At 32.5% G+C, this 72,089-nt stretch overlaps 1 protein-coding gene, 1 long non-coding RNA gene, 1 other non-coding gene and 1 pseudogene across 3 annotated transcripts; 2 read left to right on the top strand and 2 right to left on the bottom strand.

Annotated features, from left to right (window-relative positions):
- The first annotated feature begins 23,390 nt into the window (after window positions 1-23,390).
- On the top strand, window positions 23,391-23,955 carry LOC148566803 (sodium/hydrogen exchanger 3-like). Its single transcript, XM_088484436.1, has 4 exons — window positions 23,391-23,479; window positions 23,561-23,699; window positions 23,785-23,852; window positions 23,946-23,955. Exons 1-4 carry the CDS (start codon window positions 23,436-23,438, stop codon window positions 23,953-23,955), a joined length of 261 nt encoding a protein of 86 aa, XP_088340562.1. The 5' UTR covers window positions 23,391-23,435.
- A 10,621-nt stretch (window positions 23,956-34,576) lies between these two features.
- LOC148566802 (uncharacterized) lies at window positions 34,577-36,693 on the bottom strand. Its single transcript, XR_015880718.1, has 4 exons — window positions 36,548-36,693; window positions 36,402-36,456; window positions 36,185-36,313; window positions 34,577-34,796 (listed from the first exon to the last, which is right to left on the bottom strand). It is a non-coding gene; the product is annotated as an uncharacterized LOC148566802 (long non-coding RNA).
- A 15,500-nt stretch (window positions 36,694-52,193) lies between these two features.
- LOC148566801 (pectinesterase pseudogene) lies at window positions 52,194-54,311 on the top strand (annotated as a pseudogene).
- A 13,177-nt stretch (window positions 54,312-67,488) lies between these two features.
- Window positions 67,489-67,596, bottom strand: LOC148566800 (small nucleolar RNA R71). The gene has a single exon (XR_015882065.1). It is a non-coding gene; the product is annotated as a small nucleolar RNA R71 (small nucleolar RNA).
- Window positions 67,597-72,089: the final 4,493 nt, after the last annotated feature.

Genomic DNA, 72,089 nt, shown 5'->3' with positions numbered 1-72,089 from the left:
AGTTGCATATTTTGAATATTAGACAACACTTGTATGGTTGCATATCCAAAAGAAAAAGTAACACTTGCACAGGTTGCATATCCAAAAGAAAAGGCAACACTTGTATAAGTTACATATCCAAAAGAAAAGGCAATACTTTAAAGGGTTGTATATTCAAAACTAATAGGCAACATTTCAAAGGATTGCAAATTTCAACTTATAAGCAACACGTAAAAGAGTTGCATTTTATTGCAAATAGGCAACACCTTTTAGTAGTGACCAAAATACGAGAGAAGAGACAACACTGCAAAAGTGTTGTCTCAAACACACCTTTGAAGTGTTGTTGTTTTTCAACCAAAGGCAACACTTACCAAGTGTTGCTCTCAAAAGCGTTGCTTTTGAAACAAAAAAGTGTTGCCTTGATCTAAGGCAACGGCTGCATATGCAACGCTGCCCAAAAACGTTGCCTTAGGTCCAAAAGTATTGCCATAGATCAAAAGCAACCTTTTGTCAGCCTTTAGGCAATACTTTTTAAATGTTGCCTCAACCTAAAAATGTTGTAGTGATTAAATAATTTTTATTTAATTTTGATTTTAAATTAATTTTTTATTTATTATTTAATTTTAAATTTTATTTTTTATTTTATAAATTATTATTTTATTATTCACTATTTATATTTATTAACAAGTAGAAACAACAATGAAATATATCTTTCATTAATTGTAACCTCCATAAATATTTTGACAATATGAATCAACGAATTTTTTATTGATTTGTTACATCCTAAAAATTAGAAAAATCGTGTTTGTTGTTTATTCAATTAATTTATTTGACACCAATCAATTAGTAAAAAACGAGTAGCGTCAAAAAAGTCGATTGGAAGTATAATACAGTCAATTGAATTGCGCACTAGAGTATGATTTTTTTGTATTCAATCGACTAAAAATATAGTACAATCGATTGAATTTTGCATAGCAATATCGATTTTTTCTTATTCGATTGATTAGAACTGTAACACAATCGACTGAATTGTCCAAATTGATCAATTACAAATGATACCCAAATGTACAAGGTAAAATACAAATATGTTGTAAAAATAAATAAAATGGATCAATGTGATCTTAGAAATAAAATAATAAAAATGATGATTCTACAATCCTTTCTATTATAATATTAATTAGCAGAGTAAAAAATGCCTCTATAGCGAATATCAAATACTGATGAATAAACATTTACATGTTTAAAGATGCTTCTGAGGGGTTTTAAGATCCAAGTACCGTCGGAGTCAAACTAATTCCACCACTGCTCGAGTTCGAACAACCATCAAGATTATATTTAATGTTTAAAATTAGATATAAGATTTCTTTAAAAAAGGTAACCATTATTCTTGAATCAAATAAATTGAAATATGAATGTGTATGGATTAAGATTTTACACCTACATACTTTCTTGTTTAAATTGATAATAATAAAAAATGATTGATAAATGTTATAACTGTAGAATTAGATAATTAAAAAATAAATTGATAATAAATATTTATTAATTATTAATCTTAATATTAAAAAAATAAAATTTGAATATCTAAATTAAAATAAAATTAAAAAATTTAAAAATAAAATTATAAAAATAAAATAAATAATCAAATAATAAAATAATAATTTATTAAATAATAAATTAAAACTTAATTTATAAATAAAATTAAATAATACTTTTTTAATAATTATTAAAAAATTAAAAATATATTTTATTATTAAGACTATTTAATAATTCAAACGGACCATGCATTAAATTTTTTACCAGATCAAAAAAGATCTTTGCATTCGTTGGAAAACATGTATATCGATACTAGATTATCGTTCTCGATCTTTTCCATTCTCACTTTTTCTAAGATGGTTTTTTTTATACTTTTTATTTGAATAAATTTTTTTTGTCTTTAGTTATTTGTCCGAAAATTTTTTATAATTTAAAAATGTCTAATTAATTATTAATTATTTAAATAATTAATCTAAATAATCTTTATAAATAATAATATATTAATAGTTCAAGGATAGTTTATATCAAAATTATTAAGACATTTATTTAAATAAAAATATTAAAAATATTTTTTTTATAAAAAATGATGTTAAAAATATATTTTATTTGTTTGATCATATTAAAAAAATAATATTTTTATAATATATCAAATTAAATTTTATAATTTATTATTTAATAATAAAAAAATACATTTTATATAAAAAAAAATTATAAAATCTTTATAATAATATCCACTTTTTTATATTCTCTAATCTTAAAAGCAAAGTAATCAATGTAGTATACATAGATTATATTATTCTGTAATGAAAATTACTCAGATTATTTGACTAGCACTGCGTTGAATAATAATAGAAAGCATTAGATGGTGACATGTGTATCTGATTCCTCAACATTATTTGCTACTTTACTTTCTCCCTTCAAACATCTTTAGCTAACTAGTTATCTTGTGATGGGAAATTTCGTTCTTTTGTACATTAAAATTAATTATTAATATAAAATATATATTAAAATATAAATATATATTAAAAAAATAAATTTATATATATATATATATATATATATATATATATATATATATTAGTAACAGAATATATTTGTTTTTTTTTTTTCTCAATTCGTCAAAATTTATATATATATATATATATATATATATATATTAGTAACAGAATATATTTGTTTTTTTTTTTTTCTCAATTCGTCAAAATTTAATTCCCCGTACCAACAGAGGTCAAAGGGTCAAATACAGTGAGAAATTCTTAGCATCTTACTGCATAATTGACCCCCAAAGATCATTCATCAACTTTTTTATTTTTATTGTATATTATTTTTTAAATAAAGAATGGGTGCCAGAATACCCGACTATATATGGTCAGAAAAAGTTACCAAAAAAAATATATGGTCAGAAAAATATGGTTGGTTATTGCAAAAGAAATCATGCAATTTTTTATAAGTTGTAAAATCGATTTTTATATTAAAGTACTGATTATGTCCTGTTAAGTTAATCTTAATTGGGATAATAGCGAATTCTTAGTTGAAATAGATTAATATTATTTTAGAGTGAAATAGGGTAGTTTGGTTAGTAAAAGAGAGATTTTAATGAATATTTGAATATATTTATCTAATTTGAAAACAACATTTCATATTTATTATCTATTATATCTATTATATATTTCTAATTTTACAATTAAAATGTACCACATGTCACTTTCTCATTATAATTAAAATTAAATCTTTCCCTCTAAAATTAAAGAATTCTTCCCTCCTCCTTACTAATTTTACAACTAAAATATGCTACATATCACTTTCTCATTACAATTGAAATCAAATCTTTTCCTTTAAAATTAAAAAGTTCTCCCCTTCTCCCTCTTCTTTTATCTATTTCTCTCATTCCTTCAACCACTCTATCAATTTTATATATCCTTATCAATATCAATGACTAATTACTAATTTGACAATCAAAATGTGCAACATGACATTCTTTAGTTGCATTAAAATTAAAATTAAAATATTAACATTGAAATTGAAATATACTTATATTATGTATCATATATTACTATTTAATTTAATAATCAAATATGTTACATGACACTCTCTTATTAAAATTGAGAGAAAATATTTTTTTTTTCAAAATTAATAAACTCCCTTTCTAAATTCTCTCATCTACCTCTCTCTATTTTTCTATTTCTCTCTACTATTTTTACTCTATATATAATTTATATTTTATATTAGTAATTTAACAAATCAAAATATGTCATCCAATATTTTTTTACGATTAAAACAAAATTTTTTCTTCCAAAATTAACAAACTCTCACTCTCACTCTCATTCTTCATCTTTATGTTTTTCTCTCTTTTCTCTCATTCTCTATTTTTTTCTATCTTTCTCTTCTACAGAAAATAAAATTAACAAAATAATATAATTTAAATTATTATTATTATTATTATTATTATTATTATTATTATTATTATTATTATTATTATTATTATTATTATTATTATTATTATTATTATTATTATTATATAGTTTTTTAGTTTTTTTTATTTAGTTTTAACTTTTTACCACGTATCTTTCTAATCTATATTTTTATTTTTCTTCTTTCAAATATTTATTACATATAATTTGGAGAGAATACTAATGTTATAATTAAAAGTTAGAATCAAGATTTAATTGTTTAAAAAATTAATTTTGAGTTAATTTTATAACTATCAGTATAATTTTTTATGCTAATATTAATATTTAATTATAATTTTATATACATAGAGAAAAAATATTATTTTTAAATAGCAAGTATAAAAATTAATTATTTTTATTTGTGCAACAGACTTAACAGTTAACACCTAATTAAATGTAAAAGTATACACATTAAATTGTTATAAATTTTAAATTACGAAAGTTAAAATTAATTATTAATAAAAAATTAAAATTTTTCATATAAAAATAATAACTAAAAATTTTATTATTTGATTTTTTATCTACAGATATCTTGATCTTTTTAGTCAGAGACTTTTGTCAATCTACAATTTTTTTTTGTAAAATTAGTTTGATTTTATAAATCTTTTGTGCTATGCATAATCTATATTGTCAGAACAAAGTGGACCGTGATTTTAAAAATTTTATATTTCTGTAATATTATTATGGATAAAAATACTAGTATATTTCTAATTTTACAACCAAAATGTGTCACATGTCACTTTCTCATTACAATTGGAATCAAATCTTTCCCTCCAAAATTAAGAAATTCTCCTATCTTCTTTACTAATTTCACAACCAAAATGTGCCACATGTCACTCCCTCGTTGTAATTGAAATTAAATATTTTCCTCTAAAATTAAAGAATTCTTCCCTCCTCCATACTATTTTTACAACCAAAATGTGTCACATGTCACTCCCTCATTGCAATTGAAATCAAATCTTTCCTTCCAAAATTAAAGAGTTCTCCACTCCTCCATCTTCCTTTCTCTATCTCTCTTATTCCTTCAACCATTCTATCTATTTTATATATTATTATTAATATCAATGACTAATTACTAATTTGACAATCAAAATGTGCAACATGATATTCTTTAATTGCATTAAAATTAAAATTAAAATATTAAAATTGAAATTGAAATATACCTATATTATGTATCATATATTACTATCTAATTTAATAATCAAATATGTCACATGACACCCTCTTATTAAAATTGAGCAAAAATATTTTTTTTCAAAATTAATAAACTCCTTTTCTAAATTCTCTCATCTATCTCTCTCCATTTTTCTATTTCTTTCTGCTATTTTTACTCTATATATAATTTATATTTTATATTAGTAATTTGACAAATCAAAATATGGCATCTGATACTGTTTTATTACAATTAAAATAAAAATTTTTTTCTAAAATTAACAAACTCTCACTATCATTCTTCATCTTTATCTTTCTCTCTCTTTTCTCTTAGTCTCTATTTTTTCTATTTTTCTATTCTACAAAAAATAAAATTAATAAAATAATATAATTCAAATAAAAAATATTATTATTATATACATATTTTTTAGTTTTTTATTTAGTTTTAAATTTTTACTGCTTATCTTTCTAATCTATATTTTTATTTCTCTTCTTTCAAATATTTATTACATATAATTTAGAGAGAATATTAATATAATTAAAAGTTATAATCAAGATTTCAATTATTTTAAAAAATTAGTTTTGAGTTAATTTTATAACTATCAGTATAATTTTTTTTATGCTAATATCTAATGATATTTTTATATATATAAAGAGAAAAATACTATTTTTAAATAAGAAGTATAAAATTTAATTATTTCTATTTGTGCAACAGACTTAACACCTAATTAAATGTAAAAGTATACACGTTAAATTGTTTCAAATTTTAGATAATGAATGTTAAAATTAATTATTAATAAAAAATTAGAATTTTTCATATAAAAATAATAACTAATAAAAATCTTATTATTTGATTTTTTATCTATAGATACCTTAATCTTTTTAGCCAATGACTTTTGTCAATCTATAACTTTTTTTTGTAAAAGTAGTTTGATTTTATAACTTTTTTGTGCCTTGCATAATCTATACTGTCAGAACAAAGTGAACCGTAGTTTTAAAAAATGTATATTCCCGTAATGTTATTACGGGTAAAAATACTAGTATTATTTATTTTATTAATTTATATATGATCACCATATTTTATTATGAAATATTTCATGTCAATAAATACTATTTTATAAATTTATATGTACATTTTGACAACTCAGCTGCAACTCCAAGCTCAATTACTCAAACGATACAATTTCAAGTCCAAACAAAAATACTGAAGATAAGCAAGGAGAATCTATCTGAGAAGGAGAAAAATGGACCAGAATCAACTGAAAACATATGAATTAGGCCAAAGAGATTGAGAAGAGCTCATGTATAGTTGAGAGACTATGTTAGGAAGTAACAGAGGGCCGCAGAGAATCATAGCTAGTGAACTGAGGTGTACCAAGTTAGTTAGAAAAGAGTGGGGAGTGACGTGAAGGAGGGTAGAGAAAGAATTAGTTAAGAAATTGTTAGGAGTTTCTCCCTCAACTCGAAAGAGGAGTATCCATTAATTTTCTCAAGTTCAATATAACGTCTCATACAATTTTATTCATACACTATTTTCTATTCTTCTTCTTCTTTTCATATAACATTTGGTGCTTTCATTGAGAATAATTCCACCATAGGAGTCACTGATGAACTCACACGTTCTCAAGCCGAGATCGTAGCCTTACAACGGAGCCATGTGGAGCTGAGTAGTCAGTTCACTGATAGTAACACTCAGTTGTCTGCTATAGAGGAAGCATTGAAGGAGTTCAACGCTAATTTGAAGGGGCTCTGAAAGTGAAGGAGTTGCTAGCTGGCTCACCATGAGAGGGAACTCTAGCTTCGTCACGCTCCCCATCTCAGCCGTTGGTACCGCATTTAAAAGGAATGAAGGTCAAGCTACCATTGTTTGATGGAGAAGGTGTGAAAGAGTGGGCGTTCAAGGTTTCAGAGTACCTTGAATGGTATGAGGTGCCTGATATGCGATGATCACCTTTCATCTGACTAATCTTGCATATAATTGGTACATATAAGGCATTAATAACAATATCCATTACAATTGAAAAACATTTTTGGATGCATTAATCACTAGATTTGGTCAAAATATTTTTTATTATCCAAAAGTTGTACTTAAAGAGCTGAAACAAGTAAATTCTGTTGATGAATATCACAATCAATTTGATAAATTGTCAAATCAAATCACTGATTTAAGTGAAGATTGGTTAATTTCATTGTTCGTTGCAGGATTGCAAGAATATTTGAAATGTGAACTGTTACTGGCGAAGCCTACATCATATGTTGATGCTGTTTTCTTGGCCAAATTATACGAACAGAAGCACCAGGCCTCTACCAAAGCTACTCTCGTAAAAACCCCATAATAGCACACACTACTCTTCCACTACTACACAACCAAACATGCCCAAACAACATATCAGCCCCATTAAACCACCTTTAACACAAGTCATATCGTCTACTCCTACACCTGTAAACACTATACCGTTAAGAATCTCATAACCATAAAGATTAAGCAAAAGAGAGAGAAAAGCTTATGTTACTAATCTGAAGATAAGTGGTCACTAACTCACTGATGTAAATCTACTTGTTACTTGCTAGTTGGTGAAGAAGAGATGCAAGAAATATTAAGAAAATCCGATCTATCCATTATAGAAACTACTGAACCAGAAAAGCCAATTATAGTTCAACCCACCCAGCTAGGGATTAGCTTTAATGTCCTAGTAGGCCAGTATCAACCAACTACTTTTCACTTGAAGGGAACTTATCTGGGACAGTTCTTATTGATGGGCGTAGCACTTACAATATTGTAAAAACAAGTGTGGCTGAGAAATTTTGCTTTCCAATGCGGCAAGTGACACCGCTCTAGGTGTTAGTAGGCAATGGAGAGGTGATTGGTTGTAGGGCACAGTGTGATGAGATTTCCTTAGTCATGCATGGATACCAATTTAATGTAAGTACCTATGTGTTGGATTTGCAAGTTACTGACATTATTCTCGGAGTGCAATTGTTGATGTGTTTAGGCTATGTAACGACTCATTATGGACTTCTAACCATGCAATATGTAGTGAATGATGTTAATATTACCCTTCAGGGTGATTGGCTACTCCAATCTGAAGGGATCAATAATAAAACATTACATAAGCTCGTGGCCAGCAAAGTGGTCACTGAATTCTATCATTTGCGGGTGATTAGTGAGGATAAAGGGGATGCCAAAGAAGCAGTATGATAAACCATTATTTTATGGTTTATATTGTGTTTAATTGTGTGGTTTTATCATGATCCTTACCCACTTATTCATTAAATTAGCATGCATTTAGATTTCCTTCCTGAATTTATTACATGTTTGAAAACTGCTTCCTAGAGACTTTAATTATTTATTTTTAATTCTCCTTTATTCCATTCGATGCCGTGATTTGTGTGTTAAGTGTTTCAGACTTTATAGGGCATGAATGAGTTGGAGATTGGAAAGGAAGCTAGCAAAAATGGAAGGAACACAAGAATTTGAGGAGATAACTAGCGAGAAGTGACGCGGTCGCATGGCTCACGCGACCGCGCGAAGGAGAGCAAATCGCAGCGACGCGGCCGCATGGCTCACGCGGCCGCGCGGATTGGAAAGCCCAAGCGACGCGGTAGCGTGGACGACGCGAACGCGTGGCGAGGAAAAGTGCGAATGACGCGTCCGCATGGATGACGCGATCGCGTGACATGTGCGATCTGCATAATCTGCAGAATTCGTTGGGGGCGATTTTGGACCCTATTTCGGCCCAGTTTTCGGCCCGAAACAGCAGACTAGAGTCAGAGAACATGCAGAAACAAACAACACATTCATTCAGAGACAGTTTTAGATCTAGTTTTTACTCTCTTAGGTTTCTCTCTCTAGGTTTTAGAAATTTAATTTTCAATTGATCTTAGCATTGGAACATTGAGAAAAGTTACTTCCTTATCAAGACTTCGTCATCCTAGTTCGTTTTCTCAACTTGGTTCTATTCTTCCATGTTCCTTGTTTTGTTCAATTTTGCTATTTGAATACTTTTATGATTAATTAATGCAAGGATTATTTCTTTTTAATTCAATTTCAATTCCAATAATCATGTCTTCTTTTAATTTCCTTTCATATGCTATGAATTTATTATTTACAATGCGTGAGTAGTTTCTTTACTTGATGGGGAGTTGATTAAAAAGGAACTCTTGAGTTGGAAGGATTGAAAGAAAATTTGTAATTGGGTTAATTGTTGGATTGTTATCCTGTCACCAACGCCAATCCCTTTGAACTAAGTAGGTTGCAACTTGTGAACAGATCTGGCATTCCAACTTGTTTGACTTTCCCTTACCTAGTAAAGGATAACCAAACAGAACAACCATTAATTATAAATTAATCTTACAATCACTCCATCAATAGTAGAAGTTCCAACCAATCAACTCCCAGTCAAGGCTTTTATCCATATTATTTAAATTTTCTCAATTTATATCCCAATTTACTTAGCTCAACTTCTTGGAACATCTGATTAATAAGATAGCACACTTTTCTGCAACTCGTTGGGAGACGACCTAGGACTTAAAACTCCCAGTAATTTTTAATCTAATTCTCTGTGACATATTTCTAAATTGATAGGCAGATTTTCAGTGAGTTAAGAACTATACTTGCAACGTAACCATTTTAATAATTTTTAATTTACCAGCTTCTGCGTCTCATCACAGTACTAACTGGGAAGGTCCAGCAGCTCTTGGATCAATTTGTGGTCGTGTTTGAGGGGACAACCAAGTTGCCGCCATCCTAAGATATTGACCGTCAAATCACTATCACTCCAGGGAAAAAGCCGGTGAGGATCTGACCCTATAAGTATCCACAGTTTCAGAAGACCAAAATGTCCAGATTGGTGGCAGAAATGTTGGAATGGGGGTGATCTGGGAGAGTCGGAGTGTTTTTTCTAGTCTGGTACTTTTGGATAAAAAGAAAGATGGTAGTTGGTGATTTTGTGTAGATTATCGGGCTTTAAATGCCATCACCATTAAGGATAAATTTTTCATCCCGACTATAAAGGATATCCTAAATGAGTTATTTGGGGCTGCGTATTTTTCCAAGATGGATTTGTGGTCGGGCTACCACCAAATCAGGATAAGCAAGGACACTATCCTTATGTCAGCTTTTTGAACTCACAATGGGAACTATGAATTTGTTGTGATGCCCTTTAGGCTTACTAATGCGGTAATGCCCCTTCAACCTTCCAAGCGATGATGAATCACATTTTTCAGCCCTACTTGAGGAAGTTTATAGCAGTGTTTTTTGATGATATTTTGGTTTATAGTAAATCGTGGGACACTAAAAGAAAATTACATATTCAACCACATTTTGCAAAGTTATATTTGAAAAGAGTAACCTATTCATAGAATAGGAATATGAATAAGCTACGCTTTTCTTCGTATTACCTTTTTATAGGAGAATAGGAAACACAATTGTGGCATCATGATGAATCCATATTTGATGATGATTTTTGCCTTGAAATGAGTGGATTTTATAATATAAACTTGAACTTATTCATTGAAATAGCATTCTTTTGTGAATTCTCCCTTAATTGTGTCTAAGTGTTAAAAACATAATTTTTGTGCTCTAAATTTTACTTTTATTCCATTCGATGTCTTGATATATTTGTTGAGAGATTTTAGGATCAATAAGTAAGGATGGCTTGAAGAAGTGAAAGAAAATCATACAAAGTGGAAGAACTCATGAAGATAAGTGTACCCTATTCTTTTGAATTATGGAAAGCATGCGTGATGAAAAGCGTAGTCTTTGGTTCTCAAGAGCATCACTTGAAAAGCGCACCCTATTATGAACACCAAAAAGTGTAGCTTTTCATACAGAAAATGTAGCCTTTGAGAATAGGTAACGACCGAATATGCATCCCCCACTAAAGTGTCTCCAAAGCCAAAAAAAAGCGTAGCCTTTTCTTAAGACATCATTTTTTTTATTTTCAACTACACTTTTCAAGTATAGCTGAATGGATGATTATCTTGTAGTGGGAGGACCACGTGCAACATCTAACTACTACCCTTTCTACATTGGCCCAGCATGAAATTTTTGCCAAGAAATCTAAATGCTCTTTTGCGCAACCTTAGGTAGATTACTTAGGACATATTTTTTGTGCCCAATGTGTTAAGGTTGACCCTACCAAAATTGAGGCCATCTAAGATTGGCCGAAGCCAACCTCCCTTAAGCAATTGCACAAGTTCCTTTGTTTTACAGATTATTACAAAAAATTTGTGCCTTATTATGCCAAACATGCTGCCCCAATGACAAATTTATTGAAGAATAACTTTCATTGAAAAAAAAAAGGTGGACTTAGCATTTACGAGTCTAAAATCAGCCATGGTCAATACACCAATTTTAGCCTTACCATATTTTTCTCTATCTTTTACAGTGAATACTGACGCATCTAACACCAGTGAAGGGGCAGTTTTATCACAACATGGACATTTTATCGCATATTTCAGCAAGAAACTCAGTCCCTGACTTCGGGTCACCTCTGCTTATGTGCGAGAACTATATGCCATTAGAAAGAGGTTTTTAATTAAGATAGACCATCAGGGGATAAAAGAACTGATGGCACAGGTTGTGCTGACACCAGAACAACAATATTACTTATCTAAATTGCTAAGATACGAGTTTGAGATTAAGTACCGACTTGGGAGGTTGAATCAGGTGGCGGATGCACTTTCCAGGCTCCTAGAAACAGAGACGAAGGTAGAGCTTTGCACCTGTCAGTTATCTAGTATTCAATTTGGTCCATCTTGCAGGAGGCTGTGGAGTGTGGCCCTTCTACCAAGGACCTGCTGGACGAGTATGATTGGAAAAAGTTAGAGCTGATTATGTGATGCGAGAGAGATTTTTGCTTTATCAGGAACAACTTTTCATACCTGATTTTAAAGGCCTGAGGGAATTGTTACTCGTTGAGTTCTACTTCATCCCAAAAGCAGGACATGAGGGAGTGTTAAAGATGTATAAGCTATTGGGTGAGATTTTTTTTGGTCCGGTATGAGGGCTAATGTACAGTGCTTCATAGATAGGTGCCCTGATTGTCAACTGACCAAATATGTTCCAACAAAATTCCAGGGTCTCTTGTAGCCACTGCCAACCCCAGCAAGATCGTGGATAGATATCACAATGGATTTCATTTTGCAACTACTCAAAACTACCGGATTCACAGCTATCTAGCAAGACGGGACATTTTGGACATTTTGTGGCTCTCAAACCCGATTTTATTACAAAAGACATTGTCCAAGCCCTCATCAGTTCAATGGTGAAACTTCATGGATTTTTAACAACCATTGTTAGTGACCGAGATCCCCTGTTCTTGAGTCGGTTCTAGAAAAATCTCTTGAGCTTTAATGGCACCTGCCTATACTACAGCATGTCTTACCATCTACAATATAATGGTCAAACGGAAGTCATTAACTGCTCACTCGAGCAGTACCTTTGGGTTTCACCCACTCCTACCTGAAGCTCTAGAGCTCATACCTTCTTTGGACAGAATTTTTCTACAATGGTACCTACCCACTAGGTGTTGGAAATGTCTCCTCATGAAGTCTTCTTTGGCTACCCGACGAGAATGCTGCCAGGATACATGCCAGGGGCATCGAAAGTCAAAGAAGTGGATGATTTTATGAAAGCCAGGAACGTGTTGAATTGTGAACTGAATTTCTTCCTCCAGCAGGCCTAAGAGAAAATGCGCTACCAAGCGAACCAGTACCAGAGACAAAAGAAATTTGCAGTGGGAGACTAGGTTTTACTCCGGTTGAAGCCGTTTCGGCAACACTCCCTCACTGTGAGCAATCATCACAAACTCAGTAAGAGGTTTTATGGTCCCATTCAAATAAGAACGGGTGGGACAAGTGGCTTACCTTTTGAATCTTTTGGCATCATGTGCTCTTCACCCTATGTTTCATGTTTTGGTCCTGAAGGAATATAAAAGGCCGCTGCCTTTAGGAGTTGCCGCTGCCTCCAAATTACCTTCCTCATTGCAGTCGCGCCCCACAACAGTGTTGGCAAAACGCACTATGATAACTCCTAATGGAACACGGGTTGATGTTCTTATTGATTGGGAAGGGGTTTCACGTGAAGAAGCCAGTTGGGTCCCTCTATTTGAGATTTGTTCCTTGTTTTCTGAGTTGGACCTTGAGGACAAGGTCTTAGTAGAGGTGGGGATAGCTGATAGCTCAGCTGCAACTCCAAGCCTAAATGATACAATTCAAATTCCAAACAAAAATGCTGAAGATGGCAAAGGAGAGTCTGAGAAAGAGAAAGATGGGCCAAAATTAGCTAAGGACATAGGAATTAGGCTAAAGAGATTGAAAAGAGCTCATATATAGTTGAGAGACTATGTTAGGAAGTAATAGAGGACTACAAGAAATCATAGCTAGTGAGTTGAGGTGTACCAAATTAGTTAAAAAAATGGAGAGTTATGTGAGAGAGGATAGAAAAAAAATTAGTTAATAAATTATTAGAAGTTTTTCTCTCAACTTAAAGGAGGAGTATCTGTAAACCCCATTAAAATCGGTAACTAATTAGTCAATAAATTGAATTTTAATTAGGAGAATTAAAAATGCAAAACTAATATCAAAATAGGATAGAGTTCGTGAAAACGAGAATTTTGATACCAATTTCGAAAAATTTGGCCCAAAGTTAGACCGAATTGGCCGAACCGGTTGAACCGGGGCCCAAACTGGGCCCGGGGGTCCAACCGGACCCATAACTTAAAGGAGGCAGCAGCTACTTCTTCCCCCATTTCATGCAACGATACCAAACAGATTGGGGGAGGGAAGAAGAGCTCTCAAACCCTCATCAACCTTTGATCCACCATAACTTCTCCGTTTGAGCTCCGATCGCTGCACCGTTCACGGCCACGCATCCAGCGCGTCGAGTTCTACATTTCTATCGGATCAATTTCACCGGTAAGCTCCATTTTTGTTTCATAATCTCCATCCCCTTTCTATTCTTGAAATTAAAACCCTATAGTGAGATTTTGCCAATTTTGATGTTCTAGGTTCGATTTAGCTTGTGGAGCTTCCTGGGTTTGAGTTGCTACATGTGTGGGAGCGGTAAGGTTACCCAAATCTTAAATTTAATTTTTAATCCATTAGGTAAAATATGAATCGGTAATATATGTGTGTATTAGGTACAAATTAAGTCCATATATATGCATTGGAAGCGAAAAGTGAGTGTTTGAAGGCTTATGGGTGATTGAAGCTTAGTTTGTGGCTGGTTTCTTTGAGTGTTTGGGGCTGTGTTCTTGCTTGTGAGGCTGTATTGGATTGAATAAAGTGATCGGCCAAGGTATGGTTTAGGTTTCGTGCGTTTAACATTTAAGGTGTTGTGAAAACTTAGGCTAGAAGAACCATAGGTTAAGTTGAATTGGTTAATTGCATTAAGTGATTAGTCTTGTGAAGTTGTTGAATAAATTATGGATGAACATGTGTTGGAATTTATGAGGTGTTAAAGTTGTTGAATGTGTGATCTTGAAATTGAGCTAGTGTTAGAAATTATGAGCATGAATTGTTGGTATTGAATTTGTGTTCTTGAAACCATTAATGAAGGGTTGATATATGTTAATGGAATTTAATTGACATATGTTGATAAAGGGTTGATACATGTGATGAAGGGTTAGTATATGTGAAGAGTTAATATATGTAAATGAGGGGTTGTTTATATATGTGATGCATGTTGATATGTATTGGTGGTTAAGGCTTGTTGGAATAGTGAAAGGTAAATTGGAAGTGGTTGTTAATGAAATAGGCTTGGTGTGTTAGTAATGTGCATGTCTTGATGGTAAGGAACTTGAAATTGGTGAAAATGAGGTTTGGAAGCAAATTGGTAAAAAGTGAATTTTGGTGAAATTTGGAAGTCCATAACTTACTCCTCAAATTTTGGATGGAATTGTGGTTTGTTTCAAATGAAAGATGGTTCTGTAAGCTTTTAAACGATATCAATTTTGTGAAAAACGGAATTTTTTGGAGAAAGTTATGGACGGCGGAAATTTGGTATATAAAACTGTGATGCAGGTGCTAAAATCTGGTTTGTAGCAGCTTCCTGGTATTCTGCCAATTTTGGAAAAATGCCCATCCACACGTACGCGTGGCGTGGCATTTTAACGATGCATGCGCGAGAAGCCATGCGTGTGCGTGAGAAGCTAATGTGCATGATCACGCGTACGCATGACTCACGCGTACGCGTGATTTGCTATTCGTTCCACGCGTACACATGGCCTCTGTTTGCTGCAAACTGGATTTTGGCTGTTTAAACCAGATTTTCACTCCTAAACCTCGATTTTCCTTCACTTTTAGACTTAGGATATAGTACTGAGTCCAGTAGATAATTGAAGCTAGGAAAATAAGATAACTTGGGGGTAAAGTAAGGGGTAAATGACGACTTGTGTGAAGAAGATGAGAATATTAAAGAAGTTTGACGCCAAGACTTGATAAATGATTATATATTGATTATGAAAATGAAATGGCTTATGAATGATGATATCTGAGATATGAGTTTCCCTGGGTAAGAACCGTGGCTTGCCACCACGTGTTCCAAGTCGAAACTCGATACTCTATTGACCCTACGTCGTAAGGGTGACCGGACACGTATAAATTCCCGGGTATGGATAGCCCCCATTGAGTGATTGAATGATAATTGATTATGAAATCTATGCATAGACTCATGGGATGCGCGACGGGGGACAGTCTAAGGTTTTCAGACTTGTCGGGTTGGCTAGATAACCAACAGATGAGCCTTATCAGCCATAGGACAGGCATGCATCATATACATTTGTGTGTTTTGATTGCTATGCATTTCTTGGGTTTGCCAAATTGAATATATACCTCCTGCTATCTGTTATACTTGCTACTTGCACTATCTGCTTATTACTTGTGCGTGAACTTGTTTGGTTGCTTGTTTCTGCTGAATTATGGATGACAGATGAATGGAGGAAAGGGTGAAATGGTTTGATGTCATGTTAGGTTTAAAATTGGGTGAGTTTAAGAAAGTCTAGATTACCTACCCCTATTTATGGCTTCTGTTTAGTAATTAAGTTTTACAATTGTACGACGGAGTTCTAGGATTGCCTCTGGCATTTCCAAGACCTTATTTATTACACGCGTGGCACTTTTACCATGCTGAAAACCTCCGGTTCTCATCCCATGATGTGTTGTTGTTTTTAGATGCAGGTCGAGAGGCTCCTCGCTAGGCGTCTGGATCTTGAAGCTGAGTAGTCCCTGGGTTATTTTGGGCTTATGATTGTATATATATATGTACCTATGTACTTAGCTTGCTCTTCAAGAAACTTGTTTATTTTGTTCCTCATAGAGGTTAAGGGAGAGCTAGGACCTTATCTTGAGTTTTGAGTATTTTGTGATATCTGTATATGTATGTATATATATATATATATATTCTCCGGCCAGCTTTGGCTTCGCAGGATGAGTCAGGGGCTAGTTATGCTGTTTCTTGGCTTTCCTCTTCCCTTTTGTTTATCTTTATCAATACCTTTTAGGTTTCTTAGCACGCAAGTAATTCTGTTCCTCGAGCGTTGCACTTTTCATATTGCAATTTTGTTTTACCCGTTTTACACCGAGCTCATCAAGGCCTGCCACATCTACGGTTGTGGCGTTTCAACTGAATGGTTCTTTGTTGTGTTTGGAGCTTTTGGAATTAGAAAACAGTGATAAAAATGGTGGTTTGTCGAAGAACAAGGGGCTTGGTAGTGACAGAAAGTATGGGAAGATTATCAGGAAGGTATTGGGGAAGTTTAGGAAGTTTTATGCTTTGAAGAAGGATCGTAGTAGAAGAGTCGACATGTCAAAGTGATTCCTTCAAGGTAAAATTCCAATACATGATATATGATATGATGTTCTACTCTTCTAGCATGATAAATACAATTTTCAATATTGATTTTTAGCGAATATTGAGGCTTAAGATTGGCAAAATTAGTTAAACCTAACAATGATATATAGTTTCCATGTCTTCATTTTCAATTGCTTTCTGTTGATGAAAGATTGATGAAAATCATACAAGAAACTAAATTATTTTGTTTTTGAAAGATAATGTTAAACCCCCTTAACTAACACATAACAACTTAATTGGTGTTATTTGATGCAATGGAAAAAAAAAGGAATCAAGTTGAAAAATGCAATAATTTCTAATTTTGATTTATTTATTTGTCTTGCTTGATTTATATTATGATGCAGAAGCATAGCGATAGTGAGACACTTGATGCGGTAGAGTGGCACTCTTAGGTTTTTTTAGGTCCATGACAGGAGTTTCTATAGTTAACTATGGTGAAATCATGTACTCCACGTCATCTCCTTCCCTTTAAATTGACCTCAACTGAAGCTTCATTTCTACTCTCTTATAATTGAACAAGCTTTTAATTTCTTCTTGTTTTCTCTAATTCCATCTGTGAATTGAACAAGCATATTTGGAAAATATAATACAGGCTTTCTGAGAAGAACCATGTATAAACTAAAATAATAAGTGTTCTACATCAAACATTATTCAGCTAATGACTACTTATTTTTGCCAAGAGTAGGCATGTTGAAAATAGGGGGACAAAATATTCAGGTTCATAACAGTTACAACTTACAAGAGTAATCAACCTCGTGAAAAGCTCTTAATTTGAAGACTCATGAGTTAAAGGTCCAATTGAAGGACCTTAGAAACTTGAGGTTGGTATCTATCTGTTGTCCCTGCAGGATACAGTTCTATACAAAGGCGATGCATCCTTCCATTTAGTAGTTGGTGTACAGATTATAGATGATTGTATATAAATATATTTACAAGTAAAGTCTATCATAGTCCCCTGTTATGAACCGGAAGCACCCTTGCCGGTTTGCGTGTCAGTAGTAGTATTCACTTTTCTCTTCCACCCTAATCCCTTTTCCCACCTTCATTCCTTAACTTAATTTCTTAATCTGCAGGCACTAGGTAATAGACCATATTGGCATTACCTCCTTCAAATAGTGATGGTAAGAACTTGCTTAATAGTGATAAACCCAATCTGCTAAGAGCGCAAATCAATGGATTGTGACAATGGAGGTATTATACATTTTTATAACCATTTCGTGCTTGGAACTTGTTCAGTACTTGTTTCATCATGTGATTGTTTAGGGAACAGCACAAGAAGCTCGATTTCCTTGAGATGGAACTTGCTGCTGCTAAGCAAGAGGGTTTTGTTTCGAAGCAATTGCTTGAGACCAATGGGACTTACTCTGAGGGAAGGCCTTTGGTCATGATAGGTATACTCACAATATTTGGCCGCCAGAAGAATAGGGACGCCATTCGCAATGCCTGGATGGGAAGTGATAATTATGTTTTGTTCTTTCTCTTGCTAAATTAGAAGTCACTGATATTGTAAATTACTTGCCATGATTAATATTGCACGGTTTGCTCACTGAGATTGTGGATTAGAGGTGGTTTTAACATTAAGAGTTCTTTCTTTGCAGGTGCAGCTTTGAAGAAACTGGAGGATGGAAAGGGCATTGTTGCACGATTGGTTATTGGAAGAAGGTTTAAATTCTTACTTTTAATTTTTCTGGGATGATGTTGATGATCGTTTTTGTTATTTATTTATCTTTTCAGGTACTAATATTCAAACTAATGAGGAAGTTGCAATTAAGTTTGTAAGTTATGCTTACCAATTGGTTTATATATATATTGAATGAATTTGAGTACCTTTTTTTTGTTATTGTTGTTTGTTTATTGGTCAGCTTTGTATTGTCAATTGACAATTTTTGAGCCATAAAAAATATAAAACTAGTTTTGGGAGAGACATGATTTCATGTGAAGTCAGTTTCTTGCTGCTATGTATTGGGGAGTTTGTGAAATTTGGGTTTGGGACTAATTTGCTCTTGCTACCCTGCATTTTTAATGTCAATCATGAGGGAACTTTTGTGCAACTGTAACGTGCCTGCTAGGTCACAGGTTTGAATCCTAAAAATAACCTTTTTGCTTGTGGAGGTATGTCTTCATATATCTACTAGCTGCAAACCCAGCAGTTGGGAGCCTTATGCATTGGATCCAACCTTTTTTCTTGAAGTCATCGTCTGTGAGCCTATGCTGAGATTTCATTTATACAACATTTTAAACATCATCACAAGGTACCTATCTTTAATGTTTAGCTGTCTTGTGCCTTTTGTTTTATTTATACAACATTTTAAACCTATTTGACATCCATGTTTAGGAAAACACAAGTTCAGAAAAATAGCAGTTGCACTTGGAGTCAGTCTTAATTGTGCTTCTCTCATGGTTTTGCTCTTTGGGATCTTTTGGTATAGACATAAACGACAGCACCAGGCCATCCTATTTATTGGTGGTAGGTAGCACAAAATAACAGTTCTTAGACTATGTATGGAGGAATAGTTAATTATGATTTTTGCTCTACTGTAGAATATAAAGAAGAGGGAATTGTCAGCTTGAAAAATCTCAAGACTTTCACGTTCAGAGAGCTCCAACAGGCAACAAATAGTTTCAATTCTAAGAACATACTTGGGGCTGGAGGTTTTGGCAATGTTTATAGGGGAAAACTTGGTGACGGCTCTATGGTGGCAGTGAAAAGACTGAAGGATGTTAATGAAAGTTCTGGTGAATCAGTTTCGAACAGAATTGGAGATTATCAGTTTGGCAGTTCATCGCAATTTACTTCGCTTAATTGGATATTGTGCTACTCCTAATGAAAAGCTTCTGGTTTATCCTTATATGTCTAATGACAGTGTGGCATCCAGGCTTAGAGGTAGGTTTATCTCACTACCCCATAAAGCATGTGATCACATAGTGTTTGTTACTATATATTTTAGTAGAACTTAGTTATGTGGTCTTCGTTTTGCATTTAAATCTTGTTATGGTCTTTGATCTGCACCTATCATGTTTTGAATTTTAATTTTAGGACTTAATTATTTTTTCAAATTTGACTCTTTTTCTCTTGTATTCTGAAAAATAATTTTGGATGTCAGGCACCTACACATAATTTGTCTCTAGTTATCAATATCTTGTGTATCCAATAATATTTAAAATACTTGAAAGACCATCATGATTTCAAATATAAGCTTAAAATGTTCTGTATCAATTTATTGGGAACTTTCTGTCCCCTTGATAAGATCTAAAATTAGACAATCTTGAGTAAGAAAATAATGTTAGGATAAAAGTGAGAGCAAAGAAGCTGAACTAGATGGGAAGATTTGTATAGAGTCTTGGGTGGTATCAGGATGTGATTCAGTAGTTTCTATTAAGGCATTTCCTCCTTTTCTTCTCTGTTCTGTAATATGCAATACTCGTCTCTCACTCGGACTACGCTTGGCACTGTTGACATGTTTATGTTGAATATATATGAGTGCTGCCGATATGTTTTTCTTGGTCTTTTATGTTTGTTACTTGTTGCTCTATGCCCTTCTAAATCAGAAAAATGTCAACACAAGACATCCTCAGTTGCTGTATGAGTCCAAGTTGTACAGGATTCTCCAGGGAGGAAGTAAGAACTGCTGTCTTACATCTTTATTTCATTAGTGCATTTTTTTGGACCGCTCTCTTTTAATCTGTAGAACATATTTGCTATATAAGTTCATAAATTTAATATTGTCACATTAAACTTCAACTTCAAACATAATCTCCTCAATTTTCCTTGCTCCATTAGTTGGTTGCTTTCTGTTATAACTTCTAAGCCTTGGTTTTGTGCTATCTGGTTCATGGTTCAAGTTTTCGAGATAGAAGATATGAATATAAAGGCCTTAATAAGGTTTGGAAGGGAAAACTGTCAGAAGTCAAGGCCAGTGAAAATCCTATGTAGATCCAAGAAGCACAAGTATGGATTATATTTATAGGCTTGTTCATGGTCAGATTACTATGGTCAATACATTTTTATGTTGGGTTTCATTTTGTTTGATTATTTTGTGATCCAGGACATGATTGTATTTATGATTCATTGCAACTTGCTCACAAGTGTACACTTAAGAGAAATTTGTATATCAATATTTTGAGTTTAATGAAATATCTCATTTTGTAATAATTAATTTTAGTATATTTATATTATGCATAATAATAATAATAATAATAATTGGTGGCACAAATAATTGAGATTCTAGAAAAAAAAGTAGTTCGTTATTTCTAAGAAAATGAGTATAATATAACTAAAAAAAATCTTAAGATTTTAGCGGCAATAGTAATGGTAACTAAAAGTAAATAACATTACAATTTTAGAATTATTTTTAGTGGTCATATAAATTGTCGGTAAAATAAATTTTGGCGGCAATAGTAATGGCCGCTAAAAGTAAATAACATTGTAATTTTGGAATTACTTTTGGTGGCCATATAAATTGCCAAAAAAATGACCGCTAATAGTTATATACTTTTTGCGGCCATTAAAAATATCTTTACCGACAAATGTTATAATTGCTACTAAAACCTTTTAGCGGCGAAGCATAAAACGGCTAATGTCTAATTGCCGGTAAATGTATTAGCGGCTATTTTTATTGCCGCTAAAAGCAAAATAAATGGCCGCTAAAAATAATTTTTTTGTAGTGCTAGTATATTATCTCTTTCACTATTATATGTATATTTTAACTGAGAAGAGGTCCGTAACATCATACTACTTCTGTTCTACGACTTAAGCGTTATACTACTTCTGTTCTACGACTTAAGCGTAAAACTCTGTGTAATAAAGTGTTATAATATCCATTAATTTTCTCAAATTCAATATACCGTCTTATATAACTTCATTCGTATATACAATCTTGTATTCTTTTTCTTCTTCTATTTTCCTCCTAATTGTTACAGATCTAGATCCACTTACAAATCTAACACATTCGTTTGGGAGAAATAAATTTTGGAATAGTTGAGAAATGTCATATATTAAAATAAACAAGAAACACTGCCCCTTTTCAATATCTACTTATAATTTAACCAATACTTGTATATTATTTGAGACACCAAGACAACGAAAACTTTGGCATGTCGTTCTCTGAAGCATCTTTAATTTTTAATTAATCATAATTGAAGATTTATAACTAGGTTTGATGTGGAATAATCAATTAAAATTAGTCAGGTGGTCAATTTATTTATTTTTTTATTATGTAATAGAGAATATTCTTAAAACTATTTACAACACTACCATATTTTTTATCTATTGCAACATATTTTCAAGACAACATTTTAAAAGAGTTGTCTAAAATAAAAATAGACAACACTTTATACTAATTGCTAATAAATAGAGTTATTACAACATATTTTTAATCAACATATTATAAGTGATGTCTTAAATAAATTAAAAGACACTTAACAAGTGTTGCTCTATCAAATATATAAAACAATTATTATAAAGTCAATATGTTACATTTTATAAGTGTTGTCTTTAAATTTATTTTAAATTTCGTCTCCTAAGTGTTGCCTAAAATTTTTAATACCTTTCTCGAAAATAAATCTTATAATTGGTACATTATTTAGCTTTGCTTCCCAGTTTCCAGTTTTCCACCGATTTTGAAATAAAACGAATCCAACTTATCAGGAAATAATAGAAGTATTTCTCAAACGAGAACGAGCAAGGAAAGGGACTAAGTCTATGGTTCTACATTGTGCTGAAAAAAGTGAGCACGGCGATGGGGAGGGATACGGAGAATGACGAAGAGAACGAGAGAAAGGGAGATCCGCCATCGAAGGAGGAAGAAGAGAAAGATGGAGAAGGCGACAATGGAGAGAGAAGTCGCCACCGTCGCTTCCTGCACCTCTAGAGCTATCTCTGCCTTGCACTGCTGTTGCCGTTTCTATCTTGCGCTGCCGGATCCGCTACTACTGTAATCCCTCTTCTCTGCCTTGCACAGCCTGAGCCGTCTCTGTTTGTCGTCGCTGCTCGATGGTCGTCGTCGGCTCGTCAATGCCTCATGTCCTCGCTGCTCTGCCTGAGCCGTCTCTGCTGTAATCCTCACTGCTCGCTGCAATCATGTCTCAGGTTAGGGTTTTTTCTCCTCCGTAATCTTAGGAAGCTAATTATATTCTCAGATTGGGGAAATTGAGGAATGTTTTTATGTCTAATCATGTCTCAGGTTAGGGTTGCTCTTATGATACTGATGGCTTACCTTTCATACATGCTTGTTGAGGTGAGAATCTCCTTTTAATTTTAATGGAGGTATTTTTCCATGTCTATTCATTACATGATGCAATTAATTCCAATACTAATAATTTTATTTTCAAGAGTCACAACCAAGTACGTCAAAAATTTCAACATGTTTGATTTATTATGAGATTGCTGATCTGAATTAACCTATTGCGGGCATGTTTTTGCAACATTGTCATTCATTGCTGAGATATTTATATTCCTTTATGTTGGGATGGATGCACTGGACATAGAGAAGTGGCGATTCATAAGCCAAAGGTAATACTAACATTTCTAGATTAATAAACTTTGTAAAACATGAAAATTTTAATTAACATTTTTGGTCTCTTGATTCATTAGTCCTGGAAAATCAGTTGGGATCAGTTCAGTGCTTCTAGGACTTATCCTAGTTGGAAGAGCAGCATTTGTTTTCCCTCTTTCATTCTTATCCAATTTGCTCCAGAAATCCCCACATGTGAAAATTGACATGAAGCAACAAGTATGTGTTTTCTTTCCCTGTTTCAATTTCTTTTCAGAGCCTTCCTTGGTACATGACTCCTGTCTCCTATGATCTTGTTTCACAGGTCACAATCTGGTGGTCTGGTCTCATGCGAGGTGCTGTTTCTATAGCACTTGCTTACAACCAGGTGAAGTAATCAAACTTCATGGCTAGCTGTCAATACTAACTAAATCTATGTCTGGTTTAGCAATAAACTGAATCCTAAATCTGTGTCTTGTTTCACAGGTACCTATGATTCTGCCTATTTTTTTTTCTTTTCCATTTTCGTGCCTTGAATCCTAATTTTAATAATATTGTTGCTATTGTAGCATTTTTGGTAATAATGTTGATGTTTCAAGCTTCTCTAGTTTCTGCTCACCATTCATCTCTTACCAAAAGAAGAGTGGCAGGAGTTGATTCAGGTTCCTCTCTTATTTAATCTTATGAGATGTTAAGATATATTCAGCTAGATCTAAATTTACAAATTAATTTAATTGGTTTGTCACATTTCTCTGGAGTTGTTAAGATATAAATAAATATATTTATAATTTTTTATTATTAAAAAAGTTATTGTGAAATTTGATATATTTCATTTCTACTTCTGATTGTTTGGTGAACAAATCTCACCGATTAATATGTTCGCCATTGCGTCAAAGTTAGTTTTCTATCTTCAGTGTTTTAATCTTACTTACATAAAAGTAATTAACCTGTGGCATTAAAATTACAAAAAGATTATTGTAGATATAAATAAATATATTCAGTTGTTATTGATTTGGTATGCCAGTTCAATTTCTTAGTGTAGCTATGTTGCTTGCTTGTTTCTACTTTTGAAAATTTTGTTATTGATTTGGCCTTCACTAGACTTTTGCAGAAACTATTTTTGTGTGTCATTATCTCAATTGCTATATCACTTTGTCTCCATCTCTATGATCTCTCTTTACACAATCCAAGCACTTTCCATAGGATAAGAATTTGAGTTACTTGAGAATTTGATCTATTGCCTTAGTTTTTTATTTAAAAAGATGACTCTACTTAGTTGTAGTTTTGAATGATAAGAATACATGAAGCTTATGGTTGATTATTGTAGCTGAATTTAAAATAAGTTGCACAAAAATTATATATGAAACACCCCCTTATATATGAATGAGTCTGAGTATTATTACCTGGCTATCTTGATGTGTATGTGTGTGTATGTGATTCATAAAAGAGTGATAATGTTGCGTGAACAAATTAATGGTGATGACTAGTGAGTGGACTTGTCTGATAGTGATAGTCAACTAAAAATGTCTCCTAAGCCTTACTTCTATCCATTTGAGAGTTGTGGAGATGTTAGTACAAGATGAAGACTTACTAAAAATGTCTCTTAAGCCTTACTTCTATCCATTTGATGAACCTGAAGATAAAGTTGGAGAAGATAACAGTTCGAGGCTATCCTCTAATATGTCCTCAGTTAGTGGTTCCAAAGAATAGAACTGTTCTGTTTGGACTCTGATCTAATATAAATTTGCAAGATCTGCATCTAGCTTTTTTCCTTGGCTATGTCATATATATGTGTATTTTTTAGGTATATAATAGAATCAATTGATTTGATTAATATATGCTGAATATGATAGAATCAATTGTTCAAGAGCTTTGTATTTGTCAAAGATTCTGCTAACAAAAACACTCATTCTAATTATTAGCTAGAGATCAAGCACAAAATTCAATATTAAGATTTTCAGTTTCTTTCAATAAATGTATTTTCCTTTGGATTCAATGCTACTAGATTAGGAGTTCCTCTTGTTTTTTGCTAGCTAGGCTACCAGCGAAGTTAGTAGAAGTGATAGTTTACAAAGAAGAAATTACAATTTTTGTTGTTGGATTAAAGTGATTCAAGTATCTATTTCAAAGTTTTATGCAATTTCGATAACAAATTTCGGAGAACTTCTAAAACCACTTTTTAATGAGGTAGCAAGAAAAGTTGCTGGATTTGGTCCTGAATGATAAGAAATCATGTATTTATAAGAATTAAGATGGTGACTTGCTAATTTTGCTTTAACAAATATTCTATTAGAAAAACTACAAAAAGCATTGCTCATGAATATATATATTTGTTAGGGGAATGCACAATTTAATATTCATATATAAGAAACATCCCCAGAGGTGAGGTCCTGTTACCCTTCACTCTTGTTGTTTAGAAGGAGTTTTTTAGACCTATTTATTGCTTTTATATCTATAGTAATTAATATCATAAGGAAATTTTTATTATAATTTTTCAGTTTTAATGGTAAGTTGTTTATTTTTTATTGTGTATTATTTGCAGATTTAGCATATGGGACAAGTCAAGCATGGATATAAAATATGCAAGTAGATTGACATTTTTTTGATAAATATTAATTACTATTTTGTTATGACAATTATTGTTAGACAATAATTTTATTATTTTGTTGAGAATTATTGATAAACATGTATTTGAAATACTAATTGAACTTTTTAATATCTATTTTAATTAGAATTTTATTATTAGTTATCTTGTCTCTTTTATAATTTTTTTCTATTGTACACAAATTTATTTATTAATTAAAATAATTATACATGTATGAACAAAAAATTTTATTAAAAATTTTATTTTTTGTATTTTTATTACAAAATTAATTTTTATTTTTATAAAAAAGACAACCCTTTTATTAGTTGCATATTTTGAATATTAGACAACACTTGTATGGTTGCATATCCAAAAGAAAAAGCAACACTTGCACAGGTTGCATATCCAAAAGAAAAGGCAACACTTGTATAAGTTGCATATCCAAAAGAAAAGGCAATACTTTAAAGGGTTGTATATTCAAAACTAATAGGCAACATTTCAAAGGATTGCAAATTTCAACTTATAAGCAACACGTAAAAGAGTTGCATTTTATTGCAAATAGGCAACACCTTTTAGTAGTGACCAAAATACGAGAGAAGAGACAACACTGCAAAAGTGTTGTCTCAAACACACCTTTGAAGTGTTGTTGTTTTTCAACCAAAGGCAACACTTACCAAGTGTTGCTCTCAAAAGCGTTGCTTTTGAAACAAAAAAGTGTTGCCTTGATCTAAGGCAACGGCTGCATATGCAACGCCGCCCAAAAACGTTACCTTAGGTCCAAAAGTATTGCCATAGATCCAAAGCAACCTTTTGTCAGCCTTTAGGCAACACTTTTTAAATGTTGCCTCAACCTAAAAATGTTGTAGTGCAATTTCAAGGTGATAATCTCTAATTTTATAAAATTTCTATCAATTAACCATCTACCGATTTAATTTGTTACACATAATAATAATAATAATAATAATAATAATAATAATAATAATAATAATAATAATAATAATAATAATAATTTATTAAATTATTATTATTATTATTATTATTATTATTATTATTATTATTATTATTATTATTATTATACGTACACTAAAAATTAATTACATCTAGAAATTAATTTTTTATAAACATATAATATAATTATAGTGGTAGAGTAGGTTAAAAATATAATTATTTATTTTTTATTTTTAAATTTTTTAAAAAAATAATATCATGATATAATACTAAAATTTTTATAACTAAAAAATTTTGATTTTGATTCTTAGCTTATTAAATCTTAAAAAAAATAGCATAAGCATAAAACAACCTTATGTAAAAATTTAAAATAATTAAAAAAACTTTTACTTAAAAAAAATATATTATAAATATAACTATTTATATGTTCTTCTATTAACTTAAACTCAAAAAAAATGATATCATAACGACGACCTCATAATAAAGAAAGGGGACAATGATCTCCCAAACTTCAACCTTAGCTTTTCTTAGAAATTATATTTACGTTTTAGTTTAGCATCCTAAAAGTTTTATTTTAGTCACTTTGATTTAAAATTTAATTTTGTCCTTCTTTAAAATTCTACCCAACTCTCCTGCTGCATGGTTGTATATATGTACACCCCCAAATGAATTAGTATGTACTATCAGTCCACAATTTTAGAATTTAATTCATGCCTTCAATTTTGGAATTTAAATGAAGAATACATTTATGTTTTCTTGCGTAAATATACTATAAATTTCCCGTAACTACTTCCATTTATTCAAAGGAAACTTCTTTAAACTTTTAAAATTATTTTAAAAATCAATAAAATTTAAAATAATTGGTGATCAAATAAAAATAAAAGTGTATCCCATCCAACCCCTATTAATATTTTTTGCTTAAATTGGCTGATAAACTCACGAATTTATAATTACGGATGAACTGAGTTACAAATGATGACTCACAAAGAATTAGTTTGAGCATTTTTAATTAATCCGACTTATATAAATTATTTGGATGTTTGCAATTTAGCTCTAGATAATTTTTTCAGGGGTTTGAAATTAAAATCCCTTAGAATTCAATTATAATTTTTAATTCCAGTGTTTGAAATAAAAATAATTAAATTAGTTTAGATACAATTTAATTTAATTTTATTATTATTTTTAAAATTAATTTTAATCCAAATAGATATGGTTTAAAATTTCATTCTATCATAATTTTATTTAAAATTTAAAATGTCTAAAATATCCTTATAATCTAATTATTTTTTAACTTTTTTCACTTATTTACTTTCAACGCCTCCCACCTTTTAATACATACTCTCTTTTCTCTCACCACTTTCATTCTCTTTCCTTCAAGTTACTTAATATAATATATGCCTATTTTTTTTTTAGAAGATCTATTATGTAGATTTAAAAAAATATCCTCACTTTTAAATTTTATGTGTTGAACTTAGATTAATAGCACCAAATATTTGTCAATCTGCTACATCTAAACATTTTAAGTGAAGTTGTGTCAATCATAAAACTAACCAGTAAAAAGTGGTATAATTTTGTTTCATATTAATTATATTAATTAGTTATTATAATTTGTTGTTAATAACCGACTTTTTTTTACTTGTTATGTCATTTAACCACTCAATAAATTAGTTCTTGATAGTTTATTTTTTTTATTGTTAATTTGTCGTTGGAATCAACTATATGGAGAATCATTTCATTTTTTTAATTAATAACAATGTTTTTAAATTTAATATATTTAGATTAATCCAATCTTTATTTTTTTTAAAAGATGTGAATAAATTTTAGTTAAAAAAAATTAGTTGATAAATATAAAATTTAATTATTTTATATAATTTAATAAATAAGTATATTTATTATTTAAATATGATATTATATTAATAAAAAAAAATTATCTACTATAAAATTTTAATTCATTTGATAAACATTTTAAATACTGAAATTCAATTCAATTCTATAATTTTACTAATTTTAAACACTAAAATTTAATTTAATTCTAACTAAAATTTAATTTTTAATAGAATTGAATTCAATTCTATACCTTTAAAAGTTTTTAAATAGGTTGTTAAATGGTTCATTTATTCATTAATTTTTGCTAATTGTTTTCAGTTTGTCTCTCTTAATTAGCTCGCATCATAGCTTGTTCCTAAAAAGAACTTAATTTAATGGCATAAGGTTAGCAATTGTTAAATTTTTTGGAGACAAATTTGATATAAAATTTTTTAAAAGTTAATTTAAAAAATAAATCGAATGATATTTCAAGAATTAATTTTACCATTATAACTCTCGACCAAGTATAAGACTAAATTGCTTATTGTGCAAGTGTTTTGAGTTTTGGCAATGGTTGCATAGTACCACTAGAGTCAATATATACGCGATTTTAGGAAGTGGATATAATGAAACAGAGAAAACTAGTAAATCAGAAAATAAAATATATAATTCCCTTACATCCACTTATACAAGATTCAGTGTGGTGGATTGAAGTTTGTAAATAAGAATTTATATAAATTAATTTATAAAATTTGATTTTAATTAAAAATGAGTTGGTATTAACATGGTTTATATTTAGTAATTTTTATATTAAAATAGATTATAATAAATTAAATATTATTTAAATTATATTATTTAAAATTATTTTTAAATAAAAAATTATTGAAAAATAAATTTTAATTTATTTATTTAATATTTTAATATTCTTTAATACTTTTTAATTATAATTTTTTATTATTTATGATTCTAATATTATTTTTATATTAATTTTTTATTTAATTTGTTTTTTCTAATGAAATTATAGAACCGCAATACAAAACAAATTAAACAAATAAAAACATTCACTACAAAAAAATAACAAGAAAGGTAAAAAAATTTATATAAACAAAAAATAATAAAAATTTAATAAAAATTAATAACATATATGAGAGAATACTAAAAAAATAATGAAATTCGTAGTATGAATAATAAAGGATAGAATTGATAAATAAAAAAATAAAATTTTTTAATTAATGGTCAAACAGAAAAATGAACATTTTTAACTTTACTTAAAGAGAAATGTTAGGAGATGAGTAGATTTTGTGATTTGTAGCCATTAATTAGGTCATTATTATTAGTATTTTTAATGGTGTGAGATTACATCTAATAATGTGAGATTACTCACTTTTTATTTTACTGATTAAATGCTGACCAAATTTTAATAAAAGTGCTAGTTCCTAAACTTTCTCTTACGTAAATATATATTAAATATATATTAGACTATAAAATTACGCGTTTGCGTTTATGTCTAGAGAAAGAAAAAATAACCAAATAAAAAATAAAATTTTCAAAAAAATAAATACAAACGATTAAATCAAACACACTCATAATTTACATGCACTATAGCACACAAATTAAACCACATTAAGCTCTACATATATATAGAGAGAGGACGCTTTGATTTTTCCAACATATATTCTCCATTCAAATGACCAAAGTAAAAGATAAATTCACCTTAACACTACTCTCACTTTGTGGAGTGACAATGATATATGTATAAAAGTGAATTTTAGTACGTTGGTTTATGGTTATAGTGATTACCATAATTATACAAGTGTTTTTAAAACACCATAATTACTGTAACATAAACATACTAAAATACATCTATATATAATTAAATAATTAGAATTTAATGGGTCTGCTCCAAGAACGGTGTTGGGGCTTTCCCTTATGGTAGTTTGCAGCTATCCCACTCCCTCCATGGATAGTGGGAGGAGCAGGTCTCTCTTCCATGTTATCATGATGGGGAACTTGAAATACCACACAACAACGCTCTCTTCGAGTGGCTGCCACGGCGGCAAATGCATCGGCAGTAGTGGTGGTGGCGGCAGTGCTCCTTCTCTGTGGACCATAATACTTGTCTATTAGAGCAAAGCCTTCCATACCTATCTTCCTTAGGTCAGCCATTATGGTGTTGATGTAATAATAAGTTTATAGTTTTAATTTAGTTGTTGTAGGGTTTCTTGCTTGAAAAGGAAGAGGATTCAAGTCCCTTTTTATAGGCACAAGAAGTTGTTACTTTTTAGTTCATTAGTATCATTGTTCCGATATAAAGCGGGGTCAACAAGAATATTTGGACGGAACCAGCTTCTTTGTAATTAAATTATAATATAATTATTATGAAGTGATTTCCTTAACATAAATAATACAATAATCAATTATTGCCGGCCATATAGTCATCCTCATCATCATCTGAGTTTCAGACATAATTTTATGAGGTTTAGGTTCGAGTTGTTAATAATATATGCATGGAATATATTCTAAGCTATCCTACATATCTATGAATTATTGGATTTTTTTTTTTTCATATAACAACGATCGATGAGAACTAAACGCAGGATTTCATCAAATTTCTCTCTGCTGCTAGATCAATCCTAGTGACTTTAATTATTTGATTATTTTAAGTATCTTTTATTATTAGAATATACGAGATCAGAAATTTTTGTTTGTAAGTTTAAATCACCAGTATTATTTACAAATAAATTCTACTGGACTGCGATCAATTGATTTAACTTAATTGAACCATAATTGAATTAGAGATATAACTATTCATATTGTCTCTTTTTATTAGTTTAAACTTTTAGAAAAAATTATTTCATAACAAGATATCAAAATTTCTTATCCAAAAAATTTAAAATTCGATCATCAGTAAATCACAAAAAAAACATTAAAAATATGATTATTTATATTATCTCTTTTTATTAATTTAAATTTTTGAAATAAATAAAATATATCCTAATATTTAACATTTTAATTTGATCCTATATATAATACCATCCTTCAAAATATATAGTGACTGGTGTAATCATTGGGAAATTAATAATTCTATTATACAATAGAGGGGGAAAAAAATAATGCATAGGCTTAAAAATTTTAGCATTTCTTTTCATAAAATCTAATCCACTAATGGATGGATGTAACCATAACTAATATCAATTCTTCATCTCTTAATAACTTCACTCCCAAGTTTAATAGTTTATCCCTTTTCTTCTCATTTCGGAGTAATGTTAATATATTTAAATTTTTTTATGAACTAAATTTGTTAGACTAATTTGATTACACTTGAGTAATAAAAATATTTAATATAATATAATATAACATTATTCATTATTTTGACCCTATTTATCTCTTTTTCCTCCTTTAATGAGTTTGCATTATATAAAGAGATTATTCGGCGTATCAAACTATGTGCTTATTTGGGTGCCATTATTTTGAAAAAAAAAGATCTTTTTTTAATAAATTTTTTTTTATTTTTTACCGTGTTTGGTAAATTTCTAGTAGTAAAAATAAAAACACTAAAAAAATAAAAAATATCTTTTTTGAGAAGCTGTAATTTACATCTTTTTTTAAAAGATCTTTTTCTCTAAAAAAATATATTTTTCATGTAATAAATAAAAAAAAAAGTACTTTTATATTGTTATACTAAAACATAATTGATAGATAAAAAGAATTTTTTGCATGAAATACCCAAACATAAAATTACTTTTACTTTTTCATAAAATCTTTTAAAAAAAGATAACTCGAAAAAGAATATTTTCTTAGAAGTTCACCCAAACAAGCTCTATATAGTTAAGTTTAATTTATAATCATAAAAGTTCTGATATTATATTATAAAAATATTTATTTTAAAATCTTAAATTGTTAATAAAAATACACAAATAATTATATTTTTTTTGTAGAATATTCATTCATATACATATATATAATATTAAGTACCAATAGGGGTGTCCATGGATCGGATCGTATCCGCAGATCCGCGGTAAATATCCGTATCCGATCCGAAAATTGCGGATACGATCCGATCCGCATTCTTTGCGGATCGGACCGCGGATATCTGCTCTACATCCGCGGATCCGCAGATCCGCACTATAATAATTAAAAAATAAATAAATATATATGTTTGGTATTATATTTACTTATTTGTATGTTCTAGTTAGTAATTATTATTCATATATTGTATTATTTTATTTTTGTTATTTAGAGAGAGTTTGATTAAAAATATTTTAGAAATAAATAAGTTTAAAAGTATGAAAGAAATATTTTTATCGAATTTTTTACATAGAAATATGATTAAAAAGAGAATGTTTAATTATGCGGATATATCCGATATCGGATCCGATCCGATCCGCAAATGTGCGGATCGGATCGGATCCGGCACTAAAAAGTGCGGATAACATATCCGATCCGATCCGATGAAAATTGTGCGGATCGGATCGAATTTTCGGCCATATCCGATCCGATCCGATCCGCGGACACCCCTAAGTACCAATAAATAAATAAATATATAAACAATAAAAATTTAAAAAATAATAAAAATTAATTTAAATTAACTTAAAATGATTTTATTATGTATTTGTTAATTATTTTTGTAACAAATAATATTAGTATAATAAATATATTATTATAAATATTAAATTAAGTAAAATAATTTTAGATTATTATTTCCTATACATTTACCTAAATAAAATAGTCGGTGCATTTATTATATACGAACCAGATTCCGCGTCGTTTTTCAGTTTTTATATGGTGTTCCTTTAAGGTTTAAGCATCTTAATTAGTCATGTGTTGGTTAAAGAATGGCATGCAGTGCACTAATAGTGCTACGTATACCTACCATCTTTTCTTTTTCTCTTCTTTAATTTACCTTCCCTTCTTTTTGGTACCCTCCTTTCTAACTGTTTAGGGTATGTGCAATTGTGCAATATTGGATCTAGGCATAAGGTATATGAAGAATATTCACATACATAACACTTATATACATATATAGCATATAGAGTAGTGGATTATTTGGTGATAAAATTATATTTTATTTTAAAAAAATAATGAAACTTACATACATCACTCATTTTTGTCCTCTCTTTGTATAGTATCTCAGTATGTAAGTGCGTGGAGACAAGGGTATATAGGTGGCATGCTTCTTAAATCTTAATTACCTTTCTCACTATCTTTTTGCATGCATATCTAGCCAGAGTGCATCAGAAATTATTATTTGGGTAATAAAATATTTTAAAATTAAGAATGAAAAATAAATATGTTCGGTAGATCGGTTACCGGACGGTTCGGGTTGTGATCCGGGATGATGGTAGGGGCTCGTCAAGTCGTGGACTGCCGGTCAACGGTATGCGAGGTCCCGAGTACTTTGTGTGGAGAAGGGGGTGCCACCTGCAAAGACACTCCGACGCTTTTGTCAGTAAATATGCAGGCGGAAAGGGTAGTATAACACCCTACCACACAAAGCTTTACGCTTAAGTCGTAAAACAGAGGTGATGTGGTATTACGACCTCTAAAATAAAATAAGTACATATAATAGCAGAAGAGTTATAATATGCTAGGAGCCTTGAAGGATAGGGAAAATAAAAATCGCGAGATAAAAGCACAACGCTCAAGGAACGAGTTAACTTGCATGCTAAAAAAACTGTAACTGTCAAACATAAGATAACAGAAGTAGGAATAGAGTGCCAAAGATACAAAATAACAAGCTCCTAACTCAGCCTGCGAAGTCAAGACTGGCCGGAGAATATTTACACATATATACATACATATCCAAAACCCAAAAGTACATACACACAATCCTGCCTCTCCATAAACCTCTAAGAGAATCAAAAAGGACAAGTTATGCGGAGAGAAAGCTAAGTACATATATATACATCACTGTACAACAAAACTATACAACAACACTATCTAGTAACCCCTCCGCTTTAAGAGTCCAGACGCCTAACGAGATGGCTCCCGACCTGCATCTGAAAAACAACAACATAGTATGGAATGAGAACCGGAGGTTCTCAGTATGGTAAAGGTGCCACACACATAATATATAAGGTCCTGGGAATGCCAGAGGCAATCCTAGAACGCCGACACTCAGATTGTAGAGCTCAAAGTATTAAACAGAAGCCATAAAAGGTGGTTTCCTAAAAATATTTAATTATAACTTAACTTAACCTTAAATCTAAGTCCTATGCTACCATTCCTCCATACCTCCAACTCCATCATGCATTTTCACAGGCAAATAGACAGATAAAGGCAAACACAAGAAAGTTACAACTACTGCAGGTAACAAATACACATTTAGCTTGGCAAATACAGGTAGGCACACCCAATTAGAGCACAAGCAAGTAATTCAAGTAATATGCATATGATGCATGCCTGTCCTATGGCTGATGAGGCTCATCTGTCGGTTATCCAGCCAACCCGACAAGTCTGAATTGTCCTTAGACTGTCCCCCGACGTGCATCCCCAAGAGTCTATGCATAGATTTTTCTCAAATAATCAATATTGCTCAATGGGGGTAACATTCCCGGGAATTTATATAGTGCCCGGTCACACTTACGTCGTAGGGTCAACAGAGTATCGAGTTTTCAACCTGGTACACGTGGTGGCAAGCCACGGCACTTAATCCAGGGAATCTCGTATCTCAGATTATTCAAATTCATAAGCCATATAAATAATTCAATTATAATTCCTCAACATCCACATCATTCTCAATTGCATCTCATTCATCATCATACATTAAACATATTCAATCCTTATCCTTCATTATCACACCTCCCATTCCGTCCATCAATAGTTTCAATTCAAAACATAATTCATTCTTTTCTAAGAATCAAACTTCAAACTTAAAACATACTCACTTTCTTAATAACTCAAAATCAAACCATATAACATTTAAATCTAAATCTCTTTTAAATAATCATCTAAACAAAATCTCTAATTTTTTTATAAAATTTCGGCAGCATCTCCTCTAAAACTCGGACTTTGCCACCCTTTTCGGGTCCAAACCTGCTTTCTTTTCAATTCAACATACCCTTCCTCATCATCATAACAATCACCACAATAAATCTACTTCAATTCAACAATTAAACTCATACAATATTCAAATCCAACAACCAAAATTCAACTAAGAATCATAGTTCACAAATCCTAGGCTTTTAACACAAATACCTCAAATCAATAATTCACCAAATCGTTAGTTAATAACTAATTATCCAATAAACTTCAACCAAATATATATATATTCATCGACAAATTACTAAACATTAAGCATACACCTGCATTCCAACTTATCCTATGGTCATCTAGCCTAAGTTTTCACAGAACATTATATATTAAATGCAAGAAACCTAAACCATACCTTAGCCGATTTCCACGTAACGACCAAAGTTATTTATTCAAAACCAAGACAACCCCTCAAAACTCAACTAATCCGCTTCCTCCAAGTTCCAGTATTCACAATTTCAAGCTCCAATTATTTATTTTCAACCTAATACACATTCATAATACATATATACCCAATTTAATACTCAAAGCTCGAATTTAATGAAAATAAAATAGAATTATCGTATCCTCACCTTATCCAAGCTTCACATAAGCAAGAGTGAACGTTTCTCTCAAGCTAATTGGATCCTAAAACATCAGAAATCAAAGAAATTCAATATTCCCACTTAAAATTCGAAAATTGGGGGAAGATGAAGCTGAGAGTGAAATAGCAAGTTACCTATGAAATTGTTCCGGTAGAAATGTAGAGCTCGACGCGGTGAACGCGTGGCCGCAAACGGTGCGGCGATCGGAGCTCGAACGGAGGAGTTACGGGGGTTGGAAGGTTACCGTAAGGGTTCGGGAGTGTTTTTCTTCTCCCTGGGCATTTTCACGCTGCAGCTGGTGAAATGGAGAAGAAGGGCTTTCGGGCTCATTAAAAGTGTGGGTCCGGTTGGACCGACAACCCGGTTCGGGTCCGGTTCAACCGGTTCGGCTCGTTCGGTCTAATTTTAGACCGTTTTCTTCGAAATTGGTGTCAAAATTCTCGTTTCGATGAGCTCTATCCTAATTTAATATAATATTCACATTTCTAATCCTCCTTATTAAAAACTAATTTACTAACTAATTTAACCGGGGTTTACAGGTAGTGTGATATGTGACGTACCTTGGGGGAAGAGCAAGTCTTCCCCTTATATACCTGTCAGAGGTGGGCCCGATGAGAACAGGCCCATGTTTCTAGATATGTTGTCCCACAACTGCACATGAACTGTCCTGAACGCGTATCCGGATCGGTTGCGAGGCGTATATCCGGACCGGGTGGCGTCCGGGTCGGGCCGACCTGCAGGGGTTCTGGGCCAGGCCGTAACAAAATAAATTAAGGACAAAAATATATAAGAATTTAGAATTGACAATTTAAATAAAGAAAATAAACACTAGTACAATTGATTTCACCTTACCATATAATTGGGTATTTATGATATTATTATTCAATTTCTTTGTTTTGAATTCAAAGTTATGTTTTTTTAACTAGTTTTTAGCCTTTTTCAAGATCAATTTTTTTTTAAAATTTGTATAGATATATTAATCTCTTAGCTACAATTTTACATGAAGAAAGCATATATATATATATATATATATATATATATATATATATATATATATATAAAAGAGAAGTTGAATTAAGTACCCTTTATAAAGTTTACAACTTTAAACATCTTTGTTGTTAAGTGCAGCTAAATACAATTATTCAAAAAATATTTTTGTTTTGCCTCCTAATAAAAATATACAGAATAAAAAAGAAAAAAAATTTGTACTATTATCTATCCGTATTTAGTTACTTAGTGTAATGTGACTTATTTTTAGTGTCTCCTATAATAATAATAATAGAATTTCATTATAATTTTAGAAAAGTTACAAACTTACCATCACTAGTTATATATTTAAAAAGATTACAACCTAATCAATCTAAAAACTATCTAAGTTTCTCATCATACTTATCAACTTATTACTAAGCTCACCTAGTCTAATCTCACTTTTAAGTGCTAATTCAACTTAGTAAAAAAGAACTCAACCTGATTTAACAAGGTATCAAACTTTTACACAAAATTTATCCAACATCTGAATATTATCCCAACTTAAAAAAGAGAACCTAACTTAATTCAACAATCAGAAAATAACATTATATAAAAAATGACATAAATAACCTTTTTTTTTTCCAAAATTTATCTCTTTTACCTTTTCTCTCTTGGATTTTTTAAATGCCTCACATAACGGCATTTTTCATTATACAGAAAGAGTGAATCAAAAAAGCATGATTTTCAATGAAGGAATAGAATAATGAGAATGTTGCCCTAGAGCTCAGTATGAGTGCTCTCTATTGAGGACCATAATATTACAGCAAGTCAAACTCAACTTCAAGAATTAAAAGAAGAGTAGTTATAAGTTTTGTTAAGTTGTTATGCTATTAGTTGTGAAGTCTGTTAATTAGTTTTTGGTTCGCTTAGTGTATGAAAGGTTGGCTATATACAACTAACTCCTTTACTTCTGTAGATACAATCACTTTTTTTAATTCTCAATACAATGTGCATATTATTCAAAATCATTTCTCTCTGAAGTTCTACAGAGTTCTATCACAAAACTTGCTCTATTTTCATTTTGTTGTGCTGCTTTACTGTTACTTCTCTCTCAAGAAAGCTAGTCTAATATTCCTATACTATCTTTCTTAAATTCAAAATTGACTGATTGTCACTTTATATGAGAGGTAATGCTTCGAAAAATTGAATCTTTGATTCTTTGCATTGTTGAAAAATTTGAACATTGTTGCAGAACATTGGAGAGAATTTCATAAACCTGTAGTGGTACAATCTTGGCATCTTGCTATCCTTGCACTCTCCTTGGTTGCTAAGTGTGTAGCCATAATTTAATCATAGTCCTTTGTGATGGTACCATGATATTTTAGCACATTCTTTTCTTCAATGTATATAGTGCTAAAACCAAATCACAAACTTGGTCCATAGCGCATTATGTTTTACTGTGTTTGTCCAACAATATAGCTGATGTGCAATGTTTGTTTCAATAACAAAAACTGATTTTGTTTTGCTTGTATCTGCTGGACTTCAAATGACTTTGAACACGTTAAACAAGGGCACCACTCGTATAAAGATGATAAAAATATTTTTTTTAGTTGTTTATTTAGTCATAGTAAGACCGGATAATATTTCGAATGAGGTTTAGAAGAGTATTCGAGGAAAAGGTATCAACTGGTTAACCAAGCATTTTAATGAGATTTTAAGGTCAAAGAAGATGTCTGATGAGTGGAAAAAGATCATCTTAATACCTATCTACAAGAATAAGGGGATATACAAAGTTGCAGAAATTATAAAGGGATCAAATTCATGAGCCATACCATGAAGTTATGGGAAAAGGTGATAGAACGGAGATTGAGAAAAGAGACACAAGTAACAGAGAACCAATTTGAATTTATGCCAGGCAGATCCACCACCGAAGCGATATACTTGTTAAGAAGGATGATAGAGAGGTATCGCAGTAATAAAAGGGATCTATATATAGTGTTTATTGATTTGGAAAAAGCATATGATAGGGTGCCAAGGGAGGTCTTATGGAAGGTTTTAGAAAAGAGGAGAGTAAGGATCGCATATATTCGTGCAATTAAAGACATATATGATGGGGTCACAACTAATGTGAAGACTCAAGGTGGCGTGACAGAAGAATTTCCTATTGGTATAGGATTATACCAAGGATCATCCTTAAGTCCATACATTTTCATATTAGTCTTGGAAGTACTCACAGAGCACATCCAAGAGCCTGTGATATGATGCATGCTTTTTGCCGATGATATTGTCCTTATGGGAGAGTCAAGGGAAGACCTAAATAAGAAGTTGGACTTATGGAGAGAAGCTCTAGAAGTGTTTTGTCTGCACATAAGCCGTAGCAAGACAGAATATACGGAATGTAAGTTCGGCTTGAGAAGGAAAAACCCTAATATAGAGGTGAAGATTGGAGAAAATATCCTACGAAAAGTTAAAAGTTTTAAGTATCTTGGGTGCATCATACAGGATAATAGAGAGATTGAATAAGATGTAAATCATAGGATCCAAGCAGGTTGGTCAAAATGGCGGAGTATATCTGGTTTTATATGCGACAAAAAAGTGCCTTTAAAACTTAAAGGTAAATTCTATCACACTGCTATAAGACCGGCTATGCTTTATGGTACGGAGTGTTGGACGGCCAAGGTGGAGAACAAACAAAAGCTAAGTATGGCAGAGATGAAGATGTTGAGATGGATGAGTTGTTATACGCAATTGGATAAAATAAGGAACGAAGATATAAGGGAGAGAGTTGAAGTACCACCCATTGTGAAAAAGATGGTAGAATCGCGTCTCAGGTGGTTTGGACATGTGAGAAGAAGACTAGAACACTCAGTCAGGAGGGTGGATGAGATGGAAGATGGACAAGGGGTGAAAGACAGAGAAAGACCTAAGAAGACCATCCATGAGGTGGTTAAATGAGATTTACATGTAAATGGTCTCTCTGTAAATATGATACATGACAGATCTCAATGGCATCGTTTGATTCATATAACCAACCTCACCTATTGGGACAAGACTTTGTTGTTGTTTGTTTGTTTATTTGGCCATAGTAAAAGACTGTACTCTAAAAAACGTAGATTAATAATAAAATATAAATTATGAATAAAATTAAATATCTAAAAGAAGAAATAATTATATTAATGATTATAACTAATATTAATTTAAATGACACTAAATTTTTTAAATTTACATAAAATATTTTTTTAAATCTTAATTTCACAATAAGTTGTATTCAAAGAATTCAAAATAAATAAAAGTTACTAGACTAAAAATACAACAATTAACAATACATAGTAGATTAAAATATAGATCTTTAAAAATAAAAAATATTAAAAGAATATTAAAATTATAAATAAAAACTGAACTCATAAAAAATTATTAAATTCGTAAAATAAGAAAAAGTATCAAAATGATATATAATAAAATGAAAACAAAAAATAATTTTATAAAATTTATCAAAAAAAATAAAAAAATAAAACAATCTTCTAATAAAATTTTTGTTAAAAATTTAAATTTTAGATAAATTAAAAAAATTGGTATTAGAGTCAAAGTAACGATTTTAATAATATAGCAATACTTTTTAATAAAAATAATACTTTTAATCTATGTTATATGTCAAAAATTTAATACATAATAATTTATTTAATAGATGAGATTAAACGTGTTTGTTAATAAAGTTGTTTTAAACCTTGTCTGAGTATCCGCCGTTAAACAAAACTTGAGCTTTTAACTTAACTGAATATGTTTGTAATCACAGAATCAAAATAATTGTTTTCCAAACTCAACGCATATACAAATTGTGTTTGTCTATATGTAATTTTCACGCAATTTATGGTATTTATAACTTTGTTTTGTTGTCAACGATATTCTCCAACTCGACAGGTCAAAAATTAATCTGTCGTGAATCTGAACTCCATTTAAGAGTCTGCTGCTGACCAATGAGTTGCTGCATGTATAAAGCAGGATTCGAACCTTCGAGTGAGCTGGTCACTCGACCAACTCAAGTTAGTTTTATAGTATTTATAACTGTAACTTCATTTATAATTTCTTTTTTAAGTATATTGTAAATCAGTGGCATATCATTTAAACGACGATTAAGCATCTAAAACTGCATTAAAATTAATTATAAACATATATGATTCAAAACAAATATCATTGAGTGACATTAATTATCCAATTCATATAAATGACTCTACGTCATTATCTTAGTTAACAAGATTATCTATTAATCATATAAATTAAACGAAAAGTATGAGTAAATAATTTTTTTAGATTGTTGTTTACAAACTTAACCCTAAACGGATAGAAAAACAAATAACGAACCAAAATTCACATGAGTTTTTAGTCACAACAAATACAACTCATCAAAATACACCAAACATAACACACTAAAACAACTCACACCAAACATGCAACACATCAATAAGCTCATAAAAAAAGTACTATACACAACTATTTAAAAGCTCATCAAAATCAAGACCACTTCAAGTCCTTTGCTAGTTCTCAAAAGTTGTTTCATATATATGTCATTCCACCATATTATCTTGAGATTATTATTAGATTTAATCACACCATTATTTCATTTATTGTTTAATTTATTTTTAATATATATTTTATATTTTAATATATATTTTATACTAATAACTGATTTTGACATTAAAAAAATTTAATATGGATTTAACATATGTGAAATTAAAAAATACTATCATTTTTTGTAATTTTTTAAAAATATAAAAACTATTTTTAAAAAGAGAAATCAAAAGGTGTGATTTAATCTTTTTAATTTTTTTAAATAAAAAAATCAGAAAATTTGATTTTACTTTATTTTTTAATTGTTGAGAAAAAATTGGAGAGTACAATTTTAGTTTTTTTTTTTAATTTTTATAAAAGAATTCATATGATCTAATTTTTTATTTCTTTTTAAGTGTTATTAAAAGAAATTAAAGGATTCAAATTCTTGTTTCTTTCATGCATGGGAAAGTCCCACCCTACCATCACATGGTTACATTTCACCAAGTGTGCAGTGATATCAAATTAATTTGCGCTTGATGCTAATGTAGCATAGTACAAATAATTTATTATAACACTTCTGAAATTGAATAACAATGAACAAAACTAATTTCATATTGAATGGTTAACTATCAGATTTTTTATCCAACAGTTTTAGGACTAAAACAATTTATATCATTGGTCATATCATAATGCCAGTTAATCTAATCAATCTTAAAATGAATTGCGAATTAATTAACCTTGTTAATAAAACAATTGTTTCTAACAAAACCTGTCCCCAACATAATCCTATTTGAACTAATAAATATAGTTGTTTCAACAAATACCTTGTGAAGCTATAAATATTTAAAAGTGCTGCAATACTTTCTATTAACACGAAAAGAAAAAAATAAAAGAAATAAAAAAAATCATAGCATCAGTGATTGTCTAATTACTTTTTTTTTTAATTTAAATAAAAATATATACAAAAATAATTATATCTCTAATATAAAATATAATAATTTTTTATAATGACTGATTGTCTGATTATATTTTAAAAAAATATCCAACATATGTATTTTTATCGGTTAATAATTATAAAAGATAATTCGCTTAATTACTTTTGTTATAATATGCTTTTTATTAATTTGTTATTTTTGCCTGAAAACCGCCAAAAGACAGTTTTGTTGGGAAATAGTAGTATGGCCACAATTCAATTAATTATGTGTCAAATAATTTGGTATTGTTATTATATTAAAATGTTAATATAATAGGTCCTTGATTAAATTTAGTGATTTATCATTGTGATAGTGATCATAATATTGATAGATAAATATTTTATTATTTAATCTAAATTATTCTTGGTCACAGGATTATTAAAAAGGACATTATAATCCGAAAATATCAATATATATATATAATGGTCTTCATAAGATTAATATATCTCATTTCTTAAATTATATATATAGATGGTGTATATAGAGATATGACAACTGAACTTACTCACTTTGAGAATTCCTAATGGTTATAATTACCGCATATTTGTCAATAGGATATTATCAAGATGAACATGGTAATAGAGTTTTCTTTGACCTGTGACTATCATAGTAGTAATTAACAATGTATTTATTATACTTTGATTCCGGACACCTAATACCCTAGGGTGCAAGTTGAATGGATATTGGGTATGATTGATTTAAATACTTGTAGAATTAATGATTAGTCAATAAGGAATCCATCAACTCTCGGTAAAGAGTTTGAACTCTATGATTGTAATGGCTGAGATGAATAAACCTTGGCCAAGGGGTTTGAATGAATGAAGAAATGAGTTTCTTTAAGTCATTCACAATTCATTATAATAATGGTAACTATAACACCCTACTATACAGTGCTTTACGCTTAAGTCGTAGAACAGAGGTAGTATGGTGTTACGGACCTCTAATCATAAAATACTTACATATAATAGTGGAAAAATATAATATACTAACAGTATTGAAAAATGGGTAAAGCAAAATCGCAAAACAAAAAGCGCAACGCTCAGGAAACAGAATTGCTTGTGTGCTAAGAAACCTAAAGGTTATAGATATGAATAAGTGAAAGAGTGAGTAGAGAGCCAAGAATACATCATAACTAGCTCCTGACTCAGCCTGCGAAGCCAAGGTTGGCCGAAAAATATTTACATACATATACAAGTATCCCAAAATACCCAAAATACAGAAATAAGGCCCTAACTCTCCTTTAACCTCTATGAGGGACAAAAATATCAAGTTTCTTGGAGAGAAAGCTAAGTACATATATACACAAACTGATAATCAAAAGAACCCAGGGATTACTCCGCTTCAAGAATCCAGACGCCTAGCGAGGAGCCTCTTGACCTACATATAAAAACAACAACATAGTATGGGGTGAGAACCAGAGGTTCTCAGCATGGTAAAGGTGCCACGCATATAATATATAAGGTCCTGTGAATGCCAGAGGCAATGCTAGAACGCCAACATACAGCTATAAAACTTAAACTCTAAGCAGAAGCCATAAAAGGTGTAGGTGACCTAAAGAATTCCAAACTTACTTACTTTAAACCTAACATTAACACCAAATCGGTCCACCTTTCCTCCGCTCCTCCATCACCATTGATTTAGCAGAGACAAACAACCAAACAATTTCACGCACAAGTAGAAAAAATAGCAAATATAGCAGTTAGTATGATATATATTCAGTTAGGCAATCCCAAGTAATGGATAGCAGACAAAACAAACAGAATACACATAATGTATGCCTGTCCTATGGCTGATGAGGCTCATCTGTCGGTTATCCAGCCAACCCGACAAGTCCAAAAACCTTGGACTACCCCTTGTCGCGCATCCCATGAGTCTATGCATAGATTTCTCATTCATTCATTATTTATACAATCATTCATTCATTTATATCTCACTCAAATGGATATCCATTCACGGGAATTTATACGTGCCCGGTCACCCTTACGACGTACGGTCAACAGAGTATCGAGTTTCAACCTGGAACATGTGGTGGCAAGCCACGGTTCTATTACCCAGGAAAACTCGTATCTCAGATATCATTAAATTCTCAGGCCGCATAATATTCAAACCATTCTCATTCATCTTAGCCATAGTAACATGTACTCATTTAGCTTTCGCATCATTCTCTTATAATTCATCACATTTACCCTTTTCTTCATCCCTAAATTACCTCAATTTCCTAGCTTCAGCTAATTACTAAGCTTACTTGTGAGATCTAGGGTTAAAAGGATAAAAATGGAGGTTTAGAGGTTCGAAACCTTGTTTGAATTATAAAAATACAAGTGCTGGAAAAACAGAGTGCGTGCGGACGCACATAGGTGTGCGTGCGCACAGTTTGTGTAAGGCAGAGTGTGTGCGTGCGCATGAATGCTTGCGTGCGCACACCAACCAAGAACTACTTGGTATGCGTGCGCCACACCTATGCGAGCGCCACCAGCAGAAAGCATATCCTGGTGCGTGCGTGCGCACTATGGCGTGCGTACGGACATTTTCTGTAAAACACCAGGTGTGTGTGCGCACAAAGGCGTGCGTACGCACAAGTGAAGTTGTTGCTACTGCTGGGTGCGTGTGCACATCAGTGTGCGTAGGCACACACCAAAAATTTTGGTTCTGCTGCATTTTAAAAATTTCTAGTTTTTTTGCAACAGATTTCTGGCGTCCATAACTTCCTCTATAGAATTCGGTTTTCTGCAAAATTTATATCGTTCTCAAGCTTATAAAACCCTCTTTGATTTGAAATAAATCTCATCTTCATCCAAAATTTGAGGTTAGAGTTATGGACTGGGAAAGTTCATAAAAATCAAGTTTCGTTCAAAACCTCAAACCTTCCTTTTCTATAAAATTCAGCTTACCATACCTACTTCTTGTCCCAATTAATCAGCACCAATACACATACATAGCATTTCAATACAAGTCCACCACCTACTCAACAATTCACAAACTCTTCAAACTTCACTTTTCATCAAATCACATACTAAGTTGCCACTTCCATCAACATTAACATCATCATTATACTAGCATACATATATACATATTCAACCCACATTGTCAATTGCTCAACTACAACCAAGCACCAAGAAAACATCATAAATTCACCATGACCATATTTCTCATCACATGCCTAACATCAAATTATCCATCAACATCATAAATACTAATCATTCAATATATTCAACCTCTTCAACTTATCCTATAGTTCTCTAGCCTAAATTTTCACAGAGCATTACATATTAAATGCACGAAACCTAAACCATACCTTGGCCGATTTCCACGTTTGGTCCAAGGCAGCCACTTAAACCACACACACACAGCCTCACAAGTTTCAAAAATAACCAAAACCTTAGCACCAATCCTCCACCAAGCCTCCAAATGTCCACAATTCAATTCCAATACATATATATATACCTAGTTCACACATATTATACATATATACTTCAAAATTCAGAATTCACATAATAAAATCAAGATTTGGCTAAGGTTAGTGATCCTTACCGCACCCACGAACAAAACAACTCAAGCCCGATAAGCTCCGCAAGCTAAATCGAACCTAGAATACCAAATTCAACAAAATCTCATTATAAAGACTCAAAATTTGAAAATCAGGGGGTAGAGAATCTGAGGTGAGATTGTGGCTTACCCATAAAATTGATCTAATAGAAATGTAGAGCTCGACGCGCTGGACGCATGCCGCAAACGGTGCGGCGATCGGAGCTCGAACGAAGGAGTTATGGTGGTTTAAGGTGGTGAGGTTTAGGAAGCTCTCCTCTCCCCCTTGGCTGTTCAGTGTGTTTCTTTGCTGAATGGGAAAGGAGATTGCTTCTGTCCATTTAAGTGATGGGTCCAGTTGGACCCACAGGCCCGGTTTGGGCCTAGTTCAACAGTTCGGCTTGTACGGTCCAATCTTGGGCCAAATTCTTCGACATTAGTGTCGAAATTTTCATTTTGAGGAGCTCTACCCTATTTTAATATTGGATTAACATTTCTAATTTTTCTGATTAAAATTTGATTTATTGACTAATTATTTACTAATTTTAGCAGGATTTACAGTAACAAGTTAGAGTTTGACAATTAAACCATATTCTAAGGGTGTGTTTGGTTGAAGGATTAGTTTTTATGCATATGAATGAATATGATTTCTTGGAATAGTATTACCAAGTATATAGTATTCCTATGTTTGGTTTGTAAAAGTAAAATCCATGGAATATTAATAATATGCGTAGGAATGTGTTAGTTTTTGTTTGGTTCATATATAGTGTATTTGAAAATTGTGAATACTTTGTTCAAAATGCCCTTAAAATTTTCAATTAGAATATTAATGATTAAATTTAGTAAATATATATAATAAAATATTTTTAATTAAATTTTTTAGACTCTAATTTTTTAAATAAATATAAATATAATAAAATATTATTTTTTATTTTATTTTTAAATTTACTAAAATATTTTTAATATCGAATATGTTTAATTAAAATTATTATTGATTTTAATTTTTTTAAATTTACTAAAATATCTCTAATATTAAATATTTTTAATATATCAAAATTACCTTTACTCATTCAAATTAAAAGGTTAATGACTAAACTTAATAAATATATTAAAAAATATACATATAAATATATTTCAAGATAAATTCAATATAATTATTTTTAGATTAAAATATTTATTTTTATTTCCAAAAATACCCCAATATCAATTTTTTTAATTTTCTTAAAAAATTAAATATAAAACTAATCGAATATTATTTTTTTTACATTGAAATTTTTTGTGAATTTACAAAAATATCTCTACTAATAAATTTATTATAATACCCCTAATAACAAATGTTTAATTAAAATTAATATTATCTCAATTAAATTTACTAAAATATCCCTAATAACAAATATCACAATTAAATTAACACAAAATACTTAAATCATAGATTAGAAAAAGTCACTTTTTTAGATGTAGATAATTTGAACAAGACAATATCTCATATCCCCAAGTCATTCAGTTGGACACACTTCAAACACATTTGTAGAATCCTAAATCAGTAATCTCAGTTCTTGCTCCACTTGAAAGCATACCATGACAAAAACTTGTGGTTCTATCCCATGAGTTGGTCCAAACCCAAAGAATACATCGGCAAAAATCTCTGAACGGGATTGGAGGTCATGAGACAAAGGAGCAATGCAATCTCATAAAAGTTTAAATATACCAAGTCATGAAGAGACTACTAAACTAACATTACCAGGTACCAAAATAACTTTGAATATACAAGTGTCACAATCTTGAATCTAGTAATTGAAATACTCTCATAGCTTCGTCCTTGAAACTACAGAGCTTTATATGATATCAGTCAATCATTTTTATTTCTCTCTTGAGAAATTATTCTTATAAACAGAAAAGAATATACTATACTTATCAAATCAAAACTAGCATTGGAACGAACAAAAGGCAGGTGCATGCGTGTCTTCAAACCAAGTTGCTAATCTGAATGCTACTTCTGCAAACAGCAAAAACAATTAACAACTAAATCAGATAAAATGTTGAACAACATCATTAAAAATGAATAGAAGACTGAAATTATTATACCTTGGTAGCCGCTCCTCTTCAGGAGCTTTGTATGAATCAATTGTAACCTCCGACAACCACAACCCAGGGAAGATGCTCTGCACACCAAAATCAAACTAATTCAATCTTCCACGGACTAATATACACAATTACCATAATAAAAGAATAAATTAACACAAAATATTCAAATATCCCAATGTAGATGTAAATTAATAGCAGCAAAAAAGCATAGACCATTCTTCAAATCAGCAGAAAGTAAAAGAGTCACACTAATTGTCAATATTTGGAGAGAAATTCTTAAATTATTATCTATAACAAGCAGATGACAATAACTTAAGTCATATCAACCATTTGTGAAGCTGCAAGATTCTACATAATCCAACAACTAAGATAATCACTAAAACCAAAAGAATATGAACACACATGGGTAAGATTCATATGGGTACATATCATGATATCCATGTATTGAAAATTTGAAATGATCTCACATAATCAATTGAAACAAAAGTGAAAATTGAACTATGAATAAGTAAAGCTCAATCGATTCACTTTTCCAAAAAAAGCTAAGCTTGGACATGACTTATACACATGAACTACCAACAAACTTTTCTCTTTTAGCAACCGTGAATAAATAAGTGTTCTTTCATAGCCTTAAATTATCAAATTTGGTTCACCTATGTAATGTCACTGGACTCATTACAGTATGAAATAATTATTCCTGAGAGTGAGAGGGAAAAAATCGGAAAAAAGTATTCAAAGGACAAATATATGTCTTATAACCTCAGCAAAAAAAAAAAAAAAAAGAATCAGCAGAATATATGCCTATCAATTTCATGTGACTGAAAACAGAATCATTAGAAAAAAACACAGCTCTATTTTATAACCTCAGCATTCAACGTTTGATTCAATCCACCATAGCCTTTGTCTTATATATGCATTGACCAAAAGGTGAAACACAACTTTGTTTTATAACCTCATCATTCAACCTCAGCATTCAATCCACCATAACATGTACAAATATATATGCCATATTCAATTTAGCATGCCATATTCTAGCAGAAACAGAGTTCAGAAAAAAAAAATCCAAACATAAACAATGTCAAACCACAAGTTCTAGCAGAAAGCCATACAGCGCTAATAGTTCAAAATCCTTACCTGAAGAAGATTATGTGCTTGAAAAAGATTTCGTGCTTTGATGGTTATTGCTGAGACACGAGGAGGGAGAGAGGCGAGGGAGACGACACGAACAGGAAGCACAACTCGAGCAGACGCGGAGGCGAGAGATGCGCGAGCAACCGAGCTCAGACGGAAAAGAGAGGCCAGACGCGACCACACAATGCGAAGGATCTGAACATAGTCGCAACGATGGCGGCGAAAATGCAGTCGCGGTGAACCGAGGTGAGCTATGATAATGAACACAAATGGCAACAAAGAGCGCGGTGGTCATGCAAATCCAAATCGGCGGCGAGGCGGCGCCGATGCCAGTGGAGCCTCCATAAATTTGGGAAAAAGAACTCGCTAGGGCTTGGTTTTCATGGAGGAAGGGCTCTACTATGGTTTGGTTTTTTTATGGAATGAGTTGGGAAAAATCTGAACAAAGAGAAGAGTTAAATTAGCAAGGGTATTTTAGTCTTTTTACTTTGTTATACACATTCCATTCCCATTAGAATTAAAGATAACCAAGGGGAGATAGGAATGAAACTGGTGGTATTTTGATTCCAGGAAATAAAATTTACCTGGGAATAAATTTTTAAACTTTGAAACAAACATAGGAATAAGATATTCCCATCTAAATATTCCTGGGAATACTTAAATATTCCCCCAACCACACACATTCTAAGGGTTAATCAAAAGTTCGAAAGATGGAAGGAATTATACTTTTTTCTTCTTGGGTTCTTAGTAAAAATATATTACTTCATACTATCGGGTCGTTTAGGAGCATTGCTAGACGCCAACCTTGATTAGTAAATTTAGTATAACTAATTTACTACCCGCTTAGTATTGAACCTATGGAGTCACACACTAACGAGTGTTCTAATCTTTGCTATAGAATTATTTAATTATTATTTTGATTTGATCAAATAAATAATTGTATTAATTCAAATGAAATGTTATTATATTCTTTGCTAGCACCAAGAATATAATAATAGTATGATAATTGAGAATAATAAATGAGATTTGAGAATAATTAGTTATTTTATTTCTAAATTTGAATTCTAAATTTGGATGAGATTATAACTTATTTTGTTTCAAATTAAGTTATGATATGATTCATAAATTTGAAAGATTCAAGTTTAAAATAATAAGATATGATTTCAATTTGAATTGAGATTCAAATTTAAAATTAGTAACAAATCTCCTACTATATATATGTATGCCAAGAGTAGAGGAAACAGATGAGAATAAAACACAAGAGTTTTATTCCTTTACCTCTACATACATAAACGTATGTGAGCCTAATTCTTGGAGAAGAATTTTATAGCGTGCAAAGAGTTGCAAGAGGTTCTCAATTTAGATAAGATGTCCATTGGTCAAGGAGACAGCAAAGATTAGTCTCGGTGTGGATACGCATAGCACCTTCGTACCATCGAAGGAGAAAGTGATTTTTACTAGCGTATATAGGTATTTAGATCCGATCTATATATTGTTTATTTGAATAATATTTAAACACAAAATAGATTTTTAAAATTACTTTCTTTTCTTTCGCTGTGTATTATGAATACATGATAATCCTTCAGGTCTTGCGATAGTTGCAACATCAATTGAAGATCTTGCAGTTCCATAACATTTGCTACTGCAACAACTGTCCAAATGAATTTACCTTAAAGTAGTATTTTTGATAAAGTATAACTATAAATTAATTAAAAAAAAGTGAATTGTTGCCTTTGAGTAAATCAAATTTAATTATTCAACAAATAACAACAAAAAAAAATCAATTCTTGCAAAAATCTAACGTGAAATAAATTACTTTATTTTATCGAGAATCCATCTAATTTAATAATCCTTAATCAGCTTGGCCAAATAGATGATATTAAACGAAAATATTTAACAATAAAAAAATTAATTAAAAATTATCATAATTTATTTTATTTAATATTTATTAATAATTATAATAATAAATAAATACTAAACAAAATAAGTTATATTATGTTTTTTCTATCTAATAATACCGCAAAACATGGACAACATCCGGTGGTTGAGGTTCCATGTCATGAGATGATAGAGCTCTCCATCAAACTCTGTGGTCATAGATATCAATTTATCAACCAAATGTTTTTGGGTCATGGTAAATCTTTATCGGTTACAAAATTGGTTGTATTGTGACCGAATATGGTTAGCCGACAAATCTGAGAATTTTTTGCAATGAAATTTAATTTGTTGATTACATGACACTTCTGTAATCAAATAACATAAAGAAAATTAACAATGATCAAAACTAATTTCATATTGAATTGTTAAGTATGGGATTTTCTATCCAACAATTAAGTACTAAAACAATTTATATTGTTGTTCATACCATTTTTGCCAGTTAATTAACTTTATTAATAGAATAATTGGTTCTAACAAAACGTGTCAGAACATAATCTTATTTGAACTAATTACCTATAGTAGTTTCAACAAATACCTTGTGAGCAGCTATAAATATTTGAAAGTGCTGCAATGCTTTCCAATAACATAAAAAGAAGAAGATAAAAAATAAATGGAAAAGAAGGGAAAAATCATAGTATCAGTGGTTGTTTCGCTTTCACTCATCCTTGTGGCGGGGGTTGCCACCGGGGTCATCGTGGCCGTTAATAACAAGAAAAGCAATGGCGCTGATGAAATGCAAAACACTAAAGAAAGGTTCACGAGTCTCATGTGCCGCAACACACAAGAGGATCAAAACCTCTGTCGCGAGGTTCTAAGCCAAGTTGATGGTTCCTCTTCTTCCGATCCGAAAGCATACATCGATGCCGCCGTGAACGATATTAGAGACGGCGTCACCACCGCCCTAAAGATGATGATGACTGATGTTGAGTTCTCTAAAGATGACAACGGAATCAAGATGGCCATTGATGGTTGCAAAGAAGTTATGGAGTCCGCATTGAGCAGCCTCGACCTTTTCAGCAATGTGCTTCGCAGCAATCACGACATTAACTCCGTACAAACGCAAAGCCCCGACCTCAAGAACTGGCTTAGCGCCGTTATCTCATATCAGCAATCTTGTGTTGACATTTTTGAAGATCAAAATGAAGGAGAGAGAAAAATCAAAGAACAACTACAAAGCCAGAGTTTGGATCGTGTTGAGAAGGTTTCCATCATAACTCTCGATATTGTTACTGGTTTGGCTAAGATCATTGAAGATCTTGGTCTGCATGTGCAAATGAAACCCATTGCTTCTTCTGGGCGTGTTCTTCGCGAAGAGGTTGATAACGAGGGGTTCCCCGATTGGTTTTCCTCTTCAGATCGCAAGCTGTTGGCGAAGGATGTGAAGTTTCATGTTCCAAATGTAGTGGTTGCTAAAGATGGTAGTGGAAACTTTAGGACGATTCAGGATGCAATTAACTCGTACCCAAAGGCAAAGAATTTTCAGGGAAGGTACATTATCTATGTTAAGGCGGGGATCTATAAGGAGAATTGTACGGTTCCATCTCATGCAATAAACGTTTTCATGTATGGCGATGACCCTACTAAGACCATTATCACTGCTAGTATGAGCAATGTCACCCATAACCTCAAGACCATGTTAACTGCCACTTTCGGTAATTCCTTATTTTCTCTATTTTATTATTATATGAATAAAGACTCACATGTAATTTTTTGTGAAATTGATAGTTAAGAACGGTTAGATAATAATTTTCAAATATTAATTTCATAAAAATAACTACATATAAACCTTCGTCAATCTTCTCGTAGGCACACACATGTACACGACAAATATTTGTATAACTCATCTTTTATCTAGTCACTTGAAACTCGACATAATATTCTATATGAGAAGAAAAGAAGAGTTGGCAAAAACAGAATAAAACAAGTACACAATATATAATATGAGTCATACATAATATATAATGATTACTCTAATTAATATATAATAAAATGAATATGCATGCATGTAGTGAATAAAGCGGGAATGTTTCTTGCGAAGGACATGAGGTTTGAGAATGCAGCTGGTGCAAAAGGGCACCAAGCAGTTGCACTAAGAAATGTGGGAGATTTTTCAGCTTTCTATAACTGTCACATACACGGTTATCAAGACACCTTGTATGTTCAAGCTAACAGGCAATTCTACCGCAACTGCGAAATCGCTGGAACAGTTGACTTTATCTTTGGTACATCTCCCGCCGTGATTCAGAGAAGCAAGCTCATCGTGAGGAAGCCCTTGCCAACTCAGTTCAATGTGTTGGTCGCAGATGGCACCGTCGAGAGGAACATGACTACTGGCATTGTGATTCAGGAATGCCAGATTGTTCCAGATCCAATGTTTGACTCTGTCAAGTACCAAATCAAGACTTATTTGGGTAGGCCATGGAAGGGAGGATCGAGAGCAGTAATCATGGAATCATATCTGGGTGACTGGATTAATTCGGAAGGGTGGGCCCCTCATGATGGCAATGAGATGAAAGGCTTCTTAGATATTTGTGAGTATGGAAACACCGGACCTGCTGCTTCAGTTCATGGAAGAATCAAGTGGAAGGGGTATCGTGGTATGATAACTAAGAATGAAGCCATGCGATTCACTGTTGCTGAATTCCTCAAGGGTGGACCTAACAATGGTGCTGACAGATGGTTGAACGCTCTTGGTGTTCCTTTTGACAGTGGTTTTCTAAGACCATAACATTTATTACTTTTTAATTATATTATTTAATCTTTCCTCTCTCAAAGAGATTAAATGTATCAATAGCAAATAGAAAAAATGTTGGTTCTTTTTTAATATTTGTCTTGTATTTTTGTATTAATACTAACTAACTTTTTATATTTTTTTTAGTCTATCTAGTAACATTTTTCTAAAAAAAAAATATTGTCTGAATCTTTGTTTACTATAATATACTAGGAAAAAGAAGTGCCACACATTAAATTGACCTATTTGGTCTAGTTCTCAAAACCATAAAAATTTCAAATTTAGATTGGTCTCCACTCTCAAAACCAAGAATGGCAACTACTCAAATGAAGATGGCAAAAACATCTTTTCATGAAGATGCTTTGTTTAAAAATGTGACTTATTATTTAGCCACACTTTAAACAAAGACAACATTTTTAACATATAAAAACTAACCATACAATCCATCATCCAAGGATCAAAATAAAGAAAACATTTTTATATTAAGACAATTATAAAATCTTTATAGTAGTATCCACCTTTAACTATATTATTTAGTCTTTCCTCTCTCAAAGAGATTAAACGTATCTGATATGACTGTTATAAATCAGTTATATATATTATAACTCGGCTATGAACGTTATAAATCGGTTATCAATAACAAACATCAAAGCAAATATCAAAACGCTCGAATAATATGCAATTACTCTCCGTTTAAAGGAAAATTACTCGAAAACATAAATGTTATCCTTTAATCTCAAATATAAAAAGAAGTTAAGACATTGATTTGAGATACGGCAATACAAAGCATATTATTCACTCATTAACTTGAGCGTTGGAGTGCCTTTTACAGGTACCCACCCGTTGTTCTCCTGTTGCTGAAGTATAACTCATCTTGATAGAAAGCTCCTAGTTACTCACCGACGGACGATGTATACACCGGCCAACCTTCACAAGAACAAGTGGCGACCACCGTGGGGCCTAGAAACAAAACCCTTTTTTCTATAGGTCCTAAATCTTATAGATTTCCTCATTGCTGACCAATCTCCCCCCATACTATACGAACTTCTTCGGATGGTAACAGAATTACAACAGGCTAATCAGCGCATGGCAAAAGAAACTCAAAGAATGGAAAATCAAATAGCCGAGATAACTAATACTTAGATTGCTAATAATGGTGATCACAATGAGCAAACAAATGACGAAGAAGAAAATTCTAATCCAATGCATTTCTCTAACACTTAGCAACTAGAAGGAGATCAACCATCCAATGAAGATGATGAATTGGATAATGCAGCCAGACCATTTACGGCAGAAGTCATGAATTTTCAATTGCCTAGAAACTTTGTATTACCAAGGACTCTGACTCCCTATGATGGCATGAGTGATCCAAAAAAACAAATAAAAAAGTTTTCGCTCCATGATGATACTAAACGGTGCTTCCGATCCTATCTTTTGTTATTGTTTTTCTACTTTTTTAGGCGGCACTTGATTGGTTTTCCTCTTTGCCTGTAAATTCTATTTCACGTTTTCAAGAGCTTGCCAAGTTATTTGAAGATCAGTTCGCTGCTCTTTCATATATTTACATGACTTTGACATTTGAACACTCTCAAACAAGGACAACATGATAGCCTACATGCTATAAGGAGTGGACTGTGTCCAGGAAAGTTCCAAGAGGCTATCACAGTAGCCAAACCCAGAACCTTGGCCAAGTTTCGCGAGAAAGCCAAGGGTCAAATGGAGATTGAAGAGCTACGCCAAGCTTGGAAGTCAAAAAAGAGCCAAAGCAATAAGGATGACAAAGCTCGGGATAATAAGAAACCTTTTTGGTTAACACCGTGTTACAATTCTTATACCCAATTCAACACCAAAAGGGAGAAAATAATAAAAAAATACTGAATAAAAAACTAATCAAACCTCCTCAAAAAGTTGAAAATTACCAAGATCTGAAGAATGTAGATAAGTCGAAGTATTGTGCCTTTCACCAAAAGCATGGACATACTACCGATGAGTGTGTCATAGCCAAAGACTTGCTAGAGCAACTAGCTCAGCAAGGACATTTAGATAAATACATCAGGGGCCATATCCAAAAGCGTACAACACATTTAATCGATCAACCTTCTGCGAGGAAATCTTCTAGCGACAAGGACAAAGTAAATCTTGCCCAACCTAATCAACCCCGAGTGTCATTAATTGTATATCTGGGAGTTTTGCCAGTGGCGGAACCACAAGTTCGGCCCGAAAATGCAGCTATCGAGCTATGCTCGCCGTTGAAGGTACCATGAACAATCCACAACCTCTGCCCAACTTCCCAGAGATGGCTTTCCAACCATCTGACTTCCATTCAACTGAGATCAACTTGGATGACCTAGTCATTATCTCCATTCAACTGGTGGATCTAATAGTCCGCAAAATGCTTTTATATCCCGGGAGTAGTGTCGATGTCCTTTTCTACTCCACATTTAAAAAAATTAACCTGAGCGATAACACACTGCAACCATCCGCTGGAGACTTAATTGGATTTTCAGATGAACAAGAGTAGCCTGTCGTGGGATCTGTGTGGTTACAGACCACACTAGGTGAGAATCCTCTAACAAAAACTAGATATTCAATACCTTATGGTTGGTTGTTTCAGTCCTTATAACTTAATCCTTGGCTGACCTTTTTTAAATAAGTTCGGTGCTATAGTGTCAACAATTCATCTCTGTGTTAAGTTTCATGTGCAGGACAATCTTATTGCCACAATTCACATTGATAACTATGAAGCTCGGCATTGCAATAATGTCAGTCTAAAATAGTCTATGGCCAACCGAGCTATAGGTGCGCAGACAAGCACGAATCTATTCATTAAAGTCTGGGGGCATTTGCCCCCATTGAGTTCTTAGATAAAAAATAAATATATATATATCTTTATTGTAATGTATGTGTATTTTCTCTTACATTTAAAAAAATTATTTATGCATTGAAAAATTTTATATTATTAAATATTAACATAACAATAAAAATTATTGTATTATATAAATTTAATTTATTAGTATTCAAAAAATCAAATTTACTCATAATAAAAAAACAAAAAACAAATATAATAATAATAATAATAATAATAATAATAATAATAATAATAATAATAATAATAATAATAATAATAATTCGCATATATTCATACAATTAAAGACATGTATGATGGGGCCACAACTAGTGTGAAGACTCAAGTTGGTGTGACAGAGAAATTTTCTATTGGTATAGGATTACACCAAGGATCATTCTTAAGTCCATACCTTTTCATATTAGTCTTGGAAGTACTCATAGAGCACATCCAAGAGCCTGTGCTATGATGCATGCTTTTTGCCGATGATATCGTTCTTATGGGAGATTCAAGGGAAGACCTAAATAAGAAGTTGGACTTATGGATAAAAGCTCTAGAAGTGTTTTGTCTGCACGTAAGCCGTAGCAAGACGGAATATATGGAATGTAAATTCGGCCTGAGAAGGAAAAACTCTAATATAGAGGTAAAGATTGGAGAAAACATTATACGAAAAGTTAAAAGTTTTAAGTATCTTGAGTGCATCATACAGGATAATGGAGAGATTGAATAGGATGTAAATCATAGGATCCAAACAGGTTTGTCAAAATGGCGGAGTACATCTGGTTTTATATGCGACAAAAAAGTGCCTTTAAAACTTAAAGGTAAATTCTATCGCACTGCTATAAAACCGGCTATACTTTTATGGTACGGAGTGTTGGACGGCCAAAGGGGAGAACAAACAAAAGCTAAGTGTGACAGAGATGAAGATGTTGAGATGGATGAATGGTTATACGCAATTGGATAAAATAAGGAACGAAGATATAAGGGAGAGAGTTGAAGTACCACCTATTGTGGAAAAGATGGTAGAATCACGTCTCAGGTGGTTTGGACATGTGAGAAGAAGACCGACAGAACACTCAGTCAGGAGGGTGGATGAGATGAAAGATGGACAAGGGGTGAAAGGCAGAGGAAGACCTAAGAAGACCATCCATGAGGTGGTCCAATGAGATTTACATGTAAACAGTCTCTCTGTAAACATGATACATGACAGATCTCAATGGTGTCGTTTGATTCATGTAGCCGACCTCACCTATTGGGACAAGACTTGTTGTTGTTTATTTGGCCATAGTAAAAGACCGTACTCTAAAAAACGTAGATTAATAATAAAATATAAATTATGAATAAAATTAAATATCTAAAAGAAGAAATAATTATATTAATGATTATAACTAATATTAATTCAAATGACACTAAATTTTTTAAATTTACATAAAATAATTTTTTTTAAATCTCAATTTTACAATTAGTTGTATTCAAAGAATTCAAAATAAATAAAAGTTACTAGACTAAAAATACAACAATTAACAATACATAGTAGATTAAAATATAGATCTTTAAAAATAAAAAAATATTAAAAGTATATTAAAATTATAAATAAAAACTGAACTCATAAAAAATTATTAAATTCGTAAAATAAGAAAAAGTATCAAAATGATATATAATAAAATGAAAACAAAAAATAATTTTATAAAATTGATCAAAAATAATAAAAAAAATAAAACAATCTTCTAATAAATTTTTTGTTAAAAATTTAAATTTTAGATAAATTAAAAAAATTGGTATTAGAGTCAAAGTAACGATTTTAATAATATAGCAATACTTTTTAATAAAAATAATACTTTTAATCTATGTTATATGTCAAAAATTTGATACATGATAATTTATTTAATAGATGAGATTAAACGTGTTTGTTAATAAAGATGTTTTAAACCTTGCCTGAGTATCCACCGTTAAACAAAACTTGAGCTTTTAACTTAACTGAATTTGTTTGTAATCATAGAATCAAAATAATTGTTTTCCAAACTCAATGCATATACAAATTGTGTTTGTCTATATGTAATTTTCATGCAATTTATGGTATTTATAACTTTGTTTTGTTGTCAACGATATTCTCCAACTCGACAGGTCAAAAATTAATTTGTCGTGAATCTGAGCTCCATTTAAGGGTCTGCCGCTGACCAATGAGTTGCTGCATGTATAAGGCGGGATTCGAACCTCCGAGTGAGCTGGTCACTCGACCAACTCAAGTTGGTTTTATAGTATTTATAACTGTAACTTCATTTATAATTTCTTTTTTAAGTATATTGTAAATCAGTGACATATCATTTAAACGACAATTAAGCATCTAAAACTGCATTAAAATTAATTATAAACATATATGATTCAAAACAAATATCATTGAGTGGCATTAATTATCCAATTCATATAAATGACTATACGTCATTATCTTAGTTAACAAGATTATCTATTAATCATATAAATTAAACGAAAAGTATGAGTAAATAATTTTTTTAGAGATATGTTTGAGAGTTGGCATGGCATGCATAATAGACGACAATGGCAGAAAATGTGGATGTCAGTGTTCTTTGCAGTGATTTGGAACATCTGGTTGGAACAGAATGCACGAATATTCAAGAATACAAGAGCAAGTCTGGAGTTCATTCACACAAGGACGGTGATGAGTTACACAGAATGGCGTGGTGGTGATCCTGGGGGAGGCTGATGATAGCACTGGGGATGCTAGGGGTTGGTTTATTTTTTGGTAGTTCGTTATGTGTCTTCTTTATTTTGTTTGCTCCACTTTAATGTGTTGAGCTTCCTTTATTTCAAAAAAAAAAATAATTTTTTTAGATTGTTGTTTACAAACTCAACCCTAAACGGATAGAAAAACAAATGGCGAACCAAAATTCACATGAGTTTTTAGTCACAACAAATACAACTCATCAAAATACACCAAACATAACACACTAAAACAACTCACACCAAACATGCAACACATCAATAAGCTCATAAAAAAAGCACTATACACAATTATTTGAAAGCTCATCAAAATCAAGACCACTTCAAGTCCTTTGCTAGTTCTCAAAAGTTGTTTCATATATATGTCATTCCACCATATTATCTTGAGCTTATTATTAGATTTAATCACACCATTATCTCATTTATTGTTTAACTTATTTTTAATATATATTTTATACTAATAACTGATTTTGACATTAAAAAAAATTTAATATGGATTTAACATATGTAAAATTAAAAAATACTATCAGTTTTTGTAATTTTTTAAAAATATAAAAACTATTTTTAAAAAGAGAAATCAAAAGGTGTGATTAAATCTTTTTAATTTTTTTAAATAAAAAAATCAGAAAGTTTGATTTTACTTTATTTTTTAATTGTTGAGAAAAAAATTGGAGAGTACAATTTTAGTTTTTTTTTTTAATTTTTATAAAAGAATTCATATGATCTATTTTTTTATTTCTTTTAAGTGTTATTAAAATAAATTAGAGGATTCAAATTCTTGTTTCTTTCATGCATGGGAAAGTCCCACCCTACCATCACATGGTTACATTTCACCAAGTGTGCAGTGATATCAAATTAATTTGTGCTTGGTGCTAATGTAGTATAGTATAAATAATTTATTATAACACTTCTGGAATTGAATAACAATGAACAAAACTAATTTCATATTGTGAGGGAGAGAGAAAGAAAAGGAAGGTTAAGAAAAGGAAGGCTAAGAGTTATTATAGAAAATGAAGGCTAAGAAAAGGAAGGCTAAGAGTTATTATAGGAAAGTTTTATTTATATCCGTTGAAATTATAGCATATAACCACTATATAAACGTTTGTAGAATTTCAATTCAATCATCATCAACAATAACAACTACATTCACATCTTCTTTTCATATTATTATTATTTTATTTTATTTCCTTTTCTCTTTAGTAATTATATAGCGAGTGCATTATTGTGAGTAGTGTTCAATTTCATATTACTTTGTAGCTATTAGAAGTCAAAATTCCACTGCAGACTCAACAATTGGTATCAAGAGCCAACATTATATTATTCATTATTTGAGTGGTAAAATTCAATTTTGAATATAATGACTTCTACTAGTGGTAATGTCAAAGTAGGAAAATATGAAATCGAGAAGTTTAATGGGAAAAATGATTTTTCCTATTGGAGGATGCAGATGAAAAATCTGTTTATATCACAGAAGTTACACAAGGCACTAGCGGGAAAAGAGAAAAAAGCCGGAAGGAATGAAAGATGAGGATTGGGAAGAATTAGATCTTGAGGCACAGGCTGCAATAATCTTATGCCTTGAGAGGGATGTTGCTTTTTTGGTGAACGAAGAAGCAACTGCAGCAGGCGTCTGGTTAAAGTTAGAGAGTAACTTCATGACAAAGACTCTAACTAACAGGATCTACTTAAAATCCAAATTGTATACATGCAAGATGGAGGAAGGCACCTCAATCCGAGAATATATCAATAAGTTTGATAGGATCATATCAAACTTAAAGGATATAGATGTGAAGGTTGATGATGAAGACCAGGCACTCGTATTGTTACTTTCATTACCGAAATCCTATGAAAATCTGGTGCAGACATTGATGCTGGTGGGTGACACTCTGACCATGGATGAGACGAGGGCATCACTTTTAGCAGATGATCTACGTAAGGTTGTTACAAGTGTAATGTCATCTTCAAATGGAAGAGAGTATAATGATCAAGCACAAGGATTGTTCGCGGCTAGAGGAAGGACTAATGAAAGAGGAAAAGGTAATAAGCGTGAAAAGTCTAGGCCAAAATCTAGACCTCACACGGAGAGAACATGCTTTAAATGTGGTGAGGCTGGACATTTCAAAGCAAATTGTCCAAATAAGAAGATAACTTTCAAGAAACAGAACAACGACAACGACAATGACAACCCGAAAGAAAAGCAAGAAACAAGCTACGTCTCAAATGATGAGGAGGATTGTTACTCTGTAACAGAACAATCTTATGAAATCTCCGGTAAGTGGATTCTTGATTCAGGAGCCTCTCACCATATGTGTCCAAATAGGAAGTGGTTTACTACCTATGAAAGCATAAATGGTGGCACAGTTTTAATGGGCAATGATCATGCTTGTAAAACTGTGGGGTTGGGTACTGTAAGAATCAAGATGCATGATGGTGTCGTAAGAACCTTAAAGGATGTGAGACATATTCCAGACTTGCGGAAAAATCTGATCTCCATAGGTTTGTTGGAGAAAAATGGTTGCAAAATAGTTGCGGAAAATGGGGTACTAAAAGTTGTTCGTGGTTGTTTGGTAGTGATGAAAGGAGTTCGTCACGGTAATCTTTATTCTCTTTTGGGGACAACGGTTATAGGTGAGTTAGCAGTTGGAATCAGTGGAAGTAGAGATCAAACAGATTGCACGAGAATATGGCACATGCGGCTTGGACATATGTCAGAGAAAGGTCTATCATTGCTTTGTGGACAAGGTTTGCTGAAGAATATGAAGAAACCACAAATGGAATTTTATGAGCATTGCGTGTATGGAAAGGCACATAGGGTGAAGTTTTCTACAAGCAAGCACAAAAGCAGAGGGTTGTTAGACTACGTGCATACTGATGTTTGGGGCCCAGCTAAAGTTACTTCCAAGGGTGGTTCCAGGTATTTTGTTACTTTTGTTGATGATTATTCCAGGTATGTTTGGATTTACTTCCTCAAACATAAGAATGAGGTATTCGACACTTTTAAGCGGTGGAGAGCAATGGTTGAAAATCGAACGGGTAGGAAGTTGAAAACTCTACGACCAGATAATGGCACAGAGTACACGGATGGAGCTTTCCAGGAGTTCTGTGATCGAGAAGGCATTGCAAGACACTGGACAGTTAGAGAAACACCACAACAGAATGGAGTCGCCGAACGAATGAATTGTACACTACTTGAGAAGGCAAGGTGTATGCGCTCTAATTCCGGGTTAGGTAGAGAATGGTAGGCAGAATCGGTTGCTACAGCTTGCTACATAGTGAATCGATCCCCACATTCTTCTCTAGATGGAAACACACCTTATAAGGTATGGTCAGGGGAACATGCAGATTACGAGAAACTCAGAGTCTTTGGATGCACAGCCTATTATCATGTCAAAGATAATAAGCTTGATGATAGAGCCAAGAAGGCAATCTTTTTGGGGTATCCAAGAGGGGTTTAAGGCTATCGCCTTTGGAGTGTAAATGATTCTAAGTTTGTAATTAGCAGGGATGTTACCTTTGATGAATGATCTATGGTAGTGATGAGCGGATAATTTATACACTTTTTGGCATTGTTTTTAGTATATTTTTAGTAGAATCTAGTTACTTTTAGGGATGTTTTCATTAGTTTTCATGTTAAATTCACATTACTGGACTTTACTATGAGTTTGTGTGTTTTTCTATGATTTCAGGTATTTTCTGGCTAAAATTGAGGGACTTGAGCAAAAATCAGATTCAGAGGTTGAAGAAGGACTGCTGATGCTGTTGGATTCTGACCTCTCTACACTCAAAATGGATTTTCTGGAGCTATAGAACTCAAAAATGGCGCGCTTCCAATTGCGTTGGAAAGTAGACATCCAGGGCTTTCCAGCAATATATAATAGTCCATACTTTTCCCGAGTTTAGACGACGCAAATTGGCGTTCAACGCCAGCTCTCTGCCCAATTCTGGCGTCCAGCGCCAGAAACAAGTTGCAAAGTGGAGTTCAACGCCCAAAATGGCACAAAAGTTGGCGTTCAACTCCAAGAATGACCTCTGCACGTGTAACATTCAAGCTCAGCCCAAGCACACACCAAGTGGGCCCCGGAAGTGGATTTATGCATCAATTACTTACTTCTGTAAACCCTAGTAACTAATTTATTATAAATAGGACTTTTTACTATTGTATTAGACATCTTTTGATCATTTTTAGATCTCTAGACCTCCATGGGAGGCTGGCCATTCGGCCATGCTTACCCTCTATTCACTTATGTATTCTTCAACGGTAGAGTTTCTACACTCCATAGATTAAGGTGTGGAGCTCTGCTGTTCCTCAAAGATTAATGCAAAGTACTACTGTTTTCTATTCAATTCAACTTATTCCGCTTCTAAAGATATTCATTCGCACTTCAACTTGAATGTGATAAACGTGACCATCATCATCATTCCCTATGAACGCGTGCCTGACAACCACTCCCGTTCTACCTTAGATTGAATGATTATCTCTTGGATCTCTTAATCAGAATCTTCGTGGTATAAGCTAGATTGATGGCGGCATTCATGAGAGTCCGGAAAGTCTAAACCTTGTCTGTGGTATTCCGAGTAGGACTCTGGGATTGAATGACTGTGACGAACTCCAAATTCGCGAGTGCTGGGCGTAGTGACAGACACAAAAGGATAGTAAATTCTATTCCAGTATGATCGAGAACCTCCAAGATGATTAGCCATGCAGTGACAGCGCATCGGACCATTTTCACAGAGAGGAATAGGATGCAACCATCGACAAGGGTGATGCCTCCAGACGATTAGCCGTGCTGTGACAGAGCATTTGGACCATTTTCCCGAGAGGATTGAAAGTAGCCATTGGCACTGGTGACATCCTTACATAAAGCCAGCCATAGAAAGGAGTAAGATTGATTGGATGAAGACAGAAGAAAAGCGGAGGTTCAGAGGAACGAATGCATCTCCATACGCTTATCTGAAATTCTCACCAATGATTTACATAAGTATTTCTATCCTTCTTTTATTACTAAATTTCGAAAACTACATAACTATTTTATATCCGCCTGACTGAGATTTACAAGGTGACCATAGCTTGCTTCATACCAACAATCTCCGTGGGATTCGACCCTTACTCATGTAAGGTATTACTTGGACGACCCAGTGCACTTGCTGGTTAGTTATGCGAAGTTGTGAAGATATGTTTAGACCATGGTTTTGTGCATCCGTTTTTGGTGCCATCGCCAGGGAATCAATTTCGAACAATAATTCACAACCTGAGTAACAATTTCGCATACCAAGTTTTTGGTGCCTTTGCCGGGGATTGTTCGAGTTTGGATAACTGACGGTTCATCTTGTTGCTCAGATTAGGTAATTTTCTTTTTGTTTTAGTTTCAAAAATTTTTCAAAAACCATTCAAAAATTTCTCACCTTTTTTTGAAAAAAAAATGTTTTCAAAAATATTTTTTTCTTCAAAATTTTTTAGAATGAATTCTAGTGTTTCATGAAGCATGTTGAAGCCTGACTAGCTATAAAGCCATGTCTAAATTCTTTTGGACTGAGGCTTCCAAACCATCAGCATAGAGGCAAGTTACTTTGATAAGTAATGAGCAGTATATTCTCTGATGTTATATGCTAAAGCTTGGCTGGCTATTAAGCCATGCCTAACCTTCAGATTGGAGCTTTAGACTAAGAATGCTAGATTCCTGGAATTCATATTAAAAATTTTGGAATCCTTATTTTTGTTTTTCAAATAATTTTCGAAAAAAATACAAAAAAATTAGAAAATCATAAAAATCAAAAATATTTTTTGTGTTTCTTGTTTGAGTCTTGAGTCATGTTATAAGTTTGGTGTCAATTGCCTGTTCATCTTGCATTTTTCGAAAAAATTCATGCATTCATAGTGTTCTTCATGATCTTCAAGTTGTTCTTGGTAAGTCTTCTTGTTTGATCTTTGCATTTGCATGTTTTGTGTCTTTTCTTGTTTTTCATATGCATTCCTGAATTCTTTATGTCTAAGCATTAAAGAATTCTAAGTTTGGAGTCTTGTATGTTTTCTTTGCATTAAAAATTTTTCAAAAATGTGTTCTTGATGTTCATCATGATCTTCATAGTGTTCTTGGTGTTCATCTTGACATTCATAGCATTCTTGCATGCATTCATTGTTTTGATCCATAACTTTCATGCATTGCATCATTTTTCTTGTTTTTCTCTCTAATCATAAAAATTCAAAAATAAAAAAATATCTTTCCCTTTTTCTCTCTTAAAATTTCGAAAATTAGATTTGACTTTTTCAAAAATTTTTAAAATCTAGTTGTTTTTATGAGTCAAATCAAATTTTCAATTTAAAAAAAAATCTTATCTTTTTCAAAATCTTTTTCAAAAATCAAATCTTTTTTCAATTTTTTTAGTTATTTTCGAAAATTTCAAAAATATTTTTCAAAAATCTTTTTCTTAATTTTACATCATATTTTCGAAAATAACATCATCAATTAATGTTTTGATTCAAAAATTTCAAGTTTGTTACTTACTTGTTAAGAAAGATTCAAACTTTAAGTTCTAGAATCATATCTTGTGATTTCTTGTGAATCAAGTCATTAATTGAGATTTTAAAAATCAAATCTTTTTCAAAAACTAATTTCTATCATATCTTTTCAAAAATATCTTCTTATGTTACCTTTTTCAAAAAAGTGATTGCAAAATATCTTTTCTAACTTCCTAACTTCTTATCTTTTCAAAATTTGTTTCAACTAACGAACTAACTTTTTGTTTGTTTCTTACCTTTTTCAAAACCACCTAACTAACTCTCTCTCTCTAATTTTCGAAAAAAATCTTCCCTCTTTTTCAAAATTTCTTTTTAATTAGACTAATTATTTTATTTTTTATTTGAATTTTCAAAAAACTACTAACCTTTTTCAAAAACTATTTTCGAAAATCACTAACTCTTTTTCAAAAATTATTTTCAAAAATTCTCTCCTCCTCTCATCCCCTTCTATTTATTTATTCATCTACTAACAATAAGAAACCTCTTTACTGTGACATAGAGGATTCCTCTTCTTTTCTTTTTCTCTTCTCTTTCTTATGAGCAGGGACAAAGAAAAAGGCATTCTTGTTGAAGCTGATCCAGAACCTGAAAGGACTCTGAAGAGAAAACTAAGAGAAGCTAAATTACAACAATCCAGAGACAACCTTATTGAAAATTTCGAACAAGTAAAGGAGATGGCAGGCAAACCCAACAACAACAATGCAAGGAGAATGCTTGGTGACTTTACTGCACCTAATTCCAATTTACATGGAAGAAGCATCTCCATTCCTACCATTGGAGCAAACAATTTTGAGCTGAAACCTCAGCTAGTTTCTCTGATGCAGCAGAACTGCAAGTTTCATGGACTTCCATCTGAAGATCCTTTTCAGTTCTTAACTGAATTCTTGCAGATCTGTGATACTGTTAAGACTAATGGAGTAGATCCTGAAGTCTACAGGCTCATGCTTTTCCCTTTTGCTGTAAGAGACAGAGCTAGAATATGGTTGGACTCTCAACCCAAAGACAGCCTGAACTCTTGGGATAAGCTGGTCACGGCTTTCTTAGCCAATTACTTTCCTCCTCAAAAGCTGAGCAAGCTTAGAGCTGATGTTCAAACCTTCAGACAGAAAGAAGGTGAATCCCTCTATGAAGCTTGGGAAAGATACAAGCAGCTGACCAAAAAGTGTCCTTCTGACATGCTTTCAGAATGGACCATCCTGGATATATTCTATGATGGTTTATCTGAGCTATCAAAGATGTCATTGGATACTTCTGCAGGTGGATCCATTCACCTAAAGAAAATGCCTGCAGAAGCTCAAGAACTCATTGACATGGTTGCTAATAACCAGTTTATGTACACTTCTGAGAGGAATCCTGTGAGTAATGGGACGCCTATGAAGAAGGAAGTTCTTGAAATTGATACTTTGAATGCCATATTTGCTCAGAATAAAATATTGACTCAGCAAGTCAATATGATTTCTCAGAGTCTGAATGGAATGCAAGCTGCATCCAACAGTACTCAAGATGCATCTTCTGAGGAAGAAGCTTATGATCCTGAGAACCCTGCAATAGCAGAGTTAAAATACATGGGTGAACCATATGGAAACACCTACAATCCATCATGGAGAAATCACCCAAATCTCTCATGGAAGGATCAAAAGCCTCAACAAGGCTTTAATAATGGTGGAAGAAACAGGTTTAGCAATAGCAAGCCTTTTCCATTATCCACTCAGCAACAGACAGAGAATTCTAAGCAGAATCCATCTAGCTTAGCAAATTTAGTCTCTGATCTATCTAAGGCCACTGTGAGTTTCATGAATGAAACAAGGTCTTCCATTAGAAATTTGGAAGCACAAGTGGGCCAGCTGAGTAAAAGGATCACTGAAATCCCTCCTAGTACTCTCCCAAGCAATACAGAAGAGAATCCAAAAGGAGAGTGCAAGGCCATTGAATTAATTACCATGGCCGAACCCACAAGAGAGGAGAAGGACGTGAATCCCAAGGAGGAAGACCTCCTGGGACGTCCAGAGATCAATAAGGAGCTTCCCTCTGAGGAACCTAAGGAATATGAGACTCATCTAGAGACCATAGAGATTCCATTGAACCTCCTTATGCCATTCATGAGCTCTGATGAGTATTCCTCTTCTGAAGAGAATGAGGATGTTACTGAAGAGCAAGCTGCCAAGTTCCTTGGTGCAATCATGAAGCTAAATGCCAAATTATTTGGTATTGTAACTTGGGAAGATGAACCTCCCTTGTTCACCAATGAACTAAGTGATCTGGATCAACTGACATTGCCTCAGAAGAGACAGGATCCTGGAAAGTTCATAATACCTTGTACCATAGGCACCATGATCTTTAAGGCTCTGTGTGACCTTGGTTCAGGAATAAAGCTCATGCCCCTCTCTGTAATAGAGAAACTGGGAATCTACGGGGTGCAAGCTGCTAAAACCTCATTAGAGATGGCAGACAATTCAAGAAAACAGGCTTATGGACAAGTAGAGGACGTGTTAGTAAAGGTTGAAGGCCTTTACATCCCTGCTGATTTCATAGTCCTGGATACTGGAAAGGAAGAGGATGAATCCATCATCCTAGGAAGACCTTTCCTAGCCACAGCATGAGCTGTGATAGATGTGGACAGAGGAGAATTGATCCTTCAATTAAATAAGGACAACCTTGTGTTTACAACTCAAGGATCTCTCTCTGCATCCATGGAGAGGAAGCAGAAAAAGCTTCTCTCAAAGCAGAGTCAACCAAAGCCCCCACAGTCAAACTCTAAGTTTGGTGTTGGAAGGCCACAACCAAACTCTAAGTTTGGTGTCAAACCCCCATATCCAAACTCTAAGTTTGGTGTTGGGAGGTCTCAATAAAGCTCTGCACATATGTGAGGCTCCATGAGAGCCCACTGTCAAGCTATTGACATTAAAGAAGCGCTTGTTGGGAGGCAACCCAATGTTTATTTATCTAATTTTATTTTTGTTTTTCATGTTTTATTAGGTTCATGATCATGTGGAGTCACAAAATAAATAAAAAAATTGAAAATGGAATCAAAAACAGCAGAAGAAAAATCACACCCTGGAGGAAGCACCTGTCTGGTGTTCAACGCCAGAACAGAGCATGGTTCTGGCGCTGAACGCCCAAAATAGGCAGTATCTGGGCGCTGAACGCCCAAAATGGGCAGCATCTGGGCGCTGAACGCCAGAATTGCACCCTGGAGAAGAGCTGGCGCTGAACACCCAGAACAAGCATGGTTCTGGCGTTCAACGCCAGAAATGGGTAACAAATGGGCGTTGAACGCCAAAAATGGGCACCAACCTTGCGCTAAACGCCCAGAGTTGTGTGCAAGGGCATTTTACATGCCTAATTTGGTGCAAGGTTGTAAATCCTTGAACACCTCAGGATCTGTGGACCCCACAGGATCATCTCAGGATCTGTGGACCCCACAGGATCCCCACCTACCTCCACTCACTCTCTTCTCTCTTCTCAATCATCCTCTATTCCCAATAAACACTCTTCCCCAAAACCCTTCACCACTCACATCCACCCACTCTTCCCCATAAACCTACCCAATAAACTCCACCTACCTTCAAAATTCAAATCAATTTCCCACCCAAACCCACCCAAACCCACCCATATGGCCGAACCTTAACCCCCCTCCCTTCCCTATATAAAGCCTTCCATTCTTCCTCATTTTCACACAACACAACCCTCTATTCTCTTCTTGGCCGAAACACACCTCCCCCCTCTTCTCCATTTTTTCTTCTTCTTCTTCATCTAATTCTTTATTTTCTTGCTCGAGGGCGAGCAATATTCTAAGTTTGGTGTGGTAAAAGCATAAGCTTTTTGTTTTTCCATTACCATTGATGGCACCTAAGATCGAAGAATCCTCTAGAAAAGGGAAAGGAAAGACAAAAACTTCCACCTCCGAGTCATGAAAGATGGAAAGATTCATCTCCAAAGCTCATCAAGACCACTTCTATGATGTTGTGGCCAAGAAGAAGGTGATCCCCGAGGTCCCTTTCAAACTCAAAAGAAATGAGTATCCGGAGATCCGACATGAAATTCAAAGAAGAGGTTGGGAAGTTCTAACAAATCCCATCCAACAAGTCGGCATCCTAATGGTTCAAGAGTTCTATGCCAATGCATGGATCACCAAGAACCATGATCAAAGTAAGAACCCGGATCCAAAGAACTATGTTACAATGGTTCGGGGGAAATACTTGGATTTTAGTCCGGAAAATGTGAGGTTGGCGTTTAACTTGCCTATGATGCAAGGAGATGAACGCCTCTACACTAGAAGGGTCAACTTTAATCAAAGGTTGGACCAAGTCCTCATGGACATATGTGTGGAAGAAGCTCAATGGAAGATTGACTCCAAAGGCAAGCCGGTTCAACTAAGAAGATTGGACCTCAAGCCTGTGGCTAGAGGATGGTTGGAGTTCATCCAACGCTCCATCATTCCCACTAGCAACCGATCTGAAGTTACTGTGGATCGGGCCATCATGATCCATAGCATCATGATTGGAGAAGAAGTAGAGGTTCATGAAGTCATCTCCCTTGAACTCTACAAAATAGCCGAAAAGCCCTCTCCTAGGGCAAGGCTAGCTTTTCCTCATCTTTTCTGCCATCTATGTTACTCAGCTGGAGTTTCCATAGAAGGAGACATTCACATTGAGGAAGAGAAGCCCATCACTAAGAAAAAGATGGAGCAAGCAAGAGAGCCCATTCATGGAGCTCAAGAGGCGCAGGAAGCTCATCACCATGAGATCCCGGAGATGCCTCATATGCATTTTCCTCCACAAAACTATTGGGAGCAAATCAACACCTCCCTAGGAGAATTAAGTTCCAACATGGGACAACTAAGGGTGGAACATCAAGAGCACTCCATCATCCTTCATGAAATAAGAGAAGATCAAAAAGCAATGAGGGAGGAGCAACAAAGACAAGGAAGAGACATAGAAGAGCTCAAGGACATCATTGGTTCCTCAAGAAGGAAACGCCACCATCACTAAGGTGGACTCATTCCTTGTTCTTACTTTCTCTGTTTTTCGTTTTCTCTATGTTAAGTGCTTATCTATGTTTGTGTCTTCATTACATGATCATTAGTAGTTAGTAACTTTGTCTTAAAGTTATGAATGTCCTATGAATCCATCACCTCTCTTAAATGAAAAATGTTTTAATTCAAAAGAACAAGAAATACATGAGTTTTGAATTTATCCTTAAACTTAGTTTAATTATATTGATGTGGTGACAATGCTTCTTGTTTTCTGAATGTATGCTTGAACAGTGCATATGTCTTTTGAAGTTGTTGTTTAAGAATGTTAAATATGTTGGCTCTTGAAAGGATGATGACTAGGAGACATGTTATTTGATAATTTGAAAAATCATAAAAATGATTCTTGAAGCAAGAAAAAGCAGCAAAGAACAAAGCTTGCAGAAAAAAAAATAGGCGAAAAAAAATGGAAAGAAAAAGCAAGCAGAAAAAGCCAAAAGCTCTTAAAACCAAGAGGCAAGAGCAAAAAGCCAATAGCCCTTAAAACCAAAAGGCAAGGGTAAATAAAAAGGATCCCAAGGCTTTGAGCATCAGTGGATAGGAGGGCCTAAAGGAATAAAATCCTGGCCTAAGCGGCTAAACCAAGCTGTCCCTAACCATGTGCTTGTGGCGTGTAGGTGTCAAGTGAAAACTTGAGACTGA

Source organism: Arachis ipaensis, chromosome B4, assembly GCF_059453495.1.
Source record: "Arachis ipaensis isolate K30076 ecotype BB chromosome B4, ASM5945349v1, whole genome shotgun sequence".
NCBI classification, from domain to species: domain Eukaryota; kingdom Viridiplantae; phylum Streptophyta; class Magnoliopsida; order Fabales; family Fabaceae; genus Arachis; species Arachis ipaensis.
Note: the sequence above shows the minus strand (reverse complement) of the source record. Positions and strands in the feature narration are given on the sequence as shown.

Coding starts and splice junctions, on each gene's coding strand:
- LOC148566803 (XM_088484436.1), top strand. CDS start 23,436: ATGGATGCACTGGACATAGAGAAGTGGCGATTCATAAGCCAAAG. Junction 23,480..23,560: donor TGGCGATTCATAAGCCAAAG/GTAATACTAACA, acceptor TTGATTCATTAG/TCCTGGAAAATCAGTTGGGA. Junction 23,700..23,784: donor AAATTGACATGAAGCAACAA/GTATGTGTTTTC, acceptor CTTGTTTCACAG/GTCACAATCTGGTGGTCTGG.